The 72,089-nt window shown below is 40.5% G+C and overlaps 2 protein-coding genes across 2 annotated transcripts; one reads left to right on the forward strand and one right to left on the reverse strand.

Moving 5' to 3' along the window:
* Nucleotides 1–27,210: 27,210 nt before the first annotated feature.
* TRAPPC11 (trafficking protein particle complex subunit 11) lies at nucleotides 27,211–51,364 on the reverse strand (the record flags this gene model as incomplete). The annotated part of the gene is made up of 29 exons (XM_079534393.1): nucleotides 27,211–27,255; nucleotides 28,288–28,455; nucleotides 28,831–28,964; nucleotides 29,829–29,920; nucleotides 30,607–30,715; nucleotides 32,030–32,186; nucleotides 32,289–32,354; nucleotides 32,717–32,836; nucleotides 33,530–33,651; nucleotides 35,160–35,308; nucleotides 35,977–36,164; nucleotides 37,357–37,512; nucleotides 38,009–38,139; nucleotides 38,793–38,925; nucleotides 39,034–39,095; nucleotides 40,536–40,681; nucleotides 41,995–42,049; nucleotides 42,150–42,228; nucleotides 42,307–42,386; nucleotides 43,674–43,767; nucleotides 44,223–44,370; nucleotides 44,709–44,842; nucleotides 45,604–45,700; nucleotides 45,915–45,988; nucleotides 46,734–46,833; nucleotides 48,594–48,708; nucleotides 49,846–49,916; nucleotides 50,340–50,509; nucleotides 51,161–51,364. The coding sequence occupies 29 exons, from the start codon at nucleotides 51,362–51,364 to the stop codon at nucleotides 27,211–27,213; spliced, it is 3,399 nt and encodes a 1,132-aa protein (XP_079390519.1).
* A 355-nt stretch (nucleotides 51,365–51,719) lies between these two features.
* On the forward strand, nucleotides 51,720–57,029 carry RWDD4 (RWD domain containing 4; the record flags this gene model as incomplete). Its single annotated transcript, XM_079534839.1, has 7 exons — nucleotides 51,720–51,743; nucleotides 51,909–51,989; nucleotides 53,770–53,879; nucleotides 53,990–54,134; nucleotides 54,894–55,008; nucleotides 55,943–55,995; nucleotides 56,997–57,029. The coding sequence occupies 7 exons, from the start codon at nucleotides 51,720–51,722 to the stop codon at nucleotides 57,027–57,029; spliced, it is 561 nt and encodes a 186-aa protein (XP_079390965.1).
* Nucleotides 57,030–72,089: the final 15,060 nt, after the last annotated feature.

Genomic DNA, 72,089 nt, shown 5'->3' on the forward strand with positions numbered 1-72,089 from the left:
GGAGCAACCCTATGGGATGGCAAGCAAAGCCACTGGATTCCACACCAATATAACAAATCTGACTTGAGCTTTTAAATAGGGAAGAATTGTTCAGAGAGAAAAGAGCTCACTGGTGGACCGGGGACACAATATTCAATCTTATATTGCTTTTATAAGCTATTTCTAGATTTTCAAAGCAGTGGGTCTTTTTGACGCTGCTCAGAAGCCCAAAGCTTTGAAACCACAGCCAAATCAGGCACATAGCTGAGGCACATCATACACACATACATGTACAACACCCAGAGGCTGACTTGCACTGGCTTTCTAGTGGGTTTCCTCTTCATACAAACACATATTCTAGCTATTCTTTTCAGTTTTACTATTTCAGCCCAGTCACTCAGCCTCCCTCTCCTAACTCCTCCATATTGCTGAAAATCCACATGGGGTGGACCATATACACAACCTCCCTCTTGACTCACTGTTCCACTTATTTTACAGGGGCACAATGAGGATTTGGCAGAGAGAGTACAGACAAAACTGGGTTGGGTTTGTTTTTTTTTTAGAACTGGCAAATCAAAGCAGCTCTTGGAGAGGCCCAGTAAGAGCTCATGTCAACACAAGATAAGTAGCAGGAGCACTGGAGAAGGAGGGGATGTGGCAAGCTCTTAACTCAGCTGATGCATCTTTTGGACCAACTCCTTGATCAGATCTGTGCAAAGAAAGATGCCTAAGCCATTACCTGTCAAGCCACTGCATAAGCTCTTGTAAGGCCTCTCTCATGTAAGTATCTTGCCCTTTGGTATTCCCTAGAGTACTTACAGGGAGCCCAGCTATTACCCATTCTCCTTATCACCCCTTACATACAGTTCAATACAATTAATAAAAATTGGCAAACCATTCTCACTGCCTGACCCAAGCTGAAGGAATGATAGCAACAGAAAGAAAGCCCACTATCACTGCTTCATGCCACATTACTTAGCACAATCAATTTCTCCAGAAACAATAAAAAGGTGCATTAAAATAAATAACAGTAAAAAAGCAACCTAAACAACAACTAGAAATTAGAAAAAAAAATCTAAATGAGACTCTGTGTTACAAAAAAAAGATTGGCAAGTATATTTTTACTTGCCAAACAGCTTCAAAGAGCACAGGCAGTGGCATTTTTTTAATGTTTGTTTCTTGGAGGAATAAACAAACTGCATGATCTCTGCTCTGCTTGTGCTGCCTGGAAGAGGTGGCAGAAGGAATTCTCCTCACCTCCATGTTTACACATTACCCTGAATATTTGTACTTTACCGTCACGCTATGGAAAACATTCACATGAGTAATCACACTGAAGTTATTATAACTACTCCTGTGAAGAAACATTTAATCTCCTCTTCAAGGATCTTCTGAGATCAGGATCTGAAAGTCGTGAATGTGCTGAGCTCAGTTTGTTGCATGCACAGCATCTGTAAGTTAAACAGTCCACTTCTAAACTAATTCCGCAGTAAATATCCCCTTTTGTAAAGAGTCTTAGACACCAGAAACCCTTGGTTTCATGTAGGGTCATGCAATTCTATAAGCTTTTGGGAGGTCCCCATGTTTTTCTTTTGGTGACGGGGCAAATACCACAGACTCACTTTTCTGGTCCTTGAAGCAAATTATCAGATGAAGAAAATGATGTGTCTGTAAAGGGAAGATTGTACAATGAGCAGCATACCAGTGCACTGACCCCACTCAGCCATGAAATAGGGAATTCAAGCCCAGCATTTTTCCAGGCTGGAATCTTCCACTCAATAAAATCATGCCTGGGCTGTCAGCTAGAAGGGCTCCCCATTTCCAACTCCCAGTGCCATCCTTCTCAACAGAGTCAAACTTTGGATGGTGAAATGAGTAGTTCATTTGGCCTTTTTTATTTGGAGACCACTTGTGTTTCACAGAACAGAGAGGGAACATCTCCACGAGTCTTCTCCTGTCAATTTGCGAACCCCTCTGTGGCTACAGAAACTGGCTTTGCGTTTGGCATGGGCTGAACAACACAGGATCTCACAGTACACAAAGTGGTTCTTATGAACATGAGTTTTTTTTGTACCATGGATGTAGCTATTTACTTTTGAACAGAAAAATCTTGAGTGGTTTTTTTTTTTTTTTTTTTTAAATTGTAATTATTTAGGATTATTAGGATAAATTTTTCATAAAAACCATGGCGTAGTCTAAACATTTAAAACATGACTTTCTCATTATTTAATTACATGTTGCGAAGCAGCTCTTTCATTTCTTTCAAAATTACCTTCTAATAATTTATTTGCATGCTCCCAAATTCTTACATCAAAAAAGACGGAATGTCACCTCCCTGAACTCAGCAAGCTCACAAAACGTCACTCCCATAACTCAGCAAGCTCACACAATATCCCTTCCTCAGACATCTCTCCCCTATGCTATAGAGTTGGTACTTATCTTGTATATTCTTGTACTGAAGCTGCTCTGCTCTACTTCTTTTTTGTGTTTATTTTCTTTTGATTTTTTTTTTTTTTTTTTTTGAAGTTGAAGAAACACACTTCAAAAAGTATTTGACATACCTACGCATCACAGTAACTACAGAGTGGCATAATGTCATCTTTAGTTTCATTTCCTATTTCTTATGCAATACCTTTACAAATATTTACTTCTGCTAGCAATTACATGAGTAATCAATTTTACCAATAGTCTTCAAAGTTAGCCTGGAATAACAGTAAAAAGTGTGACTTCCTCTTCCTACCAAGTCTAGAGTGAGTTTGGTTCCATCACTTAGAGAAGAGTTTTATCCAACTGATGTTATTAATGTTATCTTCACAACCACAAGAAAAGCTGAAAATTCTTTCAGAAAGAGTACTCATTTCTGGAGACTGAAAAAGTATCTTCTGGCTGGACTTTCAGAAGCTGATCTGTTAACAAATCAACAGGGAAACATATTTTCTTGGGCAAGAAGGATATAAAATAGATATTAATAAGAAAAAAAAGTCAAAAGAAATCACATAGTCTGGGTTTTCATATATTCTCTCTCCTGATTTCCCCTTAGCTTGAAGCATCTCTCTTTCCCATTTCACCAGTCTAACTTGTGCTATGACTACAAATTCCTGCTGATACAAATAAAAGCTGAAAATTCTATTTAAGAAAGTCCTTCCACAGCACCCTGGAAAGGCTAAGGTAAATCCTACTAAATGCACAACAGTCACCCACGTGGATGGCTTCTTCCTTCAAGTTGTTTCCTGACCCACTGCAGTGTAGTCCCATCTCCAGTCAGCTACAGAACTCAACCAGCATAGCCCTGTGTTAGGAGGAGGACTGGCCTGCTCTAATAGCAATAGTAGCAGTTAGCCAGAAAGCATGCAGGTTTTGTATGGTTTCTACATTTTCAGTGACATCCTGGTCTATGCAAAAATACGTAACTAGGGTTTGAGGCTGTGTGGGATTTTTAATCATTTATTCACAAGATGGACGAAGATTATTATTCTCACAGCCCAGAGAGTATCAACCAGGCTGCAAGAAACAATAAAATTAAAGACTGAATGGTTGATGTCTCCTTTTTCCCCCCTTCACCGAGACCAACTTCAAGGCCTGCAGCCTCCATCAAGTGTTTTCTGCCCAAAGGCTGAGATAAGAGTGAAAGGCAAGAGATAAGAAGGAAATGCTTCCTAACAGTGTAGTTAATAAGTCTAAAGCCAGACTGAAAACATGACTTTGTGAGTTGAGCAAAGGCTGTGTTTGCACAAAGAGCATTTCAACTGCAGAAAGGTTACAGAAGAGGGAGAAAATGAAGCTATGAGTGAAAAAAAAAGAAAAAAAAAAAACAAAACAACAGCAGTTATTGCTGGGTTTCTGGAAAAAAAAAAAAAAAAAGGAAAACCATGCAAGTGGCTGACAAGAACAAGCAGTGCCATAAAAAACAAAGATCCTGCTATATAAATCTGCTGGCAGCTATGGCTTTGCCATTCAACTTAAGAATCTGACAGAACAAAGAACACGGCTGAGGTGGTCAAATACTTTGTGGTGTTTTTTGCTGTGTTTTGTTTTTCGTTGAACAAGGAGCTCATTGCATCTGAAGGCACCAGCTGCCTTATCTTGCTCTGTGCAATTGTGTCTGTGCAATGCAATAAACTGCCCCATTCGCCTCAAAAAGAAAGGTGCCCATGCAGCATGGGTGGAACAGCCAGACATACTTGGTGCTGCTGGGTCTCCTATTTATCCAGAGAAACCTGTAGAAGGAGGACAAGGGGAACCTGTTCAACAGGAGCAAGTTACAAAAGGACCCATCCACTGCAAAACACACAGAAAACGTGGAAACCGTCCACCAGATCTGCAGGTGGCTGCTACCACCATATACTGGGGCAGCAAGCAAGCAGGAGGCTGGTTGGACCAGAGACCTCCAGAGGCCCTTTCCCACCTGAACTGCCTTAACATCCCTCAATATCTGTTTGTGGACTGAAATGCAGAGAATATAAGGCTTCAGGCCTGTAAGAATTTGTTCAGATATCTAATCTGTGTTAGGTCCTGGCTTACTGTGGGCTCTTGTGTCAGAGCAAGAGGCAAGAGGCACCTCAGTGGTGCTGACTCACGCCAGTCCAAGCCACAACGGCCGTGCAGAGCAAGTATGAGATTTGGTCTCTGCTAGAAATGTGAAGAAAGGGTGATACGCCTGCAATCAATCATCTGAAGGGACACCTACATGTTCCTCAATGAAGTAGTAGCAAAAATTTTAAAAAAGACAAGCAGGGGAACACTGGTAAAGATTTGGCTCACACTTTCCACAGCTACACTACAAGCACCAAAGGAATCTCCATTCATCAGGCCCCAGAACACCATTTCTCAGCTCAGCTGCCCTTGTGGTTCTTCAGCACCATCCCATGTTTTTAAGGTCCAAAACCACACTGTTTACAAAATATAAACAGCAAACCAACACGATATCCACTCCAAGAGCCAACTTCTGACAGCGCTGCCTAGCAGCACCATTTCTGGAACCATCAAGGAGCAACCTGACATCTCGGAGAAAGATGGTGCTTGTAGAAGCAGCTAGAGGAGAGCCACAGAGAAAAACAGTGACACTGAGGAGGGCCAGGCTACTATCCATGCTTCACCAAGCTGGTGTGATCCTGGCACAAAGCCACCTGTGGACAGGAAGAGGAGAACCTGCACATCAGCACAAGATTTAACTAGGGAGAAATTGTTGAGAAAAGGTCACTTACGGATAAAGGTAAAAGCCACAATTGCTAAGTCGACAGAAAAAGAAATCCAAGAGGCAGGAATTGGAAAGCCACAAGGAATTCACTGCAGCAGCTCAGTTTATAAAGGAGGTTTGCAGTATCCCAGTACTGCAGTATAGTCTAATAAGCCTGAGCTAGCTTTCATCCAGGGACTTAAGTCACTTAATGCAGCAACTCATCACAGGCTGCCTGAGCAGCAAGACAAGTTAGCCACTGCTGAAATCCATAATTATGGCTGGAGTTGAGGAATGCAACTGTACCTGGGCTGGCTAGTTCAAAACTAGCTCAGGTACATTTATATTCAGCTGCAACAAAACCAAGAAAAAAATCAAGCAGCTTAATGATGAAGCAAAGACTGGTCGTCTCACAAAAGTGTCCAGACAAATCTCACTTTTTTTTTTTTTTAATAGTAAAAAAAAGAGTTAATAAAGAACAAGCCTGTAAGGGAATTTATTAACCCAAAACCAATAGGCAACATCATGCATCATTACCACGCTGTTTAGTAAAAAAAAAATACCATGTAACTCATTACTGGCTTCATTTCCCTTCTGCAGGACTCTTAGTGTGTTTATGGTTCCATATTCATGCCAAACCCACTCTGAGTATCTGTGATTGCAAATTCACCATAGTTCTACTAACTAAACATAAATGCAACTCATTCATGAAAGAGGCTAAGGTGCCACAACAAGAAATTGCTACAGCCAAAGTGGTGAGAAATGGGTAAAACAAATCCAGGCAGGTTTTGAGCACAAACTCTTAGCCCAGTTGCCTATCTTCAGATTATCTCTCATTTGCAAGTAGCCTCACGTGTGAGCATAATTACCTCATTGTTTGCACTGCAGGAGTACCTATCCTGCCCACACAACATCCATCTGAAAGAGCCATGAAAGCCCTCAGCCCCAAAGCACTCGTGTTGTCAGCCATAAGGCAAGGAACAACACTTGGACACACCAGAACAGGTGGGAACAGACCAGGAACTGGGAACTCTGAAAAATGCTGACAAAATTTGCAGTGTGTAGGGAGCAGAGAACAGGCGTTGATTACATGGGTACTTGCATTCATGGGTGCTACACGCTGGGCTTGGCAAGGTCACTGGTTTTCAGCTTGGTGTCTGCAGAGCCCCTTTCAAAGAGGTCTACAGAAAGGGAATAGTGAAAAGCAAGGCTTATATTTGCTATATTTCTGCTGGGAATAGAAATGAAAGAAAGCTGAGGATCATCGCACCAGTTGATTATTACTCGCTGAGACCAAAAAGCCATGGAAAATAAAGAGGGATTGGAAATGTGGATGCATAAGCCACTGAGCAGAAGTGTTAGCATGGAAACAAGAAAAATTTGAGACAGTGTCCCCTTGCTGTTCAACAACTTCCTCGCTAGTGGGAAAAAAATAAAGTTCCATCAAACTTATCTCCTTTTTACCCCCATCACTTGTAACAAAAATCAACCCTCTGAATTTTATAGCTCACTTTTCTTCTATCTCACAAGATAATAGTGCAGATAGAATACGCTTTGTGCTCTGTACCAGTCCAAACATTGGAGACATTGGAAAGGCATCAGAATTGGTTGAAGTAGTCACTGAAACCCAAAGTCTAAAAATTATCTAAGCAGATGCATGAAAGAGACTTTGGCACTGTGCTACAGATAAATTTGCTTTTCCTCTTTAGGATCAGATATGTCACTGAATGAGACTAGCTATTGACACAGAAGAGCAGAACAAGGATAGATGCAGTGATTCTGACAATAGAACATTTCACAGCCATACTGTGCTTGACACGCAGCCAAAAAGCATGTCCCTGCAGACCTTCCAACAGAAATTTGGCATAGGCCTCACCAAGGAGCTCTGCCTGCACACCTCTAAGAAAGACAAACTAGCAACCAGGAAAAAAAAAAAAAAAGAAAAAAAAAAAAGAAAAAAACCCCAACAACAACATTAAAACCAAACCAAACCTTGGAAACAAGAGCAAAGGGGACTTGAATTAATAAGAAATCCATAAACTAGAGGCTACAAGCTGTCACAATCAATGGAAAATGACAAGATGGTAGCTAGTAACTCCTGCCCAAGTGGAAAAACTAGAAAAATTGTAGGTTAAGATGCCTGCTTTCTGCAACTTTGTCTTTATTGGGAAGGATTAATTAAGATTTATTCTTGATACTTTAATTCACAAAGTATTAAGAGTTCTACTTGATACTTTTCCTGAAGACACCTGGATGAACTCTTCTGCTTAGATTTCAGAGTATTGAAAAAATAAATGCAAAAAACACTACTGATTTTGCAAGCTTAGCTTTCATAGAAGGAGCTTCTGGCTTAGATGCAGACAATCCACTCTGGATGTAAGCAGACAGATTAATTTTTGAGGTGAACCTCTTAATGACAGCCAGGCAAACAAGAACATACAGTGCGCCTACATCTAAAACAGCAAGTCCTCTCACTGAAGCCAGACTTAACTAGCTGAGCTCACATGGAGTCATCTGTGCCTTGCTGACTCGTGACTACCCAAGGAAAAGTAATGGGAAACTTCTGTTTGTACAGTGACTAAAACATCGTATGCATCCGTATAGACACATCTGTATGAAGGTAGCAAGGAATCCAGATGAAAATTGCCCTAAGCTTTCCCCATGAGATGCTTTAGCACATAAAATTTCTCAGAGAAAAGCTGAAAAACTTCAGAGCCTTACGAGGCCCACGCATTTCCTTCCTCACCTCACAGGCTGACTGAACAACAGGTGATGGCACACATAGCTAGACCTCTTAAGGAAATGCATTAAATACTCTTAAGAAAATGCACTATAAGAACAAAACAGAGCTGGTACCTATCAAACTGGCTTCCCTACCACATGAAGCACTGTGTTCAAGGTTATCCATCTATATGGCTGAAAACCTGGCTGGCCTGCCTTCTCTTTCAGTCTTCCACACTTTCCAGATGTTTGCATTCATGAAAGAGGCTACTCCACACGGATGACATCTAAAGATACCCAGTTGAGAAATGCTGCCCTTATTTCTTGAGCATCTCAGACCGCAGAAACTGAAACTTTTGTTTTCCAGCTCCCTTTCTGCATGCTGTTTATGTTACCTCTTCACTTCTATTCTTTGCCACAGCTTCTTACAAAACTAATGTTCTCCTCCTTCACTACCAATTTTGAACTCATTAAACCACCTTGTGAACATGCAGCTAATTAGGACAAGCCTACTGAGGAGGCCAGCTGCTGATTTGCTCTTGACTAGACTACAGCCACACGTAACACAGCACCAAGTGCCTGCAAAGCTCCATTCGGGCTCATTCAGCCCGATCCCCAATCCACTCCTTTGGCACAATCTCTTGCCATCAGCTCCCAGGCCCTCTATATAGGTGCTGGCCTACTTTCAGACGCCAGAGCACCTTGGCTGCACCCTGGGATTAAGTAAGGCGTTTGGGCTTCCCTGAGTGGAGCTGATGGAGACAAAGGAGGCCCTTCAGGGAAACCCAAAGCAAACAGCAGGCTTGCTCTCAGACACAGCTATTGTGTCATCTGTCAGTGAAAAGGGAACATGTTTGGGCACCAACCCTGCTGTACGCAAGCGCAGGAGCAAACACTGAACAATGCCAGAGCACAAGGCAAAGCCCGGCTGCTTGCACCTGAGCTGGGCAGTGGCTGCTAAGGCTCACGGCAGCTGGCAGCAACCAAAATAAGACAGTAAGAACTCTTTGACACAGAGATACAATAAAAAACAACTCCACACCCACAGAAGTTCTCAGTGGTGTCATGTAGAGCTAACAAGATTTGAGTTACCTCTCTCTTCAGAATTTGATCTCAGTAAATTACCAAGCAACACTAAATCCTTTTTATGCTGGGTTAATCTCTTCAGTACGCAACACTGATAATGAATGCATTGCTATCTGTGCTGCTGCAGGACTCCGTAACCACATGGATCCAAGGATACAGGTAAGACAAAGCAGGTATTTAGACTCAACACATGCATTAGGCTATCAAGTCATCCTCATAGGACTCTTGAGAAAGTCTCACACATCCAGTTTCTTCCACATCCTCTGCAGATAGTCAGAGGTATTCACAGATGGCATTACCAAAGTTAGAAAATACAGCTGGAGTCTGAAAGAGTGAATATTAATTTGCCTGTTTTTCTTAAGCTATAAGTTTCTCTAGCTTTGACAAAGTTTTTTTTTTTCTGTTTTGTTGTTTTCTTTTTAAGGATCAAAAATATTCCCTTATTAAATAAAATACTCATTTTGTAGTCTCACAATTCATCAGACTCTGCTGCCAGGTCTCAAACACAATGGCCACAGCCAGCTTCCCCTGATGCTAATAACATATTAGGAGCTTTACAACCCCAGTGTTAAACACCGTTCTTGCAGTCTCGCTCCTTTGTTAGCTTCTGAACACCCAATGAGAGCACACGTTGCAGCATGTACAACCCCAAGGGAGCAGGAGTTCCCACAGCTGTGGGTACAGGCAATGATGGATGCAGTGATGCACTGCCCTGCTACCAACATGGGGACTGAGCCACTCTTCTGCCACAATCCAGCCCCAGTCAGGGCTTCCTCCAGAATACCTGATGGGTGAGGGGGAAAGCCACCAAGACTTGTCACCAACCCTCTCCTCTCTTTCAGAGGGATTCCACACTCCAAGGGTAGCTCTGTGCTCTTCAGCATCTTTGCCCTCCTCCAAAGGCAGGCATGACTAGCCTGTGGATATTATGAATCACTTCAGAGCTGGCAGAAACTGCTGCAAAAACACACCATTGTGAAGCTACCCAAACCAAGCTCCTCAGATATTAGCATTTTTCACTGCCACAGTGTATAAATTTTGTAAAGAATCAAACCTGGAGGCATTTCATAGCATTTAAGTGGTCTGCCTTTCTAAAAGGATGACCGCTGACAGCCATCCATGCACCAGCTGACAGTAAAATTTGAGGTCAAACTACAACAGTACTGTGTCTGACTGTTTCCAGACCTCTGTTTTGGCCCCTATGCCCCAAGGAAGACAAACAACACAGTCTCACATTGCACAGTTAAGAGCACACTCAGCCCCAGAAAACACACTGCGGAAGTTATTACACAGTGCATATTTAAGTGCACCATGTACTTTCTTCCATAAGAAAAACCAAAATCATAGAATCACAGAATCATTAAAGTTGGAAAAGACCAAGATCATCCAGTCCAACTGTTCACCTACCACCAATACTGCCCACTAAACCATGCCTCTAAATATACCTCTACACATTTCTTGAACACCTCCAAGGACAGTGACTCCACCACATCCCTGCAGAGCTCATTCCAGATCCCGACCAATATAGTTTTGATAAGTGCTGATAGCAATATTACACCATTTTTTTTCTCTAGCAAAAAAGTAATTAAAGAGCAAATAGAAGAGCCACTATTCTAATTCCCTGAATCAGCCTCTGATGGCGTGCTCTCTTGCTGCTGTTGCGCAGAGCAGAGTCTGATTTAACAAAAGAACACAAAGAGCTACTCAAATGTCAAAAGGAAAGCACCTAATTGCATCAAAACATACATGCTTGTACCTTCTTAGCATTCATACACTTCTCATCAGAGGTCTCTGGTGAAATTCCAGGTCAAACTGAAGGGTTGGGTATACTGGACAGAAGGAAGCATGTTTACATAGTAGGTGAAGGGACTGAATCCAAGAAGAACAGAATATCCTTAAAAACCTTTGCAGATCTGGCCCACCCAGGGAGCAATTTCAATAGTGGAAACTGGATATTGCAGTAACATTTCCAGCAGTCAGCATCATTAGAAAATAATCAAAACATTTATGCTCTTGTATTTATAGCAGAAATGGTTTGGAGAGACCTTCAGATTTCAGAAGCCCATTAAACTTCTGCTACCGCAGGAATTGATACCCTTTTCATCTCCACTTTTCACAGCCACAGTTTCTGCACTGGAAGCCACCCTCTGCTTGCAGCTTTTATTTTACCTTCCCTGAAAGCTTCTGGCGTGGCATCACAAGCTGCTGGAGCCAACAGCAGGCACAGCATGCTGGGAAGGCACTGAGTGCCAAGAGCCCTGCAGGACACCTGGGTTGCATCTTCGCCATTACTCTCCCTAACAGAGGTCTCACATGCAGACAGGCATGTGGTAGAGCTCTGGAATGCCCCACCTCAGGGACAAACTGTTATTCTGCTGGCCAGGAAGATGGGGTCATCATTTGGATGACAATTATTAGGCAAGATGCCTCTACAAGCAAACTGCAAAGAAAACCTAACCATGACGCAAAAGGAAAAACTTCTTCGGTACTTCACTAGAAGTTGAAAAGGACTAAAAAGGAGCAGAAAATCTAATTTTCCTCCTGAAAAAATGAAGGGGCAGGTGAAGAGCAAGACAGGCTCATTCAGCATGCAGCGAAGGCAACCCAGAAGCAGATTAAGAAAAGTTTACTGCTAAGTCCCAGCCACCAGGAAGGGCTGTCCACACAGTGGCACACTTTGTAGGGGAGAGGAGCTCGAAAAGGGGAGAGACAGCACGGGCTGTCCATTAACCTCACACATCCTTGACTCGAGTTGCTCAATGAGCACAATGCGTCAGAGTGTTTGACTTTGCTACTTCATGAGGAGTGAAGAAGCAAAGAAAAAGAAATGAAATTAAGTCATATCTTTCCTTCCTGTGTGTGTGTGTTTTTCACTTTCTCTGTGCATTTTAGATCAAGGTGGTAACCTGCATTATACTTGTAAGCCAACTGCACCTTTCTTGAAAGAGCAAAAAGCATTTGACTCCAAGGTTTTGCGATCAAAGGGTGAGCACCAACCACATCTCCAGAAATTATGCACAGCACACATAGCCCATATTCATAGAATTACAGAATCATTTCAGTTGGAAGGGACCTCGAAAGGCCGTGTGGTCCAGCCCCCTGAAATGAACAGGGACACCTACAGCTCCATCAGGTGCTCACAGCCCCTCCAGTCTGACCTTGTCTGTCTCCACTGCATCTGTGGGCAACCTGTGCCAGTGCCTCACCAGTCTTGTTGTAAAACTCCTTCTTATGCCCCCCTAGATCTCTCTTTTAGTGTGAAACCATTTCTCCTTTCCTATCACAGCAGACTCTGCTAAAGAGTCTGTTCCCTTCTTTGTCATAGCCCCTCTTTAGATACTCGTGCAGCTCTTCCCTCTTGCCGGTCTCTAATAGCTGCTCTTAGAAAATACCCAACACAACACTTCTGAACTCCTTTTTTGCTCAAAGTTGAGAGCAAATTCCTGAGTTCCTCAATCAAGTCACCAGTTAGACCCCCTGAAGTTCCCAAGGCAAGCCTATGAGGCACATGAAAGGTGTAGGTGAGCCTGCAGACAACCCTTTCTCTGAGGTTTCATTACTAGGAAACCTAACACTCCCTCACTGAAATTTTCATTTAAAGGAGATAACTGGGAGGAAAAAAAAACAAACAAACTAAAAACAGACAATTAACGTTTTATGATTGGCTATAAATGAATAACATTTTAACACATAATGTCCAATAGTCTGCACAGCACCATAATCACCCACTAATGATGGGAGAACTCACTGTGAAAATTAGTGCACCTCAACTGGCCGGGTGTTCATTTAATTTTTGGTGCCAGGAGAGAAGAGGGCAGGCAGAGGAAGAAAGGGAACACTTAGCTCCAGCTCGTGGAGCAGTAAAATCCCCGTCCCCCCCATGCCTGGCCGAGCACAAACAATGCACACCAACCCAGCCCCACCGAAACCACTGAATTGTAACTCGTGCTAGTTAGTTTAATTATTGCCCATACATTTCTTGAAAATGCCATTTGAAGCATCAGCTTCTAATTGGAGAAATGGCTCTGAGCGTGACCGTGGGGTTGTTACAAAGTCTGGTCACTTTCATAGAAGGGCATGGCCCTTCCACAAAGCGGATGGAAACCTCTCAAAGACACCCATTGTCCAAGAGGCAAAAATGGAGTGCAAGGAACACAGAAGGAAGTCTCATCCATGAACACAAATGGAGACTGGAAACTGAGGTGGAACACCAGCAAGCCTTGCTTGGGAGGCACCAAAAAGCTGAAAATGGGAAAAAAAATCCGGCTTCCAGGATGACAAACACAACTGGGAGCAAATGGAAGGCGTGTCAAAGAAATGCTATTAAAATAATAACACTCATTAAAGACTTAAGTTACAAAAGCCTTGCAAAGTTACAAGAAAGCGGCAAGTCATTCTTACCCAAGACAGTGAATTTCATTCCAAGACCTATAGGATTATGGATGGGTTTCCTGGGGCTCTGAATCAGCAAACATAGCATGAGCTGGCTTTGGGGCTTTGTTCTTTCAAAGCCTATGTGGGTTCCTCATCCAATCTGAAGCCAAGGTACACCCCCCAGTTTCCTAACAGCCTGATAACTCTGACACCAGCAAAAACAGACAGCAGGTAGGCTGCTCTCATGTAACCCTTGGATTACACTACCCCAGAGGTGAGCATTAAAGCCATGCACTGAGCACTTCACACCTTGTATCCTCAAACCCCAAGCTGAAGGAGCTAGCTAAAGCAGTCCTCTGATGTGCTCCATGTCCCAGCTCAACTCTTCAGCAGGGTCTATTGCTACTATTTGGATCTCTGGACATCAGACCCTCTCAAGAACTTGCTGGCCCAGATATACCTGCCACAAGCAACAGAGCACTCAGGAGGTGCCACCAGTAAGAACTATCAACAGTGCCTATGGAGGACCAGAAGGCAGACCCAGCCTGGGCTCACGGAGCACTTCAACACACAGGGCAGCACGGGCCTGCCCAAGCCTCCACATGCACACACGTGAGGAGGAGGTGCTCCCCTCCAACAGCAGCGGAAGGCTTGGGAAGCACTCAGCAAGCACTGCCCCACTTTCTCATGTGACCCCGAGGGTCAGTTTGGTTCCAGTGGAAAGAAGGCAGTGGAAAACCATAGCTCAGTTGTTCCCATCTCCCTCAATGCAGCCAAGAACAAACACGACAGGCAGGGCTCTAGCTCTGCTTCCATAGCTTTAATCAAACACCGAGAAGCATTTTCTGTTTTTAAAGTCAAACAAAAACACTTGGCTCAAGTTTTCTGTAAATCCACAGTGAAGGTAACCCCCAAGGAACAAGTATTACCCACGCACTAGGGAGTTTACTTATTAACACCAACTCCCAGCAGAAGTGCATTTCCGTATTTCAGAGTGGGCTCCAGAGGACTGTTTGCATTCCTCTCCCAGCAATGCCAAGGTCAAAGCACAGCACTCTGTGCCTGATGAATGCCACCAGCGAGCAGGGATGGGATGGGGCACCCCAAAACCAAACCCTGAGTGTTGTGGGCCACAGAGCCCTCTTACAAACAGTGATAAAGCACAGAAAAACCTTTCTATCAATAGGACAGGATCTACCTCCTGTTCTGCAATGATGTAAAATGAGGGGGCTGCTGATCCTGAGCCTCCGAGCGTCCCCCTCTGCACAGGAGATACAGCAGTTAGAGGGAAAAAGTGACAGTGAAAGGACTGAGAGCTGCCCGGTAGCACGCCAGCATCCAGAAACAAGGCTCTGAGAAACACTGAGACCATTTGAGTTCTGCTCTCCACACGAGCTTTACCCGGTTAACTTTGCATCGGAGCATTTTTAAAGCTCTGAAAATCCCACTGGGAAGAGAGCACCCCTATATCTGCGTCCCGCTCCAGCCGCCCAATGCACAGCGGGCTGGAGCTGTACGCGGGGACAGCGGCCGCAGCGGGTCGCTACGCGGGGGGGGCCCCGTCCCGTCCCGTCCCGTCGCGCCGCGGCACGTACCCAGGCACTTGATGTGGAAGCCGCTGGGGGGTTTGAGGGAGCGGCGAGCCCAGCCCTGCCGCAGCACCTCCAGGTGCTCCTCCTTGCCCTGCACCAGTAGCACCTGCTCGTCGATCCAGCCCAGGAAGAAGGTCTCGGCCACCGCCGCCGTGGCCCGCTGGTCCCAGAAGTGCTGCATGTTCTCCCGCTTGAAGTCCGCGAAGATCTCGTAGCCGATGCGGTGCCGGCCCAGCTCCGCCGCTCCCCCCGGGCCCGCCGGCCGCCCCCCGGCCTCGGCGCCCAGGACGATGGCGAGAGAGTGCGGGGCGATCTGCAGGCACCGCTCGGCCCGGCGCGGCATGGCCGCCCGGCATGCCCCGCCGCCTCCCGCACCTTACCGCACTGCACCGCACCGCTCCGGGCTGCCCTAGCGCGGCCCCGGCACGGCTCGGACGCTCCGCCCCCGTACACCTCCGGCCCAGCCCCGCCCCGCCCCGCCCTGCCCTGCCACAGGGCTTTTTCCCGCCTCCTCCGGGCCGGAAAGCCTTCCGCGTCCCTCGCGGGGTGCCGGCCTGCTGTGTGACTCCGCACAACCCGTCCGCAGGACAATGGACTCGGCTCGGCTGGAGGTTTCGGTACCTCTGGGTGATGCCTGATGGTTTCTGGGCCATCCTCAACTCTGCTCTACTGTGTCCAAGCGCCCATCACCACCCGTGATCTTCCCTCACTGGCTTGTGCTGTTCTCCAGCATCCCGAAGAGTGTTACAAGCAGACAAGTGTAGGAGCCAAGCTGCCAGCTAAAATAACTGGTGTAGTTAAAATAACTGTGTAGAACCTATTGCCACGATCTGTTGCCACCACCTCCCTGCTGTGTGCGCCATGCCAGTGGCACTTTCTCTCCCATCACACCTCCATTCCAGTTCTCCTGGGCAAGGCTCACCCGCATGTGGCGCACATCTCACTGACATCCCACCGCTGAGCAGCCACCAGCTAGCTTCAGGCCTTGACTGGGCTTCCCTCTTCTTCCTATCTGCAAGAACTAAGGAGCCAAGTTACACCTTTGGACTTCTACAGTGTGCCAGGTGCATACAAGAGGGGGCCTTGCACTTGCACAGGCTTTCCATATCCTGTGGTGGAGCTGGGTGATGCTGGAACCTGAAGGTGAGTGCAGGGCTGTGACGGGCATGACAGGACTGTGTTTGGAACTAGTCCCAGCTCATAGGATGAGAAAAACGTGTAATAACGAGGTAGTAGAAGATGGTACACTGAACTATGTCCAAAATGTGCTGGATGGAGCACAGATCCAAATGGATCCTGTGCTTGGGGTGGGGTGTCCTTCCCATAACCACCCATGGGTGAATTGGCCTTCTAAGTGCCTCTCAAATGCTTGGAAATGCGGAAGTTTGCCTTGCTGGTGGGGCAAAACCCCTGGAGATCTCATCCTTGTGCTTCCACCCCAGCAAAGCACAGCCAGCATTGCCCTGGTGCACACCCAGTTGATGCAAACAGGTTTGGGCTTCTGGCTCTGCTGCAGGGGATGTGCAGGAAATAAAAGGGCCAGGAGACCTAGAAAAACACAGCAGCACTGCCACGTGAATGCTTGAAAGCAGTGGAGATTGTGAACAGCAATGGCAGCTTCTGAGAAAGGCGAGATGGTGGACAAGGCATCCTGATAGGTGTTTCTGAAAACTTTTCCCAAACTGTGGCAACCTTTGTTGGTGAAAAGAGTGCCGTGTTTTTTAGCTTGTATTTCATTAAGCCACTGATGTGCAACCAAGGGTTCACAAGGCAGCACTTTGTTTAGCTTTACCCTTTGGTTCTGGTAGCTTGTTTTTGTAACATGAGGGTGGTAATACTACTCGCATTTGTTAAATGCCTAGAGACCTGCTCTTACAAATCCCTGCCAGGAAGTGTTCTTTGATGATCTCTGCCCTGGTAGGTGCCAGGAGTTTCTGTGCTGGGCCCTGCTCTGCCGTCCTTCACCAACAGCCCTGCTCAGACGCCCTTGCTCAGGCAATGAAATCTCTGGGAGTCTCCCGCGTGAGGAGTGATGAGCCTCTTTCAGCTCAGACATTAAAACTACAGGCAGCACAGGAAGCAGCTGACTGCTGAGCTTTAAGCTTCACAATTCTGCCTGACTCAGCCCTGCTGGCACTGGGAAGGATGTGGGGGAAATAGCATGTGGTGGGATACAAGGAGAGGGGAGTGGAGATTCTCAGCTGTGGCAGCAGTGCCACCTTCTTCCAGGATACTTTTGGCAACAGGATTGAGATTTGGCAAGGGGGTGAATACTGTTTGGGTACATGAGCAGATAGGGTTCAATTAGCTATTGTCTGCTTAACAATAGATCGTGTAGACTGGGGAAGTGAAATCACCTCCCAGCAGACAGGGAGAACAGGTCCTCACTGCTCCCAGGGTGAGAATAATCAAGGGCTGGGGCTGTCACCTCCAGCCCAGGTCAGGATAGGGCACTGAAACTCAGGGATTCGAAGGCCTTTTAATTTCATTTATTTGTGAAGTTGCAAAGAGGGAAATAAATTGTAGGCCAGTGACAGGGTTTTGTTTCGGACTATGCAGCTCTGCAGCCATACAGGATTCTGTATTTGCAGGTAATATGCCATTTTATTTATGAAAATGTCACACCTAAAATATCTGCCCGTTTTGGCATCTCCTTGTCCAAGCTACCACGTGGTGCAGCAGAGGTGCGGCCTGCACCCAGCGGCTCACACTTTGCCAAGTGTCTGGCTCCGAGGCAGCACAGGGGAGCTCAGAGGGTCTCTTCTCAGCCAGGCATTTTAACCTGAGGTTGCTCTGCTTTTATTAGAGGCCTGAGGACACAGGAGCTCCATGGACACTTGGCATGCCCTTTTTTGCTTGGCAGCACTCCCAATTGGATTCAGCAGGACTGTGGAGAGGGAGCAGCACTAGTGGTGCTGGTTTTAGGTAAAAGTCCTTTGAGAATTTGCCTTGCCTTTAAGGCAGGCAGGCACTCATGCAAAGAAATATATTAAATCAGGATACCTGTGCTGAGACATTCCTGATTTCCCTGCTGGCCCTCAGGATCTAGCTTTAACTAGCAGCTGGCACGTTCTACTTTCTGTGTGGTGATCGACTGACTATGACTCAGGTCAGAAAAAATGAACCCTGCTCACAGCCTTCCTCTGGGCACCCCAAAACCAGAGCTGTCTTTTTCCACGCTCCTGAGCTTTGTAGGAGGAGGATTTCTGCACTTGAGCAAGGAAAAAACGCCTGTGGTAAGGAGAACCGACCACCCCCATCACATTTGCTCTTAGATGAAGGCTGCACATAGCAAAGGACATTGAACTCACAAAGTGGTAGCAGTAGTTCAAGGTCCATGTGAGCTGCTATCTCAGACCTCAGTTCACTATTCCCAGCCCAACTAGTGACACCCTACCAGCACATGTTTAACAAAAGTGCATCTTCTCTTGGTGAGTACCAATATCTGGTGTTTCTTCACTTGCCACGGGTGCCTCTGGGAATAACAACAAAGCTCTGAGAAAGAGAAAAGAATCCCTATGAGAATAATTCCTTTTTAAAGGAAAAAATGTCATTTCAGTACTCTTCTCTTTCCATTTGCCTTACCCTCACCCTCATTGAACTAGCATGGTCAAGGCCATGCTTGGTTTACAAATGGGAAAATAATAGGTACCTTACAGCTGCAATAGACAATTATTTCTTTCAAAATAGGCTGTGGGCCTTGGAAATGGGTGATGGTTCCCCACGCAAGCCATCCTCTTTTGCTCTCATAGCTGGTGAGGGGCACCAGAGAGCCCAGCGAGCATCAGCCATGGGCCTTACAGCGCCATGGTTTGTGAACAGCAGGATGCGACCTGTGGGTCATGCCAAGACCTGCAGCACTCTGCCTGCACTGGGAATCGCTGCCTCTCATGGGTATTTGCTGCAGCCATCCTGCTGCTCTCCTGGCTCCTCCCTTTGCCTCAGCTTGTCAGGATGAGACAGTTTAACCAATGACCCCAGTTGTCATCAATCTCAATATTAAGCGCAAGGTAATGCAGACAACTCTCTGCTCTGTGGAGACAGGCGATTATGAAGTATTTGTGAAACCATTTCAGCTAAAGAAGACGGACAGCTCTATTTTGTGCCTTGTATTGCCTGACAGGTGAGGGCACACCCTAGGATAACTCCTTGTCATCCCACTCCAAGGTCAAGAGCCTACATTTGACAGAGAAAAACGCCTTTGGCACTCCAAGAGAAAAATGAACACATAGCAGCATTCAGGGTGAAAAAAATTAAAATCTTTGAAATCTTTGTACCAGGTGTGCCAGATTTCAAATTTCTTAGAGCTTAATGCCTTTTAAATTTTGTAGTTTCTCTTTGAAGATTATCCACAGACTCAGCACCATGCTAAACCAGAAAGTTCAGCTTTTTTTCTTCCTGGAACAATAGCCATTAAGGGATTTTCTTTTAATGCATCTCAGGCACAGTGAGCAGCACCACAGCACCAGCAACATTCATAACATCATCTCTTCCCACTGCTTGGCTTGCTAATGGACGTTCACCCCAATGCTTAGTTTTTTCTCAGTGCTCCTCTTTTCTGCTTCCCTCCCTGCCCAGCACCAGCCAGCAACCTCTCACCTTTCCCTCACACTTTTCTGTACTCCCTACCTGGCCCTGTTAGGATGCAGAGTTGGCTTAAGTGGAAATTTTGCCAAGAGTTCATAGCTCTCCCCACTACATGCAGCACCAAGGAATTTCTGAGCTCTCCTGGGTTAGTTTCTGGGTAAATTCTGACAGCTGCTTCACTAGCAAATGAGAAACCCAAGGGAAAATAATTTTTCCAGAGAGGGTGGCAAAGATGCAACCCTTGTACATCAAATTTCTCTTGGTTTTTACAGAAGTGAGATTGTCTATTTGATTATAAAAATGAAAGCATTGCTACTTCATCTTAGTGGGTGATAACAGCCAAGAAGCAGATAATTTCTTTCCAAGGAATAGACAAGAATGGGCAATTATTACCATGAGAGTATACATGGAAGGAGTTGTGCCAGGGCACAGGGCAGAGTTAGAGTTTTCCTTCTTTTTACTGTAGGAAATCCTGCTAGTTACAGAACCTATGAGGTAGCTTTTGTACTTTTTTTTTTCCTGGAGCTGAAAGAACTCATTCAGAGATGCTGCGATTATTAATGATGTTAAAACCATGCTTGATGTAGCCATTCCTTTTTGAGACCATTCCACTGTTACTTTCAAGAGATGCTACAGCTTCAGGTTGTTCACGTTGGCATGGACTGGAAGAAGGCATGAGTTTATTGAAATAGACAGGAAGGAAAAGACCTCCCAGAAATAAAACAACAGAGGAAACTCAAGGGATCCAGTAGAGCCAACAAATAGAACTAAGACCTTAGAAAATCGTTTTTCTGAGGCTTAATGACCTCACTGAGAGCTGCAAAGGTGTGTCCCTGAAATCTCATCCTGAAGTCCTGCTTCCTTGGAGCCATGGTGCGCACTGGATCTGTGACCAAAGGCAGAAAGTTACCTGCCACCATAGCCATACAGCAGCGTTTAAAGTTTGCTGATTTCCTCACATGGAAAAGTTACTAAAACATCAGCCTTGTTTATCTAGAAATTGGACAGCAGTTGCAAGTCAAAGCCAACCACCATGATTTGCATTACAGTAACAAACATGCAGGCTAACTGTAACTGTACATCTCCATATGGAAAACACAATGCCAGCTCCAAAGCACAGATAGCTCATCACCCAGTCTGCAAGACCTGCTGCATTCCCTGCAGCAATGAAATCTCGGTGCCACCTGGCACAAGGAAATCCTGTGAGCTTCCCTGGGTGTAAGCAGGCACCGCTCACTCCTGCAAGGAGCATGGCCTCTAGGGATGTGTCACTGACCTGTAAGACAGAGGCATTTCTGTTACATTACCACGTGCTAAAAAGTGCTGGGATAAGGGGGACGATAGCATTCCTGTCTCACTACCTGAAAACTCCTTCACTGGGCTCATTAATCATCCTTATCAGCATCCCCTTTGAATCTGGGCATAGAAATATTTGAACTAAAAGCTTCTCAGATCCAAATGCACTCCAAGTGATGAGCATCTCCAGGGTCATAATCTAACATAAGCAATCATGGTGTTTCTTACATAAAAGCCTTCATGAAATAGTGACCTAGAGAGAGACTTTTTAAAAAGATGACCTCTTGGCAACCTCCTAGCCAAAACTGCTTACAAACAGGATACTTCACAGCAAATGCTCCAATGACTTTTTAGGAATGAAGCAGATGTTTTTAATAACCCCTTTGAGAGGAGCTGCCCTTATTTTGCTGATATACATATATGTATAAATAAGAGCTGCATAATCAGAAACATTTAAGTTCAAGATATTACATATAACTTAATACAACAGTGGAGGAAATGAATAATTTAAATACCAGTAGTCAAAATTTTATTTAAGTATGGAAAAAATATTCTTTTTAAAAGTTCAAGATTAAAAAAAAAAATTAAAAACCACAGTAGTTGCTAAAAAGTGCAGGTAAAATAAGAAACAAACATTTGCATGTAAAATGGTTTACAGGAGAAAGTATGTGCATGCTTTGGAGTAAGAAAACTGTTGGATGATTAACTGTTAAGTTCTTAGAAAGAATAATTGGAATCTCAGCTTGAAGGTCAGTTTTGAATGTCCCAGTGGAATCAGATACAAATTAGACTCCTAAATGTAGGAAAGAGGATGCCAGCTACACTTCTTACTTTCCAGGGAAAAGTGTTTGACTCCCAGGTTTCCCCATGCCAATGGCAAGTTCAGACAATGGTAACTCACATACATAGTTAGCATAGTTTTGCATTGATACAATGCAGCCTATGTGCATGGCTATACAAACTTGACTGCCCTTGCACAGTATCATGTTTTCTAGCAAAATACCTAGAGATTGGCTGAGGAAACCAGGCATAATTTTATTTCAAAATGCTAGAATAATATATCTACATTCTGTTCAGGTGATGGAATTTATACCATCTTAAATCTTCTGGGTATTTTATCATTCTATTTAAATACACAGATGTCTGATTTTAATTATCCAACACTTGATAGCCCTTTAGAAATAAGAAAAATTACAACACTAGGAAACTGAGAGCTTCGCTTTCCTAACATCTGACCCATACCCATTTATATTTACATATATTTCTCCTCCAAAAATTAAAATTGTTCCAGGACAGCACATCTCCTTAAGGCTTGCAAATGAAAATGGGAGACAGTTGAACCTGCTCTTCTTCATTCAGCTTATCATGCTCAAGCCTACTTATTTCACATCCTGCAGTGCAAAATATTCTTGCATTTTGTGAAATCTCACTACCTGTGAGACAAAGCCCCCTACAGTAAAAGGCAAGGAAGGCTGCTTACTCCTAACCTGAGACACATCCAGACATATGACCAAGTAAATACACTTAGACCAAGGTGGGAGGCTTTCTAAGCTCTAGAACATATCCTGCAGAGTGCAAAGAGGTGGTTCAGAAGCTGGTAATAAAGGAGCACTGCTCTTCAGCGTATTGTTGACTTCGTACCTATCCAAGGCTAAGTCAGAACCCATTATGCTTTTTTCCCAGGGAGACCTTGAAATAGAGGAGAAAGAATGAGCAAGCATCTAGCAAGTGTCCGTGTGAACATGCTTGAATAACACACCCTGAAGAAGCTGCAGTTAATTGGTAGGCAACCATCCTTCTGCAAGCTACTCCCTACTCAGTCATACTGCAGGTGATGCCAAGCTGTCTCCATGTCTCTACGGAGTAAGTGAGGACAAGTCTCAGAGCAGCATTAAAGCTGGGATCCCCTCAGAGCCAAACATCACACGTAGATATTTCCACACCAAAACAGCACATGTGTGCAATGCAATATCAAGCAGTATTTCTTTTAAGTCCAGAGGCTGACCACTAGAGTCCTGTGGTAGAAGTCTGCAATTGGAAATAGTCTACCCTGAGATTGTGCCTCAGTCGCATAGTGTTGCGGAAAGCGTTTACCCAGGACTGCTTTGCTCTGAGCAACTAGAAAGCTAAAGCATGCCTGACATCTAAGATGCAAAGGATGCTTCAGCTAGAGAGTTCTGGAGTCCAGGAAAGTCCTTAGACAAGTTACTTTCCTGATGATTTTCTGATTAATTTCAAAAATCATGGTCCTTTCTAGAGGAAACTTGCAGAAAAATACAACAGAAAAAGAAAAGGTAGATCTACCAGGTCACAACATCCTGCCTTTCTGAGAAAGAGAAGCATGAGCAAAACAATCTTCTTTTGAAGGGCAGAAACCTTGTTAGACCTACAGACATTTTTAGAAAAATGGGTGAATAGGATGAGTACTGTACTACAAATACAGTGCAGATGCCACAATTGTTCAAGGATTTTTTCTTTCCTCTTCAAAGTTGTTTTCAGCAAGGCCTAAAACTGCTTTTAGTGCTTAAGGCAACAAAAACCAGCACAGATAGATGTGGCTATATGCAGCAACTATAAGGAGGAAAGGGTTCCTCTATGAGTTGTAGATCCTCTTTGTTCAGAGAAACTGTGACAGCTGTGTTCTCAGCAAAGAACCGGGTAAAGCAGGCTGTGATGCACAGCAGGAATGCAGGGTTCGAGTTCACAGCCTCAGTGAAACACGACCTTCTTGGGAATCCAGGGAACCTTGCTTCCAACAAGCCTCCTCTGCCAGCAAAGAGAAGGGCCCTCATGTTCCACATGGATGGTACCCTGACTGGCGTGGAGAGATCTCTGATATTGGAGAAGCAGAGCATAACAGCCAAAATGAGTTTTAACAAGTTTGCATGTATCAGGACCAGCCTGTATCTACGTTATCTGAAGTCACCTTTGCTTTTTGCAAGTGCATGGAGGAGTAGCCTAGCATATTAGCACTTAATTAAAACCAGATTAAATTTATTAATTTCACTGGGTTTGTTCCTCATTCCTTACTTAAGGAAAAAAACTAAAGACTTAAAAAAAACTTTCCTCTTTCTCCTTATCAACAAGGAAAACTCCAATGAAGCAGTTTTCTCAAGTTATCTCATTTTGTACATCATATAAACTTCTTCTGAACCTTATCTAGGGACAGTGGTTATCTAGGATGTATCTTCACTTCTACGTCCACAAAACTCACTTTAAGGAGCACTTTACAGATATCAAACAACCGTAATACCATGCTTTAATTTTTGATTAGCCCCAAAGCGGACATGCAGTCAGACTTGATAATCTTTCTAGTTCTCTCGCAACTATTTTAGTTTACCCTTTCCACGTTCTTAATGCACTAAGCAGCATTACAAATGAACTATTTTACAAATCAGTGTGGCAATAGGACAAACATTAGGGTAGTAGAAGCTGTTTCAGTACCTGGTTGAGCAAGCTGAACACACATGATATGAAAGCTGTGAGACAGAACAATCCACACAGCTATCCTGAATTTGAGAAAGCTCAACACAAGTCCTTCCTGCACAGGTCTCCATCCTTCACTTCAGCTCCTCAGGTAAAATGCCCAGTCCTTGAAACAGTAGATTACTACTTGTTATAGCCCTACAGGTCTCTTACCAAAAGCATCCCTGAAGGAGCAACAGGAAAAGTATGTTGGAGTAAGATTGAGCCCACTGACTGCTACTTTCAGCCTGACTTCACTGAAAAGAGACAAAGCTCACTGCTTCTCAGAAAACAGCACATTAAGGAATGAGGTGCTTAGAAAAAATACTAACTTTGATTTTTGACAGCTTATTTTTGCTTCCTACTACATGTGGCAACTTCAAACCTGGAGAGTCAAGGCAGAATTCTTGCCTAAGAAATCCCAGCCTCCCAAGCAGAGGCCAAGAAAGCATAAAGAGAAACATTTTTCATTACAACACACAACTGGTAGCTCTCCAAAACCTATCTGCAAAGCAAAGATCTGAGTAGATTGTGCAAGACCATAAAAGTTAGAAAGGATAAAATAACCTTCGTTTTAATCCTTTACTTTCCTGAACTTCTTGCAAGTAGAGCTTAGTGACCAGAACAAATGAAGAAGGCCAGAGTACTTTCCTGGCTGAGGGCATCACTTGTAGCCAAATGTGATGGGACATTTTCTTCCCCCCTCATGTACTTAGTAGCATATAAGGGGAAGAAATTATGATGCCAGTGCTGCTTCATGTTCAGTAGCAGCCTGAACATGTTGATCTCAATTTTTTTCCTTCAAGTTATTTTTAAGCCAGTCTAAAAGTAGCTTCTCTTTTCTTTGATGCTTAATTAGTTCCAATTAAAATAAACTACATTTAAGTAGTATACATTTAAGTTTGAATAGTGCTCATCAAAACAGAGCAAGCAATAAAAAACCTGCACTTACACTGAAGTAAATGCACCATTTTATCTCCTCAAGATTTCCAAAGGGAATCACAAACATCCCCCCCTTCAGCATTAGTCTTATGAGTCAGTAAGATAGCCATCATTAATCACTTTTCAAGCATTTTTAGTAAGGTGGTTCCTGCTTTGTGCATGTTTTCACTCACATCAGTCATTTACATAGCATAAAAGGTGTGCCCGGTACTTTGCAGACAACCAAGATGAAAACCTTTGCTTTGTAGAGTTCACAGCTACAATAAGATCACACTAAAAATGAAATACTATCTTTGCAAGTGGGAAAAAGAATAGAAACTGCAACCATGGCAGAAAAGTAATCTTTCCTCCAAAGCCTAAGTTTACATTTCTATATTATTCTTTATACAGTACCAATTTTTATTACTCACAATTTTAAATAACATACTTGTGTAAATCATTGAAGACTTCAGTACTGGTGTAACCACAAGAGCATTTATGTCCTTCCCTTTCTCAAAAAAAATGTGCATTACTGTTTTGTTGTTAGGCTGTTCCAGGTGGTGGGGAAAAAAAGCATCATAGTTCTCTACTTGCATCACTTGCATCAACATGTCTGGTAAGAAGCAGTAGCATAGGTGCCAAAGTTTCTGTAATCTGATTGGTTTATTGAAAGAAAAAAACATTTCTGGAAATGAAATAATTTTTCCATTCCTGTCTTTTAAATAATGAGATAAGATACCTATTCCATGGATGCTACTTCAGCAAAAAAAAAAAAAAAAAAAAGAAGGTTTCATTTGTTCTTTCCAGCATGATTAGTCTGTCATCTTTTCCTTCTCTGCACTACTGCTTAACCACCTCATAATACAGCTCTACCTGTACTCTGCAGAGAAACTATATATGCTCATTCATATTTTCTCAGGATTTCTGAAGAGCCTACAATCCTTTCCCTGGTAAGGAAGACTTCCACACTTCTCCAATGCCTTTAACTGAGTATTAGAGCTGTTATCTTGGACTTCAATGCCACAAATGCATGTGCCAGCCCATAAGACAGATCACAAAGTTATGAAGCAATAGCTTTGAAAACAGTGCAACTAACGACAGTTTCAAAAGCACTCTGTTACAAGCTATTTATTAGAACTTCACTTTGACAATAAATAAGATATTCTCCAAGCAAAATGTCATTTAGAAAGTTAAACAACTGAAGTTTTCACAATGCTTGTTGTTTGTTCTTTTTAAATATGTACAGGATTTGTTGTATTTTAAACACCAGTTCATCTCTAGCTGTACAACAGTAGAATGTCTTTCTTTTAATTGACACAGAAGGGGGCTATTAAGACATCATCAATCTGGACATGTGCAAAAGTAATTCAAAACCACATTAAGTTGAGGTTGGACAGTCCACCTGTTATGAATTAATGAATCTGTTCATTAGACCAGCTATTTCTGAACTCAAACCCAGATGTATGGCTTACCCAGAAGAAACGCCTTTCAGATTTACCCTTTTTAACAACTAGCAAGCCACTCAATCCCAACAACACAAATTAATCACTTGTCACTCATATGCTACTGCACAACCTGTTTTGCCCTTCACGCAAATGGCACAGAGCACATTTTTGTAAAGAATAATCATTTTCAGTGTTGTAAAGTGCAAGCCTAGCACTTCAACTTACTGTTAATTGTGAAAATGTCTTTTGGTTTTGGTAAAAGAGATTTTTATTTCTTCACTTAAACACTCAAGATACTTAATGTGCCTAGAAAGTAATACTTTTAAGAGTTTGACATTCAAAGTTACCTTCAAAACAATGTTCCTGTTAAAGCACCAAGTTTTCCCCATGTTTCTTCCTTAAAGACAGTCTATGAAAGACTTTTTGTTTTAAATATTAGTTCTGTTAAGAGGTGTAATTAAAAACAAATAATTCTTATGGTTTGATCAAAGCCATGTTTCCAAAGCAAGCATTATGTATTCTGTGCAACTTCCCATCTTCTTTAAGTGCAGAGGTGCAAGTCTTGAAGTTATGCAGCTGCAATTGAGTTTTCATCTGCTTGACGACCCTGAGGCTTTAAGAAAGTAAGAATAGAGACTGTTAACAGCCTTCATCTTCCATGTAGTTTATGAAACTAACTTCACAATACATCATCTATCCTTAAGTCTATCCTTATCTCTAATGATTTCCAGAAGTAGCACAAATATGAATGACAACCAACTGAAATTTGAGTTTGGCCTAGTGAGTATTTTGTTAAGGCTACAGCTCCTTATAACTGCCCTGTTAAATGTCAAGAGCATCTCCATACACATTCAAACAACTTTACACAAGGCCTTGCTGATTAGAGCTTTGAGTGCTGCAGTATAAAAAGCTGATAATGTATAAAACAGGAATGAAACTGAAAACTTCTTGGAAAAGCTTAGGCAAAATTAGAGATGGAGAGAAAAGAGTTAAAGAAAAAAAAGGAAAATGCACTCTTAGAACAAGGTTTAGAACAAGGTGCTTTGAGGCCCTGACAACTCTAAAGCAAAAGGATAAGCATTCTGAACCCTAAAGAGATTCAACAGGAGTGGTGAGAACACTGCTTTTGAAGAAAAAAAGCCTCCTGTATTGACTTAAGACAACATCTCAACAGCCAATCTAGAAAAGCCACTGATAGGCAGAACTTCAGTTTTTACATGTGCTGTCAATCTCTTTTGGCTGAAATAAAACTGAAAGAATGCCAGGCCTGTGTCTTAGAAAAACAGGCTTACAGACGCCTGAACAAGTCCAGCTCTACTCATATAAACAAACTCTTCAGGTTCCTTGCTTGCTCAGAGTCTGACTAAGAAGTGAATACAATATTCTGGAGACTGCAGCAGGAAAACATCAAGTACTTTTTTTTTTTTTAGAAGCACAAGATCTATTTGTTTTGATTAAGCTGTCTTCAGATCCACAATACTTAAAGAAAATCTAGAGAGGGTGATTCATGAGAGGGTGAGAGGATATGTTTTCAGAAGTTTAGGGAGGTGTGGAGTATTGCGGTGTTTCTGAGCCTCAAATCATAGAGGTTGCTCAACCTCTATAACTTTAGCCTTTGAACACAAAACACTTCTCAGTGTCTTACCTTTACAAAGATGTGTGTAGGTATGAATCGTCTGAGCAACTGATTAGTGAAGTTTGGGAATCGCAGCAAGTTAATATGAAGAGATGGTAACTGTTGATATCCAGCCATCAGAGGATAGAAGTTGTATAACACTTCCTGCTGCGTGCCAGGAAGGATTCTTAATCGGATCTTAGAAAAGAGAAAAAAAACCACAAATAGGTAAGTTCTGTGGCAAACAGTTTACTATTTATGCTTTATTTATATGTTACTCCCAACCTCTGAGTTGGACAAAGTAAACTATGCAACTACTTTCCTCTTTTAGTTAAAGCTAACAAACTTACAGTTCATAGCTAACATGGTGTTTCAGTTGTGACACATAGCTCCTAATCAGGCTTCCATCTGACCTTTCTTATGAAGGAGTCTTCATGTTGTGTCTTCCAGACAATTTACCATACAACATTTGCAAAATGAATTTGTCATCACTGAACATCAGTGCAAGTGTAATCAACGTATTTTTCACTACCAGTGAAACCAAAAGGATTAGGAAAGGTGACATTTTTATACCTGCTTAAGGCCAGAGAACATGAATGCGTCACTGGGTTCCATTGACACCTCTACATCCTGGACTAAATTGGTCTTATTTTGCAGGTGATATCTCACAGGGAGGGATTCTCGAACTCGACCAAATGATGGCAGATCTTTAAAAAGAAAGTAATCTCAAAGTTTAAAAAAAAGCACATTTAAAAGTTTCACACACAAGCAAGCCTAGAGAGCAGTGAAGATTTTGAAATGAGAAAGTAACTAGACATCTTCAGCATTTCTCAAGAGATTTTCAAGGAGAAAAAAAAAAAAAAGGATCAGAACTTTGTTAGGTTTTCCACTTACTCAATACCTAGTTACAAAGCTTCCTGACTGTTCACACTATTCAGGAATGCTAACTGAAAAAGCCACTTTGCTGCTGAGTATCTTCAGCTTGCCAAACCTATTAGATATTGTGATAGTCAAAATACATCAGGAAAGAATGACAGAAGATCAGTGCAAGTGAAAACAAAATGAAGAAATCACAGTAATTGTGTGTGTGCAATGAGCTCTGCACTACTGCTCTGCTCTTGTGCAGGTCGAGTGCCAAAAGAGAAACAGTTCACCTGCCCGTAAGCAGCTCCAGTTCTCCAGGCTGTTTCTTTCCTGGGAAGTGGCCAGGGTGTGGGTGGATGGAACAATTCTTGCCAAAGGCATCAAAAGAAACCCTACTGGGAAGGCTGTGTCAGTAGAGGTAATGTGGCCTGTGCTGCCACGCAATACAACTTTGTAGTCTTTTGAAACTGCATATTCATACATCTATCTTCCAATTTTTTCCTAAAACTGAGAAGTGAGAAGAGGGGCAATGCAATTCAAATAAGGCAATTTCTTTCACTAAGCCCATAGAACCCATCACCAATTTCCTGCCTTTTGCTACAGCAAATGCAAGGCACAAAATTTGATGCTGCAAAATGTAGCACTCATTTACCTGGGAAGATTTAAAACCTTTAGGCAGAACGTGTAGGTTACCAAATTAACATTACCTGTTTTAACATGGAGGGGAATGCTCTCTACAATCACGTGTGGCAGAGTGATGACCGTACTGACAACAGGTACACTTTCCACAGGTGAACTTCTGCAGAAGAAAAACAAACGTTTTGCAATGCAATGAGTATGCTAAAGGATCACCACTTATATACGACTAAAACTAAAATTGCAGTAATTTCAGTGGTGGAAAAAAAAAAAAAATCCCCTTATATTTGTTTGAAGTGAACACAAGTAGTGCCATTGCATTGAGATAAAATAGCGAAAGGCAAGTAAGAACACTAAACTGCTCTATATTCAAAACAACTAGAAGACAGATATACCTGAGCATTTATCTTTGAAAACTGAGCAAATACAAACCCAGAGTCGAGGGAGGGAAAATAGTTTTCCCATTTTAAAAGTTTGTTCATTTTATTACCACTTTGACTTGGCTTCAGGTGAAATATTTCATGGTTAGTGAAAACAGAGTGGAAGGCTTTATAATTGACCTAAGATCTTACAAAGAATAAAGCTTCATGGAACGTTAAAACTATAACCACATTAAAAAAAAAAAGTGAAATAAGTATTTACTCCAGAGCCTAACCAGGTTATTACTAAGATCTGAAGTCTAGACAATCTTTGTTACAGGAAGACCCAATACAAAAAAAGCCAAAAATCACCATCATTCGAAAACCAATTCAAATCAATTCAATTCAATTCAAATTCAATCAATTCAATTCAAATTCAAAAATCAAAGCAGCTGACTGCCTCTCCCCTTTTGGGCCAAGAGCTGCATACCTCTTCCAGGAAATGATATAACATCCAGTTGCCACTCCACCACTATTAGTAACTGGAGGACATCGCAGGCAAAAGCACTCACTGGCACTCTCACCTGTCTGTAAGACAACTATCAGCAAGATTTGGTTTAAAATCAATGCACAGTCAATACTTCAGACACCACTCATTAAGCCTAAACAGTCAGTATTATACAGACACAAACATTCAGACAAAGGTCTGCAAATCTATACCTACACCATACGCAAATTCAATAAAGACTGTAAAGTATCCCAACACGTAAAAGGGTGGGATATACAAATATATGACAGCTTACTTTCTGGATTGCATTGTGAGGATTTTCCAGGTGGATACAGAACAAGTCTTTGCCAACTTAGAGTTCATTTTGCAATTGTTTTTGGCATGCAACAGATCAAACTCTACACTTCTCTTCCACAGAAGATTCCGAGACATTAGCATGTTTTAAAATGAAAAGCCAATACTTCAACACAATTGATTTTTAAAGAAAATAGTACTAAAAGATTACTTTGTTATTTGTTAAGTCCTGCAAGGGGAAAAAAATATCACAACAATAAAACCGAGGCAGCTGGATAGCTAGCATTTGAAATGGTTTGTACCTCCCAGCTGTTAGCCCTTTAGGAGCAACAACTAGAGGCTTAGGCTGCCAGAGCTAAAGGTGAAATATCATACTCTGATGACTAATGGACCTGGGAAAACCATTGATTTCTAGAACTACAGTCTTGCAAGCTCTTGAATATGTAGGTATGCAGCTACCCCTCAGTTTGGCAGTCATTCAGGCTGCCCCAATCGCATTCAAAGTTCAAATAAAATACACATTTTCTATCTATTAACTCAGCAAATTTGAAAACATTTTCTTGAAGGTCTTTGAATCAGCTCTGCTGTAAGTACTCCATTTATTTGGCTTTAAAAGTTAACGCTGTTTACTTTATATAAAATAAGAAAAGTATTTTTACTTCTAATTGTTCTGTCTAGCCTATTATCTAGCTTTACATTTTTCAGTTTCATCCACATGAAACATGGACATACGAAATTTCAGACTGAAGTGATAAATTGTTTACAATCAACAAAGTATACAAAGTTCATGAACAATGGAAATATTGCCAATCTTTTCAAATGTATATCTGTTGTTTATCAGAAGTACTCTCAGGTGCTTTCCCTTTTATCTCTTGTACTTAGGATTTTGATTCCACCTATCACGTTTTCTTAGTTGATCAACTGTGAAGCAGAACTACATTTTGAACCTAAAGCCATTTAAATTGTGTGCTGGTAAGTGAAGAAAGTGTTAAGCAGCTACTTCTAGAGTTTGATCAGCAAATCCTGTTTAAAAGTCATCCACACTTACTTTCTTACATTAATATTAAAAACAAAATATCCTCATGACAGAAAAGAACCTAAGAAAACTTACCATTTTCTACATAAGATTCCAGCTGATCTACTGAGGTCATGGAAGCTGACAGCTGTAGCTGGCTGGTTACAATAGTGAGGGGCCAAGGAGAGGCACTCAGGATGTCTGTCATCAGTAAAAATGGTATATCCACAAAAACTCTGTCCAAGTGCTCCAGCTGTCAAGACATACACAAAACCTGGCTATTTCTCACTAAACAGGGCACGACTATTAGAAGCGGCACAATTCCACAATACCAACAGCTTCTCAGAACACATACCTTCGTGGAGACAAATTTGATGGCAACGTCAAAAGGAAACACTGTTTCTATAGTTACAGTTTCATCCTGTGTAGGTAACAAAAAGAGCCAGAGTCTTTGAAAAGAGGGAGTAAGTTACATTCAGGCAACTAACATCAAAGGTTACAAGTACAATTCTACTTTTAATCATCATCATTTTAAGTTCTTCCAGGGTTTTATTTTAATGTTTTATTTTTTTAATAGGGAATAAACAGCAGCTTCTTTAAAATTCTGATTACACTTACAAAGCTGCTCATCCTAAATTAGATCAGTATGGGAATCATTTTGCCTCTCCACGCCCCCATCTACTAGATGCTTTTAAGGATCTTGGAGATACAGTAATAAAACGCAAGACATATTTTTAACCTCAAGACTGAGCCTTCAGTAACTGGAGCATCTTTGTACCCTACCCGATGACATTTGCAGAGGATTTCTTTCCCTTCAACAGTAGTGTTGATCAAGTAAGAGACATAGACAAGAAACATCCTTGCACCAACTGTTCCACAACGAATGTATATTGGTTTTTCCAGCTGCAAAATGAAGGAAATATTATGAGCCATACTATATCTAGGATACATCAGTTAGGCCTAGAACTGTCCAAAACTTTAGATCATCATCTCACCTGGACCAAGAGAGCAACAGTACAGTAAATGTTATTATAGATACTATTTTGATCATTAACTATCTCCTAAACTGCATGATCTTAACCACAGAGTATAAGATCTCCATTAGAGTAATACAGCTCCAGCTGCTTCCCTATTGATCATCTGCTATTTAACAGTGCCAGAAAAGAACCATTCCCATGTAACATGATATACCCAACTTCTGACTAACTAGCCACAACCAGAATTTGGTATAGCATCTGCATATTTGACTCCAAATTGAATCACACTTGCCAACTATTATCCATTGCCCAGTAGCTAGTAAATTCAATTAACAGTTGAGATAAGCCTCCTTATTTTATATCCTCTCAGCTGTATCATCAATACCAGAATATGCCCTATCCCTGGACCAGCCAAAAAGGTGATCTAGTTGAAGGAATACTAAATTACAAGTAAACATTGTGCAAACTATGCCATGAGCATTTCATTTAGCAGCTCAGAGAGGGGAAACTAAATACATCATGGAAGTCTTGCTCCCCATTTTCTTAACTGTGATATAGAAATCTTCTACCTTCTTTTGAAATTTAAAAAAGAAATCTACTTTTCTTTTGAAAATTTCACCTTCTCCCCTGGTTGCAGATCTCCTACAGGGATATCAGGAAGCAATGCAGGAAAGGAGTCATCACATGTGTCTGTTCCTCGAAGAGTCACTTGAGTTTTCTGAGTCAAGTTGGCATCTTGCCCTGGGATTAAAGACAGGCTTACATATCTATACATCTCCACACAGGCTTACAATCACTGAAGCATATAAGCAATAACTAAGAATAGGACATTCAGCTCAGAAAGCAACAAACTAGGAATGAGCATTGTCATTTGGTTGAGAGAAGCTTTCTGAAGTACAGACTGAAGGGATCTGACAGCACCTTAGGTTTTTTTTCTTTAAACACAGGGTTCACATCCTGCAGTTTTTTCCCCATTTTGTTTAGGCTAGAAGAAAAAAAAGAAATCCTATCCACATATTCCCTACCATACACAAAACACAACATGATCACAACTATGTGACCTAGCTTTTCTTTATATTTTATGTGGAAAAAAAAAAAGTTTCACAGTTCTGTGGTTGTTACATTTTCAAAAGTACAACTTAATGGTTTTAAGTCCTTTTAAAATTGTTCTTCCATATCTGCATTGAGAACAGGTGGGAAAAATGCACAGATCTTAAATGCCACTATTCTTCAGTCAAGGCTTGACTAGAATAACAACGTTACCTCAATCATGTTGGATAAATTTCAAAGCAAAATGAGTCACTTCTCGCAAAAAGATTTCAGCTGCAGAAAACATACTATCTTCACTATAAATGAAGTGTCAAATTCTAATTGCTCTTACTGCAAAATCAGCAAGCTCATAACGACCTTGTGCATCAAGTGCTAGGATTCATGATCAAAAGGGAGAGGAGAGGGGGGAAAAAAAAGACCAACTGTTACCCACTGCTTTAGGAACCAAGCCTAAATACCAACTAAGTTTAAAGAACACCCCACTGATTTAAAAGGGAATGTAGTTCTATTTCAGAGCACACATTGCATCCTATATGCTAATAGCTTAAGAAAATATTTTTGCCTTTTCTGATAACCACAGATAGGCATACTCATAATAAACTTTTAGTCTTCGCATCTTGAAAACTGCCAGTAATAGCTGTACCCAGCTAACTGAAACAATATTTGCATAGTTTACATCTCACTGAAAGGAATATTGTCTTCTTCACTGCTCCCCAGACTTTGTGGGGGGGAAGGGAGGGTGAAGGAGAGGAGAAGGAGGAGGGAAAGGTAGTGGGGAAAGAAGAAAACTCATGTAGACCTATTCTTAGAACATGTTCATCAAGAGCAGTCTAATGCTTACCCCTCAGCAAGAAAATAAATAAATGAAAAATCTTGTAGGAAAATAAAAATTTAAACACTGAGCAAATTAAATAAGGGATTAGGAAAGAATGCCAAAGCTTCTATGCTCTCTTTCACACTTCTAATTCCCATCTTTCATGAATGCAACACTACTGACAAGCAGAGGTTGAAATAACCATAACTGAATGAGACTGCTAGCCTTTCTTATCACTATTATCTCATCATTCCCAACACTCACCTTTGGCTTGGCCCTTAATTACTGCAGGAGAACCATTTACTATAGGTCTCCTCATTGCATAAAAAAAAAAACAAGGAATCTATTAGGATACTGCTGGATTAAACAAAATAACCTGAAATACCTGGCTTTAAACCTGCAGTAAGCTTAACATCTTTGGCAACTGTCTCCTCATGTGACTCGATAGTCACAACCAAACAGTACATTTCATTAGTCAGGGCAGGAGGTTCATGACGAAGTTGAACAGAAATGTTAGGCACTCTAGAAATAATCCTTTAAAGAGAAAAGACTCAGTTACTGTATGTTTCTTAAATAATGAGTTTAAGCCTCGATTAAAAGAGATTGAAACAGCCTATTGTTCAGACAGTTCTGACAACTACCGGGCTATTCAATTAGGAGACAATACTACTGAGAAGCAGCACGATGGTAACAATTTTAGAAATACTGAAATACTGAAAATATATACTAAAAATACTGAAAGCCCACTAGAAAGCATTAATAGTTCAGATTTTCTGCCAGAAAATAAGGAAGCGCCCCCACCAACAGCAATCTGATTTCATTCTTTTGAATAGACCTAGTTAGTGTTAGCCTAGTTATTAATGATTGTTTTCCAACAAAAGATTCCTTGTGCATACATTTCTGTGAGTATGATGGCTTCTGGTTCGCACAAAAATGTCAAAAATCTGCCCAGAGTTAGGTGAGGAGAGGAATTAAAGCATATTTGGCATGATCAGAGATTAAGGTAAGGTTTAGCTGTATCTCTAGCTATCTGGAAGCTCAAAAGTCATAAAGAATTAAGATAGTATCTATCTTCTGCCAGTTACGCAAAGATATATTAAGAAGTTCACACTAAGAAGTCCCAGCAAGTACATGATCTTCTTCTAGACAGTGATAAGGACTTCACAGAAGACCCAATGATAAGTTTTTCAATTTTTACTTACATTGTGCTTGCTTGAATAGCCAAACTATCCCAATGAACTTCATTATCTGGGAGCTTCGGCCTCCGCTTGAAGGAACGTGCTGCTTGCAATGCTTCTTGAGATGAAGCAGCATCTCCTCCTCCTCCTCGCCAATTCAGAATCACACATCGGCCAGATTCACTACCCAAGATCAAATCCACAGAGGTGATCTGATAGATAAAAGTTTGAACACACTGTTAGCTTTCTAATGTTGTGATTTGAGATCACTCATTGTGATCCCTCCAGTACTTGAAGGGAGCATATGAACAGGAGGGGAAATGACTATTTGCACGGGTTGATAGTGGTAAGACAAGGGGGAATAGTTTTTAACTAAAACTGAGGAGATTTATGTTGGATATTAGGAGGAAATTTTTCCACACGGAAGGTGGTGACACACTGGAACAGGTTGCCTAGAGAGGTTATGGATGGCCCATAACTGGAAGCATTCCAAATCCAGGCTGGATGTGGCTCTAAGCAGCCTGGTCTAGAGGCTGGTGACCCCACCCATAGCATGGTGGGATGAAACTAGATGATCTTTGAGTTCCTTTTTAACTCAGGCCATTCTATGTTTCTGTGGTTGTAAAAACAGACTTCTAACATAAGTATTTTAGTTGTACCTATATATCACCAAAACGCTTCCGGGGGCTTTGCTGACCAAAGTCACACCACCTCACCACCACAAAATTTTTATTTAATAAAAAAACTGTAGTGGAAAAGGATCCAGGCTCAAGTGGGTGCAATGTGGGGGCACAGCTCCATAGTTGTGTGTAAATATATATAGGTACACTTTTCTTAAAAAAAAAAAAGCAAGAATGATGTTGTATAATCAATGAATATCAAGATGTTATAATTATGAAATAAACAAGAGAGTTAGGCAAAGCAGATTATAATAATAAAAAAAGAATAGATAGAAAGTTTAACCCTATCCTGGGCTCACTCACAAAACTCCAGCAGAGCAGATCTCCAGAAGAGATCCTTCCCCACTGGTAGCCAGCTCTTAAATAGGTCTATGAGAGGTGCAGCCAGACTCCACCCCTTCCTGCAGCACAGGTGAATTGCCTTCAGCTGTGCTCCTCTGCTGACTCATGGCTCGCCTCAGGTGATCCATCAGAGGTTCAGGCCGTGACTCAGCACTTCCCACACAGATGTATTGCACATTTTAAAAGCCTGAAATAATACTTAAGTTTTTTGTGTTTTTCTTGGTATTTGCAATAAAAAAAATTTTGTACTTCCTTTTGACATTTGGTTTCAAGAACGAAATTCAATCATTTTGAACTGCAGTGTCACTCATAACTGATGTGTGATTATAGAGGTAGGTTTGCAGTTGTAAAAGTATGAAAGGTGTACAATAAATTGACAAACCTCAATCTTCTTTCCTACATCTTCAGTTTTTGCAACAAATTTGAATGTGAACTTCCTTGTTTTACCAGGGACTAAGCACATTGGTCCTTGGGACGACTGTTCTAGAATATCGCTTTTTTGATAAGCTTCTTCTACCACACAGTATTGGTTGTAATCCTGTAGTGGAAGCATGGCAAATAACATTGGTAGTTACAGACTTGAGACATTTTAATGTTAGCATAGCAGACATTAATGCTCTGTGTTACTGGATAAAGCTATAATGGTTCTTAACGTCTCTCTCATTACTGAAGCTAGGCTTAGCAGGTACATCACAATGCAATTTCTTGTGAAAAAGACGATATTCACTAGTGTAACTTTATGCAAAAACACCACAAGAAATAAGACATTAAAGTTTCAGAAGGATAATTTTGAAGTTTTACAGAAGAACGGAGATACTATAACTATTCAAACTGGATTTGGGAAGATAACAGAATATCAATATAGTAGTCAGAAGTGATAATGCAAAAAGAAAAGACATCTCCCGAACTGAACTTCTAACACAGGTTTTGGAAAGGCACTTCAAATAATTTTTCTTTGGCTGAAAAGGCTAACAGACAGTATTCTACTCTTATCATAAGTTTCTCTCATTAAGTCAGAACTAAAATATGATTACCTGGTTATTGAAACTGATGCAGAGCTTAGAAAACCTGATAGGATGAGGACAGTCAGCTCTTAAGTAAATATCAAACTGCACAGGAACATCAACATGAAAACTTGGAGCGAGGAATTTTGCTTTGCATTGCACTAGAATTCAAGAAAAATGTTGTTAAACTACACCACTAAATTCCAGAAGCACTCTTTCCCCTAACAATTATTGAAAAGAATTGTTCTGCGTTTATGCAGACGTGAGGCAGGTTTGGCTACTTGCACTGTCACAGAAAGCTACTTGTCAGCACTTGGTTGAAACCACTGCAAAGGGGAACAGAAGCAGATATTGAGCAGGAAAACAAAACCTGGACACTTAACTACACTTCTGCAGGTAATGCTCCCTCATGCCCTCTTCCCATGAAAGGCAGCGCTTTGAACACACTCTGCTTTTTCCTCAGAGTTCTGTTTCAAGAACAGAAGTCTGTCAAAAAACAGTTTACTACTTCCGCCATGTATAAAGGCACAGATGGCCACAGCTGGAAACTGAGAGGATTTGTCCACCCACCACACATGAAGCTCAAAACAATTTTTTTCCAGTAGTCTACATTGAGAATGAGATCACTGGTCCTCCCATTGCTTCTTAGTCACTTAGATGAAGAACAGTAATGCTGGCAAGGTTTATATTTTTGCTGACTTTAATATACAGTGTATATTTCATCCTAATTAGTTGTGTCTTTGAGATAACTACACTCACATTTATTTATTTATTTTTAACTTCCTGTAAATTTGCTGGAAGACTCATTACTTACCAAATGGTATGAAATCTTGGACTTCTATTGTAAAAACATTACTGCCTGCCAAAGAAACACGGTCAGACCACAACTTTTGTGACGCTTTCACAGCAGCAGCATCACAATCAGGTTCAGGATCAGGGCTCTCATTCTGTATCCAGATAGAAGGTTATAAACAACAATAAAAAAAAATAGGTTACCAAACACTGATCCCCTTCTTAAGAACACGTGAAAGGGTAATAGGAGGTTTAGGGCTTACCATTAGAACTTTGATCAGATTTTTCTCTATTCGAGATTTCTGATCATCTTTAAGAGTAGATGCTAGCAAACAAAACAAAACCAAGGATTACAACACAGAAACATTTTATTTTACTATTTATTTTCATCTTAAAAATAAACACTTCTTTTTATTTTGATTTTGGAAAAACTACTTCGAAAAATAAATCCTGCCCCCCAGATTTTATGTGCATCCACAAAGTACTTTGTTTTCATAAGTTCCTCCATTTCAAGTGTTCTCACTTATTTTCATTAGAACAAAGTAGAATATTGTTTGGTTAGACCAGCACTTCATAACATTTCTTGGGATTTTCCCTTGGTAAGAATATCTACAGCTTCTTGTTACTGTTATTTAGAACAGGTGAAATAGAGAACAAATGTCTGAGAAGTACAAGGAAACTTGGATAAGATTAGAAACAGCAGCTCAAGGCAGTGACCAGAGGAAAAATAGACCAATTAAAAAAATAAGTGGTCTTCCCTTGAAAAACAAAGGTAGTTTTGTTTTAATTATTATTCCTTAATATCAAGCAGGATAGCATGCCTAGCTAAGAGAAGAAAACATTTCTACCACACGTAACCTCAAATTGGTATTAGTTGGCAAATCAGGGCATGCAAGGGTTATTTCTGCAACGTCAAGTAGCAGCTATTATAAAAACCAGCTACCAAGTAGCTACTTTAAGCCACACTTTTTCCTTCAAAGATACTGCATGCATATTTTACCAGCAGAATTCCAGTAGAAGATTTGATGAGCATATTTGTCATTTTGGAGATCAGGAAAAAAAGCCCTGGCTTTGTTACTTAGTGGAAAACACTTCTCCTTTTAGCTATATTAAATTTCATACCCTCATCAACAGAACTCAGGGATTTTCCATTATTAACAATTTTAGCAATACAACTGCCAGCCTCAAGCAAAGCTCTGTGCCTCAGATACCCTGATGGAGTCTATCTGAATTCACTGAAATGTTTCAAAGGGACCCTAAAGACAAGTCTGAATATCACAGCTGTGCTGTGAGCAGGGTTGCCACCCACTAGATCAGGATGCCCAGGGCCACCATCCAACCCAGGTTGGATGAGCACCTTCAGGCATGGGGCAGCCACAGCTACTCTGGGCAATCTGTTCCAGTGCCACATCTCCCTCTGTGTAAGCAATTTCCCCCTAGTATCTAATCTCAGTTTAGTCTCTATTGGTTTAAAACCTTTACCTCCTGTCCTATCACTACCTTTCCCGAAAATGAGAACTTCCCCACCTTTCCTGCAGGCCTCCTTTACTTACTGGAAGGCCACTATAATAGAAGAGCATGAAAGCTCAGTTTCCTGCAGCTGAGAAATCAGCACAGGCATATATTTACCTATATACACACCCTTTGCAGTCTAATACAAAGCAATGTAAGCACTGTATCTGGCAATGCTTTGTCAGACTGCCACGCATGTATGTACGTCAATTTTTCTACACAGGCAAACTGAGTACATTTCTGAACACAGTACCTCTACCCAATAGTTCCAAAGAGTATGTTATATAATCCTTTATCTGGGCCATCAGGTATGAACACTTGAGAGCTGTCGTCAGGATGGAAGTGAGAAGAGTCCACCACCCTTCACTGCGATATTCACACATAACATAGTCTAACAGCCTGCAAAGTATTGAGAGGAAAAACAAATTACACACTCCTCTATTTTATGACACTCATTTGTTATCATTAACACAAAAATTATCTTTACTAAAACAAGCACTAGATTAAATCCAAGCCAACTGCTTGTATATGGAAGCATATATTCTAGTAAAAGTTACTGTAAAGAAATACACAGCATGAATTTCTATCTCAGGCTAGAATAATTTTCACAAGAAAATAGGAAGCCTCACCTGTCTTCACACAAAGAAGAAATAAAATAACTGAATAGACAAGCCACAGTCTAGCACTGTATTAGAAACACACACAAGTGCTGGGTGCTCTACAAGCTTCCAGGAAATCAAGCCAAAGACACAGAAAAGCCCCTTTCCAAACTGAGGAATCTTAATATTCCTCATGCTGAGATGTTTATTCTTCTTTCCATGTCCAGCTCCCTTCAAGGGTTTCAAGGATCTCCAGCCAACATACACAAATCTTTATCAGGCAAACCTGGACATCATACCATAGCTTTAACACTGAGCAATTCTCACTTAATACTCACAATGCAGAGAAAGGACTTGGTTTAAAAACAGTTTCTGCACACCTAATCACAAAGGAGTGCCTGTTTAAAACTCATCCTTGTTCACACAAAAATCTGGCTTGATACAAATTGATCTGTTTATCCCACCCTATTTTTTTCCTTTTTATAGCTTCCAATTATCTAGTAAGAAAACTAAGCATTCCTTCTAGCCCAAACTACTCTTCAGAATATGCGATCTTTGAAACATAAAGAAACATTAAGAGCTCCAACTTAATATGATCTTGGCTGTTTCCCCTTAGAAATAAGACACCTTCAGAAAAGCCAGTAGCTGTACACCTCAATACTAAACTTTCCCAGCTCTGTAGTCATTAATAGGAAAATGACACCAAAAGAATCTTTCTGCTATTTATCTTGTTACATCAAACAAAACTGGACTTAACTTTTTTTATTATTATTTTTTTTAAATTCTGTAACTTTAAAGTCCTTACTCTGTATTAATCCAATTCAGAAATCATTCCTGGGGGAGTGAAACAGCAATAATAAAGACCTGGCCACAAATGCAATTTTCAACCACAATTTACATTGGAAGCTATCCTATTCTAGCAACTGACTTATCACATCTGCTTTCCTTTCTGCAGTAGAAATTGAGTTGATACACTTCAAAGCTCATGCTTTGATTAAACACAGGTACTAGCAGCATCTCAGATAAGCTTCCAGCACTACACCACATCAGTAAGACAGGACATCACAGTGAGAAAAGTAACGTGTAAAAGAAGCAGTCAGGGAAGGTACTTACTTCAAAGCTTTGGCATAATCTTTAGCAAAGTAATATTCTTCACCCATTTGAACCACTGTTTAAAAAACAAATGAACAAGAAAGATGTAATCAGACTAATGCTAAAAGTCTTTGTAAAAGTGAATTTAAGAGATGCATCTGATTACTTATACTCACTCAAGTGACTTTTCATCCTTGGACATTTGTATTTCTTGAACTGCGCAACAGCATTACTCAACAGGGTAATTATTAGCTCCTGACAGATAAAATTAATATTGTCATACATGTAATGTTAGAGTTATGTCAAAAAAGACTTCAACAGAATAAGACTTACTGAATGAAGGATATTTCTTTCTTTCAGCTGGAGAGATAAGATCCCCATCTTCTCTTTTTCAGGATCAGAAAGATCAAAGCCTGCATAAGACAGTGAATAATCCATGACACTGGAGTTTTGTCTTCAGGCCTGAAGGGAACTATTTTTGTGGTGAGACATCTAATACAAGGTCCAATGCAAACACACTCAAGTCCTTAAACATTCTGTTTCCTAGGAGATGGATACAACACTAAGGACTTATCTCCCTTGCTCTAGAAGACAAAGTCTGGATGAAATAGCTCCCATTTTGCTCAAAAGAAGTGGCCTGAAGCTACTACGTTTTCCTGTTTTTGAGTAAGTTAATCAGGTCTTTAGACCACATTTATTAGTATTTAGCACACGTTAAAAAAACTGTAGCTCCTTTCCTATATTATCACAAGTAAGAATTCAAGCTCATATTTCAAGAGACCGCACACCCTTGCCTGAACCCGGAATCATAAAGAAGCTTAGCAGGTAAAGTTTCTCTTCATCTGAACTGTTTAACTCTGGCAGTAGACATTTTTAAACAGTAACACTTGAAGGTAGAACAGGTCATACTAAAGTACTTACAGAACAGGAAAGAAGAGGATAGTGAAAAAGTTACAGTGCCCAAAAGACAGAGGAATAAAGAATAGGAGACAAGACAGCCAGAGAGAAAAGGAAGGCAGCTAAAAAAATTAGTCAACCATAAACATATATATAATATATAAATATATTATGCATGAATAAATATGAATATGTGCATGAATACATATGCATATGTTTGAACTCCAGAAAAAACTACTTCTTTAGCAAGAAAAAAAACAAATTCCCTTCTTAGAAGAAAATCTAGTCATGATATCCTCTCAAACCAATTAAAAAAAAAAAAAAATCACAAATATTCCAGAAAAAAAAAAAATCTACAGCTGACAAGAACCGATGGAATGATGAATTTACAGCAATTCAATTCAGGAACACTGTTACTTTTGCAGTAACAGTTCTCCAGTTCTCCACTGTCTCTTTCCCAGGAATACATTCACTGCAGCACACTGATTGCAAGTCAGCACTACAAACAGCAGCAGCACTTCAGTATGGCCTAAGCAGTTTTGCTGAATACCCAATTCTGCCTAAGGCTGACGTTCTTTTTTAAGTTTGTTAGAGAGATCAAACATTCACTGAGCTTCCAGTTGACATCTGGTGATGTGACGTTCAATGTCATATCACCAACTAACACAACAGTGAATTCTCAGCCCTACATCTTGCTCTGTGGAAAAGGGATTATGTGCTTATGCCTGTTAAGTTAGTTGGTAGTGCCAGTGAGTCCAAAAGTGTTTGCCAGAACTCAACAGATACAAGACACCAAAACGTACTTAATGTTCCCTGCCGCCATGGTCTCTGCCCATAGAAGTCAAGCACTCCAGTCTGTGTTTCCAAGGGATCCGGGTTGGGATATCCCACAGAGGACTGTAAATTTAGCAAATATGGTCATAAAAACAGCTTTATACTTTGTTTTAAAGCATTAAAAGTGTTTTGACGCTTCAGTATAGGCAGGCACACAAAAGGAGCTTCCTTTAAAACTTAACCTGGCAGTACACAGCAGTATTTTTATACAAGTGGAAGTATAGAGAAGTATACTGGAAAAACAAAACAATAAGGTTTTATATACCCAAAGATATTTTAACTGTTTTAGACATATCAAAATAATTTGTACTAAGGTAAACAGTAATTCATTTGTTCATGATAATAATCTTACCAATATAAAATCTAACAAGTAATTGCTAGTAAGCATTTGAAAGGAAATAATCTCTCTTTTTTTTGTTAACATGTATTACAGAATATTCTGCTACAATTTGAGAATATAACATTAGGTGATTCACTACTTGGTTACCTGCAAAGCAGTTTTTCCCTTCCCAACTTACATCATGGTTACAAAGCATACTCGCTAGCTGTTTCCGCTCCTGAGCGTAGTAGGCAGCTTGCTGGTAGTAGAAACCTGGATTCTGAGTTTGAATTGCTGTCAAGCCCAGCTTAATTGCTTCATCAAACAAGTCACCAAAAGCTTGAAACCTATAAAAAGATTTTTATAATTAAGTTTAGGTACAGAACAGCAACATGAACCAAAAGGGGCATTTCAGCTAAAAGTTCTGGTTAGTCTTAAGACAGACAACGTTTCTCTGAATTTTTGCATTTAATTTCTACAGCTGCATTTCTGGCATACCCTGCTCTTTCCCCATGAAAAGGTGATGATAATCAATCCAAAACAAAACCAAAGCACACAGCTTTTATGTAAGAAAGAGGTGCACTTGTTCATAAAGAGCTCAGAGTTTATCTTACCCAGACAAAACAGTGAGCTTCACAAAGTTATACGTAGGAGGTAAAACAAACATTACTAAGCAAAAACATACTGTTTAGACATCCAGGCAGCATGCTCAAAAGCCAGTTCAGCGCTTCCTATTTTTTTCTTGCATAAGTCTATATGTTTCCTAAACTGAGCAATTGCATCCAGTGGAGTATTGTGTTGAAAACAGAGGCGACAGATCTAGAAGAAACAAAAACACAAACTATACTAACTTAATGTATTTCTGAAGAGTTCAAATAGCACAGGAAATAGAGGAAGAAAAACAGATGTAAAGTGAAACCCAAAGCCATGTGGTTCTCTGTTGCATCGAACGTTATCTTTCTTCCCTTCTCCCTCAAATAACCAATAGAAGAAAACTCAGCCAATTCAGGATGGGGCTGCAGAGTCACTAGAAAGAACATTAACTTTGCCTGTAGTCATTTCAAGAAGGAGAGGTGGAATTTGACGGAGTCCAACCTCAGGATCATTTAGAATGGTATAAAAGTACTGCCTCACTTAAATTTCCCCAGAATGTCAGCAAAGTATGATCTGATTCTTAAAGGATTACTTTACTTTCCACAGAAGGAATAACTAAACTACTGTGGTTTAAGTTTATAACAAAAATACTCAAGAAACAAGTAGCTCTTATTTTCATGCCCCCTGCACAAAGAAAGAACTAAAGGGGTCCAGTCTTCAAAATGACGGCATATCAAATTAACTGTAAATCCTCCAGATACTCATTTTCAGTTAAGGATCTTTTTGTGTGGAATTCAGTCTTTGAGAGTCTGAGTGTAACTTGTGCCCCATTGATGGCTGTTTCTAAACTACCTCCTTAACAAAACAAACAAAAACCCCACAACACAGAACACTAAAAGGTTTATACATTAAAGATGCACTAAGTAATTAAATTATTTACTTATTTTAAGTACAGGCTGTCGAAGATGAGAATGAACGCTTGTTACCTTGTAGTTTATAAATCCTGCCATGGTCTTGATTTCCAGCATGTTTGTTTCATGAGCCCTCAACTCATGTACAAGATTATATGCAGTCCTGTAATTTCTAAGTATAAATACTTAAATTAGAGTGAATTCATACAAGATAATACAATACAAGAACATGATTACTTACATCAGAAAACAGTGTCATTTCCAGTTAAGAAGGTATCCCTTACTTACACATTTAACTCATTTTGCATTTGAGAAAGTATTCAATGCTAAGCTACAGGCGGATAATTTGGGGTTGAGAGGATGGGAGAAGACTACACAAGCCTTACTTGAGAGCATTCTGCGTATCCTGTTTCAGCTCACTGAAGAATGCTATTTTGAACTGGTGTCTAACAAATAGAAGCTGCAAAACACAACCAGCATACATCATTCACAGTCATCTGAACATGTCTTTTAACTACAAATCAGATACAGTTGATAGTTTCAGAGGTTTACAGAACAGAGCCACTGGCTTTAAAGACTGCCTGTGCAATTATTTCCTAGTTCTCTGTGCCACCGTGACACAGCACTAATCAGTCTCCAACAGACTGAATCTGCACTAAGCTTCTCACCCTGGAAAAGGAGAGAAGCTTTGTAACACCCCAAAATTTTAACATGTTTGTTCAGAACATGACTGTTGGATCCCAGCTTCCAAATGAGAAAGAGGGAGGCTGGCAACCTCAACAGCAGTTGTGCACCTAAGTAAATATTTGACAATTAAAAAGCAAAAGCTAAACATAGAGTTCAAGTTTGAAGTTGCTAAGGATACAACTTCCCATAGGTTGTTAAGATACTACATTCAAATTGGTTAAATCATATCGATAGTTACTGTTTGGAAATTAGAGAACTTCATTTTTGGGCTATGATTCTTTCTTCAAGATGCAAGGAAAACAAAAACTGCAAGCAAAACCAATCAAAATCAAAGTTTATCTTACAGAAAAAAAAGCCAATTAACTTGCTACACCAAGAGAGAAAAACTTTTAAATTGGATGGAGGCAAGGAGCGAAATAAAAACGTTTAAGCAAAAAAAAAAAAAAAAACAGCCCTTATTTTCCTGTTTCAACGTGCAATTCAACTTGCATAATACTGCAAAAATGGAGTAACATTACCTGGTGAGTGGTTTTGTTCAAGAATTCCTTATGAGATTTGACTCTTCTTATTTCTGTATAATAGTAAGTCTGTGCATGCTCATAGAACGCGTTTTCCAATCTGCAACAAAGTTGCTCATAAGTTTCACTGTTTCTCTCACATACAAGGAATCTGAGTAACTTCCCAGTATTCCCAGTAAGTTACTTTAAATCATGCTTATGCTAAGCTTGGCAGAAATAGCTTGAAATATTACTACAATCTTCTGTAAGTTACCACACACAGTAAGTGCACGCAGATGAAAACTCTTCACACAAAACCTCACGGAGATGTGGCACAAAACAAAGGAGCTTTGAGAGTTTCATGTATTGATTTCTAGCACAACAATCTCTGATATTTAAGGTGAGAAAGTCCACTGATAAGCTGTCAGGATTTTGCAAGGCAATAGAAAATGGAGATCCCTCAGTCAGAGCAAGCAAACCTTGCAGAGGCTCCTGAGATAAGGAGGTCAAAACTCTTCTTGTCTGGGCTAGATGGGGGAGGGAGGAATGGAAGGCAAAATGTTATATAGGATAAGAAGATTATGAAGGCACAGACCAGGTCAAACTTATGTCCACAAGATAAAGAGCCCAATGACAAGTCACGGGGGAAGAAGAGAGACAAAAAGGCCCAGAGCACTGAATACAGTACGAGGTGAAAGAGGACTTAAGTATATGCTGCATGATCAGGACAAAGAGTAAAATCAACCAGAGCAAGAGGAAAAAAAAACAAACAGAACAGGAAAGAAATGCATTCCATAGCAGGGCCACAGGTAGAGAATAAAGGATGAAGTACCAGACCTGTGATTTAGCTGAGAAGGGATGACTGCAGGCTAAAGGAGATCCCAACTCATGTTCTATGTGCCACACAACAGAGAGGATGGGGATAGAAACAAAGCACTGAACAACTATAAGTTCAGACAAAAAAAAAAAAAAGGAAAGCATGATAAATTATAAGTGCCTAGCATACTTATGTTAGCACCATGTAGCAGCTGTATAAGACAGATCAGCCCACAGGGAGAAGGAGAGTCTTTTCTTCAAAAATAAGTATATTTTACTACTACAAAAAATGTCAATACAACTAGAATCAGAAACTCTGTGCATGAATATATAAACATTAAAAAAAAATTGAGTATAATGAGCTGTTAATCCCTAACAATATAGCCCTACCTTCAAAAAGCTGGAGACAGTAATGAATTGCCTTAGTTTCAGCTTGTGTTTTTAGACTCTCTTCCTTGTTCTGTTTTTTTTTTTTTTTTGTTTTGTTTTTTTTTTGTTTTTTTTTAAAGGTCTTGGTAATTTATTTGAAGCTATACACTCTGTATATGATAAAATAAGAAGTGTGATGAATGTAAAGAAATGACAAAGATAGTATTTGCACTCAGAAAATTACTACTTAGTACAAATACCAAGATATCTATACTGCCAGGAAGTGGAGGTGGGGAGGAGAAAAAGTGCAAATATTTGCTAATAGAGTTACAACTAACAAAACATTTGAGGGGGGGAAAAAAAAATTCAGAATCAGCACTGATAAAACCATGAAAGAAGTAGAAAAGTCTGCTTTCCCTTTATCTGACATGAAGAGGGGAACATCTTCAGATACTTAACGATATTTCTTTGGAAGCCAACAGAGCAACATCTCTGACATCATAACTCAACCCCACTTAGAAGGGGGAGAACTGTGGGATTCATCAGCTTGCAGAACAACGGGAAGAATTCCAGTGAACAGATGAAACACACAGTGCTGCTCTACAGCAAGCATGCCAGACAGCCATCATCTCAGCCTGTCAACTCTCACCATCTCCATTGCCACACAGATCAAAACAGTGATTTACAGTCGCTTACCTTATAATATAGCCAACAAGATGATCAGTGTGTGGAAGCACAAAGAGGGATTTTCCAGAAAGGTCACAAGCATTACATAAAGCTGCTGCCCTCTCTGATGCAATAACGTCTTCGCCTAGCAAAGGCAAGAAAATCACAGGTAACACTATGTGGTGTTGCAGTGTCAAGTGACCTCCAAAATCTCAGTCAGTTCAAGGTACAAGAAAATCTAACAAATTCCTTCTTAGTTCTTTCTGAATATTACATGCTTCATCCAGGGGACCACATTACACAAACCTACTAGGAGTGGTTTATCTAGCACCAAGGTGTAAGTATGACTATTCCTTTCCTTAAATTTCTGATCTGCCTCATAGAATTGAATATCTTCTACCTTAAATAAAATAATGGCTTGCCTGACACTGCAAATATGCACGTAGAGCTGAAACAGTGGTTCTAGAAAAACAAAAAATTAAAACACATCAAGTTTCACCGCCCCACTTCAACTCATGTTTTCCCTCTACATTCCCTACTTTGGATCTCGACATTAAAAGGCTTCTTCAGTCCAACATAAAAAACATTGGATTTTCTTCAAATCCAGAGAAGAGTAGCAGCCATCTGAGAAATACGACGACTTCCCCACCACATCCAAAGTTGGTGTAGGAAAGGATCATTCAAGATGTGACTTCCACAGCATTTACCTCTTCCAAGGAAGTTCTTGCACAGAGAGGGAAAACGTAGCAAGCAGCAGAGATGGCTGGAAAGAAGCTTTATATTTTGCTTAAGTTCACTCAAAAATGGCACTCAAAGAATACTCAACAACATACCAAGCACAAAAGCACTTCCCAATGCTAGCTAAGAATGCATGCATGAAAAATCACAAGCTGTCTTCTCTCATGCTTCAAAGTTTCATTGATTAATACAGAGTTCAACTAAAGGTTTCTGCAATTACCCCCAGCTCTCAGCCCTCTCACTTTTTCTTGATCTCAAGTAAGTTTTAAAATACAACTTACTATGAAAGCACATTGTTGTGGGCACTATACTAACAAACCATTTTTGATACATAGTATCAAGAGATGGGCCAGATCTGAGAGTAAGTAATTAAGGATGAAAGTTTCACACATTTTCCAACTGCGCTTAGCAGCATCTCCCTGCAGCCTCAATGTATTTTGTGTTCAGATGACATCATATCACGAACTGCAGTTAATGCAACAGACTACAGTCAGCCTTTCTGAAAAATGAGATCATTACAATTACATACAAGGCTTTCTAGTACCTGGAGGTAATGGAGTTTTTTTCTGAATCAGGACGACAGCAACTTTTGTATTTCTTCCTTGCAAACTTTGCCTAGAATAAAAATAACACAGCTCATTAATGCTACCCTTCATATTTGTGAATAATCAGATAAAAGTTCCATTTCAGTCTACACAGAAGCAATGAAAGCATGCTATATAAGAAATAAAATTGAACAGAATACGCTACCTCATCTACAGAACATGGTGCTCGCCCCTTCATCAAGATAAGAAAGCATAATTGTATTGAGTTTAGCAAACAACACTTCAGAAGCTGTTTTTACTTAAGTACTTTACCAAATAAGCCACACAAAAAGTGCCTTCACTTCTAGCTGTACATTAAAAAGCAAAAGTCAGGATCCACTTAATTTGCATATAAGAAGATTATATATGTAAATGTTTTACAACACAGAAAAGACTCCACAATTTACACTTCACCAAACTCTTGTAGCACCTTACAAAGGAGATGGAACACTACCTGACAATTTCAACCCGAGTGGCACATTCTGACTGCTTTTCTTTCCACTGCGGTTCATCCCAGTCCAGTTCATAGAACACCACCACAAGTGCAGGAACTAAATTCAGGTGTTTGTTCATCCAACCTGTCTTCAGGATCCCTTTTGGAATATACCACTCGTAGGAGGTCCTCTGAAAATATTGAGGTGATTAGAACAGTCTACTAAAACCATTCACTATCTGTTTTAGTATAGGGGAAAAGAGGAACTGGCAGCACATTCTCGGCCTTTGAGGCTACGTTTCTTAACTTTCCTTTACAATCCTTCCCCTCAAGCCTTTTCTTCCTATCAAGTAAGACGCACCTCACCCCCCAGCAACAGGGCCCAGCGCCAAGATAGCACCCAACAAATGACAACAGGTACCAGGCAGACTCGGCAAAAAAGGTTAAGCAGCGAATGGTGGAAGCATATAACGGTTTGGGTTGGAGGGGACCTCAATGCCCCCCACCCCCTGCCATGGGCTGGGTGCTCCCCACCAGCTCGGGCTGCCCGGGGCCCATCCAACCACGGGCACCTCCAGGGATGGGGCACCCACAGCTGCGTGCAGCAGTTCCAGCACAGAACGGCCTCTTGGTATCCAATCCAAGTCTCCCCTCTTGTAGTTCGAAACCCCTGGAGCCGTCAATGCGCTCCCCGATGAAGAAGGGCCCTCCCCACGTTTCTGCGAGCTCTCTTTAGGTACCGGAAGGCCCGGAGCCCTCTCTTCTCCGCACCCAACAAGCCCGGCTCCCTCAACCTGCCTCCACGGGAATCGGCCCTCGGATCGGCCCCGGCCGCTCGCTACCTTCGTCCGGCACTTGGGGTACTCGTGGTCGCCGGGCAGCACTTTGAAGGAGATGGGGACGCGGTCGGCCCTCCGGTTGGCGCAGAACGCGTCCCACACGGCCCGGTGCACGGCGTTGTACACCACGTCCAGGCCGGTGAGGGTGACGAAGGCCATGGGCCGGCAGCACAGCTCCACCGGCAAGTCCCACTGGCTCGGAGTCATCCCGCTCCCCGCGGCCCCCGGCCGAAGCTGGAGGCCGGAGCTGCGGCTGAGCGCCCGGCAGCGCCGGCACCGGCGACGATTACGGGAGGTGGGGCGGGCCGCCGCCTCAGGAAGCTGGTGCCGGCCGGGAGACGGACGGCAAAACTGACCAATCGGCGCTCCCGCGGTTCCGCCCGGCCGATCAGGGAGAGCCCGCCCCCGCGCCGGAGCCAGTCCGCGAAAGGAGGAAGAGACGAGGAAGACGGGAAGGGAGCGCCGATCGCGGCGGGGGCTTGCTCCGGCCTCCTGCGCATGCGTGGCGGCGACGGGGCCGCGCGGCCCCAGGCGGGTGCGCGCGTGGTGCCTGCCGCGCGCCATGGCGGCCAATGAGGACCAGGAGGTGAGAGGAGGGGTGGGCCGGGCCGCCTCCCGCCCGGCTGAGGGGAGCCGGCCCGGGAGGGGCGCGCGGCGGGGAGAAGGCGGGAAAAGCCTGAGGTGCGGGACCGGGGGGGGGGGGGGGGGGGGGAACCGCGGTCTTTGATCGCGCTCCGTGTCCCTCTCTCAGATGGAACTGGAGGCGCTGCGCTCGATCTACGAAGGAGACGGCTGCTTCAGGGAGCTCAGCCCGGTGTCCTTCCAGTACAGGGTAAGGCAGCGCCGTAAGCACGGCTGTGCCAGGAGGGAGGTGTCGCGGGACCTTCGTGCGGTGCTGTCAAGCGGTCACGGCGCGGCTGTGCGGTGCCCGGATGGGGCTGCCCGCAGGGGCGGCCCGAGGTTTCCTTGACACGCGTATCGCTGCTCTAAGTTAGCTGTATTTTTTGAAAAGAGTGATCGTGACGAGCCTACACTGCATCACGGGATCTTGCCAGCTTCAGTTGTCACCGATTAGGAAGTCAAAAGTTAGGAAAACTTAATCGAAGTGTTGTGAAACTTAATATCAGACAAAGGTAATCATGTATCATGCCTGTGAAGCAATATATTCTTATTGCCTTTGTCTGACACCAAGTTTTGAGTTTGAGAAAGCATAGTGCAGTAAGTGCATGAGAAGTCAAAAGAATTAGCGTGTCTCCTCAGTCTCCGGTGGGCCTCACGTAAAACAAAGGTGTTCTGTGATCCGTCTGCTAAGAAAATGAGACAAAAGAAAGGTCTTTACAGATACTGAAGAAATGTAGTATCATAGAAAAGAAGGCTACCCGATTTTTAGCTGCACTGACAAGGAGGAACATGGTTGTGCAGCTTTCTGTGTGGATTTACTCATGGCGCAGGCAGTGCCTTCCTGAGGAAAGGAGAACTTGTATGTAAACCATATCATGAGTTTCCTTCTCGACCCTGCTGGGAACTGGACAGCTGCAGCGTACATGATGTCTTGATGAATGTTGCTGATGTCTGATTTAAAGTTTTATGTATTTCGTTTCTACTCCAGATGCTACTGAATGTCAGCTACTACGCTGTACTGGTACAGACATTGAAATGAAATAACTTCATGTAGCAGAGAATCATAGAATTGTTTGGGTTAGAAGGGAAATTTAAGATCATCTGGTTTCAAACTGAGATGGGGGAGGTTTAGGTTAGATATTAGGAGGAAGTTTTTCACACAGGGTGGTGACGCACTGGAACAGGTTGCCTAAGGTTGTGGATGCCCCATTGTGTGGGAAGTGCTGAGTCACGGCCTGAACCTCTGATGGATCACCTGAGGCGAGCCATGAGTCAGCCATGGGAGCACAGCTGAAGGCAATTCACCTGTGCTGCAGGAAGGGGTGGAGCCTGGCTGCACCTCTCACAGACCTATTTAAGAGCTGGCTAGCAGTGGGGAAGGATCTTTTCTAGAGCTCTCCTCTGCTGCAGTTTTGTGAGTAAGCCCATGATAGGGATAAGCCTTCTGTTTATTCTCTTTTGTTATCATAGTCTGCTTTGCCTAACTCTCTTGTTTATTTTGTGATTATAACATCCTAATATTCATTGATTATACACCTATCCCTGTAGGCACTCAAGGCCAGGCTGGATGTGGCTCTGGGCAACCTGGTCTGGTGGTGGGCAACCCTGCACAAAGTAGGGGGGTTAGAAATAGGTGATCACTGAGGTCCTTTTCAACCTAGGCCACTCTGTGATTCTGTGATCTAGTTCCAACTCTTCTGCAATAGGCAGGGATACCTCACTCTAGACCAGGTTGCTCAGAGCCCCTTATGTATATTTATTTATTTATTTATACTGATTTTGCTTTTCCCAGGATAAAAGCTCTGAGACTAATGTTTATGTCTAGATAAGGCTTTTATCTGAAAAATTTTTAATTTCTGACCAGCTTTATAAATTGTTATCTGAAGTAATTTGATCTGTTTTAGAGAAGAGAAAGACTTGTGTATTGACAGTTTAATCTTTAATAAGTGACTGGAAGCTATTGCTTTCTGATTACATTTTTTCCTCTTCAGATAGGAGAAAATGGAGATCCCAAAGCCTTTCTAATAGAAGTTTCTTGGCCAGAAACATATCCACAAACAGCACCAGTCATATCAATGGATGCTTTCTTCAACAACACAATGTAAGTATACATGGTAGCTCCACTACCTAACTTTACTTGTGGGAGCTTTTTGGTTGATGAGCTTTTTTTCTTCTGTCTAGATTATAGATGAGTTCTATAATTTTTTTCAGATCTGCAGCTATTAAGCAAAGTATATTGGATAAATTAATGGTAGAAGTTAAAGCTAATCTTGGAACTGCTATGACATACACACTTTTTGAATATGCCAAAGACAATAAAGAATCGTTCATGGAAAATCAGCCTGTTAACACTGTGGTAAGTTGATAAATTCACATTTAAATCCCTCACTTTTAATTCTGCAAAAGTAGTTAGTAAACCTCAGAGTACTTCATTGCTTTACTTTTAAGGTTTACACTCAGTATACTGACTAATATATGGCTGTGGCTAAACAGTAGCCCATAGATCATGGTACTACAATGCTCTGTGGTAATAATTGTTATTTTGTTGTCATAGCAAAATGTGAATGGGCTGCAAAATGGCATTAAAATGGAGACTTAGAACAGAAACAAAGCTAAAGAGAGCTGGAATAGATTAAATATGTCTGCTCAGGTGTCAATTATTGAAAGCTTCCTGGGATGCTGTGAATTGCGTGAATGTACCTTCAGGATCTTCTGCAAGTTTTGCAGCTTCTGTGTTTGCCTTCTTGTATTGCTTCCTCTTCAATGGCCTTTGTCATGCTGTAGACTTAATTTGAGGAAAAATGAATGTTTTTTGTATTTTGCAAGTCTGAATCCCTTCAGACTAAATCACACTTCACCATCAAATTTTGACAGTGTAAGAAGTGCCCCTTGGCAACTCTGAAAGGGAATAATTCCAGTCTCTTTGTCATGGTTCTTAAAGCTACTGCTGTCATCATTTTATGCTGATTAAAAGCTGCAGGCTGCTGATGGCTTTTCTTTTTCACAGTAATCAGGCACAGAGGAAACTGTTTTTACTCTGTATTTGTACTGGATTCTGGAGTATGATAGGTGAACTAGTATGCAAAATATTAACAACCACTTTCGCCTTTCTCAGACTTCAGTAAGCAATAATATTTCTATTGGAACTTCTGATGTGCCAGCAAATAAGAAAAAAGACAAAAAGGAACAGTTATCCAAAACCCAGAAAAGAAAGCTAGCCGACAAAACAGGTTTGTCCATTATGGTATTGTTATGTTTGTGCTGTGCAGGACTCGAAACTTAACAGCTGTGTTGTTTTGGTAATTGGAATCAGAAGGCTCTTGCTTATAAGATTAACTGCTTTCAATCTAAAACAAGCAAAAGAAACACAGGTATGTGGTTCTTGCCTGAGATGATGGTTCTGGTAGAAGCAGTAAAAACTATAGAGTAGGGATTTTGAGGTGTCGTTGATTCAATTAAACTTTAATTTTGTTATTTCAATTTGTGACATAAGTGAAGTTTTCAAACATACCATTTGGGGAAAGCATTGGGGACATCCTAGTAGTCCCTTCCAACAAAAGGCTTATATTTTGTTGATAGGCCCTGATAAGTAATCCACGTTATTAAAAGTGTAATTTCTAAAAGAAAATGTTTGCTTGGAATCCAAAGTAGAACCTTTTAATTAGTTTGTATCCTCAAGGTAGAGGTGCTTCTGGAGTCACTTTGTGCTTTCAGTGAAATACTACGTTTTTTATAGAAAAGGGTTCAGTATTTTGGCTTAACTCTGAACAATTTTGTGCTTAGCCTCAGTTTTTAATAATGATCTAGGTAATGCTTAATCAATGCAGCAAAAATTATATCTCATTATAGCAATTTCTAAGTATAATTTACCTAATTTAAATCCATGGCATTCTAAGTGTGGATGTCAGATGGGAAAACCTGTGTAAGATTTAGTTGAAAGAATGCATCACTAGTGGTTGACTCAGCTCGTTTTAGAATTGACTGTTAATTCAGGTGTAAAAGGTCTGAGAATTACTTTGAAGAACAGGATGCGTTCAGGACATAAATGTGTTCTTTGTCTTCAATGCTTTGTAATGGACAGATTAAGATTTATGACTCTTTACAATTTTGTGTGTTGATTTTAATTCGTTTGTGCGTTGGAAATAAAACCTTGTTGTTCTGCAGATCACAAAGGAGAGCTTCCTCGAGGATGGAACTGGGTGGACGTCATTAAGGTAGTACAGCTGTATGATAAGCAGTGCTAGCAACGTACTGCCTCTGTGCATTTGAATTGATTTGTACATCTGAAGAAAGCTAATCTGATTTTTTTTTTCCTATGCTGTTTGGATTTGCCTGTGGCATCCGATTTGTATCTGTGTGCATCCAGCATGTAAGTATTATCAAGTTATCTTTTAATATTAAAAAGATTTGCAAGCAATAGTAAGAGCTGTAAGTCTGTTGCTCATTTTAGATTCTAATTTGTGTAGTTCTCAAATGTTTTTCAGGCTTTGCTTGTTCAGTGGAAGTCAGTGTAGCTACTTGACCATTTTGATAACAAGCTATTTTATTTTGCACAACTATAATTGCACAGCATAAGGCGGTTGTTAAGCGAGCAAATGATGATGGTGGTTGTAGGCAGTTATCCTGAATTGAAAGTAGCTGTTTCTAGTGGATGACTTGGATTCCAGATCAATTTCCCAATAGGTTCACAATGTTTAATAATCATAAAATTAGCTTTAGGGAAAAAAAAAGAGAAATAGTGTTTGGTTTTGTGTTGTGTGAATCTCTATGTGGAAGTCTTCCAGAGATGTGACGGGGTAATTTCTCAATTGCTACATCTTTTATTTTGGAGAGCAGGTGACCTGATCTTCAAATTAAATAGACCTTGTACCCTAAGGTTCTTTGTGGTTTGGATGGTTGGTTGGTTGGTTTGGGTTGTTTCTTTTGTTTGTTTGCTTTTCCTTAAAATCAGTTGTTTTGTGTTTTTTGTTTTTTTTTTTTTTTTTAAGCAGTTCACAAAATACATGAAGATAGGATTTCAGGTTCAGGAAATAAGCTTATTCAGTGCTTAAAGTTAAGAAATTATTTTTGGTGCATTTCAATCTCTTGATACAGTATCACAGTCTATATTATTAAATATACATGTGGTCTATGTAAGATGGAAATAATGTTCTTGTTTCCTAATAAATGGAATGGCAGTCTAAACTTTGAACAATTTCTTTTTGTGTCTCTTCCGTAGTTAAGCAAAACTGGTTCTAAAGATGATGAATAAAGGACTTTGGTACATGGAAACTCAACCTCTTAATACAGTGCAATTTTGGGTCACCGTCTTTCTCTTAATAGCTTTCTTATTTGTTGAAGTAAAGGTTTTATAAAGCTCAATTTCCTAACTCATAAATCCAGACACACAAGTTTGTCTTGAGACTGCGTGGTCTTCTTCGGAAACTAAACTTGCCTTAAATGGAGGTAAAAATGTGAACAAAGGATACAGAGGGTGAATGTGGTAAAATGAATAGTGCTATATGCAGTGTTTTTTAATTTATATCTTACTCTGTAGTAAAATCCTTTTGTAATGAACCTGATGATACTGTAAACATTTCCTGATGTTGTTACTCCAATGGAAGAAAAAAGCACTATAACAGTGATTAGTCACTTGATAGCATAATTCATTAAAATAAATTATTCCATGGAAACAAAACTTTTGTCATTTGTTTATCTAATACAAATGTGGAAGAGCATAAAAATTGTTTCATTCTGAGGCAGAACTTGTTCTCTTTTCAGTAGTTTTTGGCTGAAGTAGCAAACACTTGTGAAAGCAAGGACAAGTACTCTGGTTACTGAAAGAAATGAGAGCTTCCAACATGGGTCTGTGTTCTTTATTCTCTGAAGTATGCACCTGTTAGTCTTTCTCCAGCGTGCATCTTTACAGAAGGTCGTGTGTTTGAAGGGAAAGAAGAGTGCAATCTGGCATGTCTCTCAACAACTGTTAGATTTTGTAGCTCTTTTATGAGAGAAGTGGGCATTCTTTGAAGGGTTTTGCTGGCTGAATGTTGGAACAGCCTGACAAGTCTGCGCTGCCAAATGTGTTGGGGAAACATGTTTTCTAGTGCGCTCTTCTTATCAGAAAGAGAAGTCATCTTTACCGTATGAACGGTTATTGAATACAAAATGCCTTAATGTCCTTTATTTTTGTGTGTTTTGAGATGAACCTAAATAAATATCTATTTATCTGCTGTCATGTGTTTTTGGATTCGTATATTGCCTGCTGTATTTCTAGGGCTCCACTTGAATTTGCCAAGGATTTTCTCTTAGAGAGTGTTCCTAACGATTGGCAGGAAGATGCTTTCCCTCTTTCAGTGTACGTTTGCATTTCAGTGTGGCTGTGTTTGTTACTCATAGGAGGCAGTCACTCCAGTGAGAAACAGGAAAATACCCATCATAGTGAGTCCAGCATCTCTTGGAGTGTGTTCTGCTGTAGTGCTACATAAAGCACTCGGTGAACGTTGGAGGCACAGGCTGGATGCTCTGACTGGTGGTGGTCAGATAGGAGCCTGCGCAGCCAATATGGGATAGCTTACATGGCTGTCAAATTAGGACTTCAGCTGTCAGAGTGGAAGTTCTTGTGCTACTGCTATGTCAGTAGAGCTTACACACAAGCATTTACTGCAGTTCTCATATCTCTTAAATTATTTCTCTTTTAACATATGTATTGCAAAATTATTGCTTATCTGTACATAATGTATGTATTACATTTATTGTCTTTATATATACAAAGTATAAAAAAATACGTATATGAAGAAAAAAGCTGCATGAAGTGTTGTGACTGCAGGAGGAGGGAAAAAAAAAAACTTGATGTTTTCACTCTTCAGATGAGTCTGTGAAGAGATCTGAAAGAAATGTGGTCTGTACTGCTGTCATTCAGCAAGAAATGGATGGTTTTGGTGAAACTGCAGGGTTGCAGTGAATAAATATGTGTTCACGTAAGGAAAATAATATTGATTCTTATGTAATGCTTAATTTTGGAAAAAACTGATTTCTTTCTGAACTCAAATCGCATTCAATAAGAGTTAGTGAAGGTAGAACTTCTTCCAGATGATCCATTCTCATGTTTGACCTGGGCTGGAGGCTTATGGCTGGAGGCTTATGGCTGCAGCCTGAGCAAGAACATCTGGGAGCAACACCTCAGCAAGAAGTCAGTGTGGTCTGTGATCATGGAACAGGGAAGGGCTTTATCTCTGCCAGCATCAGAATGGGTAGAGCTTTTGCTATTCTAAATCTCTCCAAGGGGATTTGACTTGCTTTTGCTTGTATCCTTGCGTCTTAAGTTGCCATGACAATTTATATGAATAGTTTAGTTAGGGGTCATGCAGGAAAGACAGATAAGAACCACATTTCTTGCTTTTATAGAGCTGTTGTGTGTAACAGCAAACTTGTTAAACTTGTGAAATGCCTAAATTTTCAGCTTGTTTGCTTATGTACCACATGCTTGTAGGAAGATTTCCTAGCAATCTCTTCTGGTTCTTTTAGCAGGGATTTAGAACATGTATTTTGAAGTCTGCTTGGACAGGAAATTTTTTGCATTAGGATTACATGTATCAGTCCTTCATTTCTGTGCCATTTTTAAAAGGTAATTCATCTAGTTTAACTGGTTTATGTTATAGCCTAATATTTGGGAAGAAAGTTATTTAGAAGTCTAAAGGAGAGGCCTGAGCACTGGATGGGAAAGTAATGATTTTTGTCAAGAAATGCAGGTGTGTGTCTTTCTGTACGTAGACTTCCACATAGAGAACATGACTGAATAAGCTATTGAACAATACCTTTTCCACCTTTTTAAGTAAAGCTTAATCTTTTCAACCAAAATTCCATTTATTATAACACTATTTTCTCTCTTCAGTCTTTCAGTGCATGTTTGCATTGGCTAATATTCCTGGCACCTTGGAAAGCTGTTGTTCTGTGATCGATCCATTCCCTGTGAAGCAAGGATTACACCTTAAGAACGTACTGATTATTGTTGTCTACTGATATTTGTCTTTAAATCACGTAGATGTTGAGAAACAAACCTACTGAATTCTCCAACTATGAAAAGCAGAACAATTATGTACATTTCTTGCTCCAAATGTCTTTTGCCATTCAGCAGGAGAGGATTGAACCCACCATTTATGGCTTGTTTGCTTGTCTTTAAGAGGGAGGAATGCCTCTATTCCCTCTCCTCCTTTTTTGTTTGTTTTCTCAGTGCCTACAGTGCCCTGGTGCACATCTCTAGGCAGTGCCAGTCCTAGCCTCAAGTTACAGGAGCTGTTTGCAGAGGGCGCGTGTATTTTTTGTTAAACAGTTTGGTGCCTCAAACAGAGCCGCTTCCAAAACCTGACCACTTCTTATGCTGCTTATGATTATGGACGTTTGAAAAACTGGAAGTTCATGGTTGAAGCGCAAGGGCTGTTACCATCACACTGGAATTCTACCATTCTCTCTTTGGATGAGACCGAAAGGTGATCTTCAGTCCTATTTGCATGATAGTAAGTGCAAGTTGGTTCAGTGCTTTTAGTACCAAAACCAGGAGCTGTACTGCACTGTAGTGCATCAAATTCCACGTAATAATGCAGCCGGCCTTTAAGAAGGCTGGGTGGAGTGCTTGACAGCTGTGATTAATCACCAGTATGTACTTGGCTTCTGCTGCTCACCCTGTAGAACAGCTCTGTAAGCTGAAATCGAGGCTGTCTGCAGCACCACTGCAACTGGTGCTATATGGGTGGGCATGTAAAGCTCACCTAGCTGGCAAGCGATTAGATTTTGGTGAGTAAAAGAATAGGCAAAATGCCAGCATTTCATGAAATGGATAGGACCTTTGGAAGAAGTGCAGAAGGAGGCTGTGCTCCTTTTAGCCAAGGCAGCAGAAGTGGTTTCAGATTGTACTGTGAACTTTGTGCAGTGAAAATCATTTGAGCTGGTCCGCACCAAGAATAGTTCCCCTCTGGAAATTGTTTCCTTTAGCTGTGTTGTGTGGTTTATGGTATAGCTCCCTCAGCACTTGTGCCTAGCAGCAGGATGTGGGGTAAGGAAATGTTCGTTCAGCAGATAAAATACCAGAAGTGCAGAATTCTGGACGGATTAGAGGAAGAAGTAAAAGAGGAAGGAAGCACACAGGAGATAAGTCTTAATTGCTGTGAGGCAATGAAATACAACAGAAGCAAAGCTTACAATTGCAGAGCTGTAAGTTTCTGAATGAGGTTGGGATATAGCAAAAAACAAGAGGATCATAGATTTTCTTTGTCACCACCACTTTATTCTTTCACCAACATAGCTTTGGCTTTGTTTCAGAATGGGACAACTCAGTGAGTGAGAACTTCTCTTCCTCTGACTGTTAGGCTTCCTGTCATTCTTTCCAAGCCCACTGAAGAACCTCTGAAAGAAAGTCTGTTGTACTCTTAGCAATGACTTATACAAAACATGTTGACTAGTGCTGCAAAAAGACATTAGAACATTTTACAAGAGTGACAGAATGAACTGTTTCTTTTCTCTCATTTTCATTCAAGGCAAAGTGAGCAGTGACTCCACATGGCTGAATTGCTCCAGATACGTGAGGATCTAAATCCAGATACCAGTGTCTTGCGTTAGATACAAAGTATGTCATTTGTTTATAAGCTTTACTTAGCTGTCCCTTGTATTTGACCATTCATACTTATTATTGCTGATTCAGTAGTATGTGTTTTATATATTCGTCTTTACAGTATGGCAGAAATTTTATGACTTACTATGATTGCATATTGCAAGTTGCTTACATTGGGGGATCTGATAATGTCACAGCATTGACAGATTCAGCCAAACTATATCTGCACAGCCTTGGTGGAGAGTAATGAGGTTGCACAGATATCTCTGAGGGCATAATTTCATCTGTGGTGTGCTTATTGCTCGTAATGATCAGTGACAGGGAAAAGTCATTCTAGGATGAGTTTGGAAGACAGTCAAGAATGGATAATATTTTCTTTCTACAACAAGTATCTGTTACAGCGTCGCTGCGAAGCAATAAACACTGTCTTGTGTGGAGTCACTGTGCAGAGCAGGATCTTGCTTTAAATCAAGTGTCTTTGTCAGTAATGCTTTTTATGATTTCCTGCGGGGAAAAACAAATGTAATGAAAGCATTACTATCTGAAGAGCTGCTGTCTGTAGGGGATCCATTTGATTACTACTTTCAGAGAAGTTATGTTCAGTTGACCTTGAGGAGATATTTTATAACTGTGGGGAAGATGTAGCATCCCATTGATAAAAGTCTGATGGAAATTACATAGCCCCTATAGATAATTAATACATTTTTACAGCATTATCAGTTTTACTTTCTTCTCTGAAGATCAACAGTAGAATATTACCAAGTTTCAGTTGTCTGGCATACAGCATGGTTATGATTTTGCCCCTCATTCCATATATCATAGAATCATAGAATCACCAAGGTTGGAAAAGACCTAAAAGATCATCCAGTCCAACTGTTCACCTATTCCCAATAGCTCCCATATCTTTATATCCAAGCAGATGCTTAGTGCTTTGCTTCCTGGTGTTCCTGCTAGTAGGGAGGTGGTACAAAGGCCTGAGTTTGTGTATGATCATAATTCTGTGATGGAAAGTAAGTTTTCACTCTACTGGGAAAAAAAAATTAACAATACTGTCCATGGGAGAAAGTGGGGATTTGAAACAGGACAACAACATGCAGAGGCAAATTAATTTGGTGTTATAAAACTGACTGGATCTCAGTAGCTTTAGTACCTGCTTCAGCTCATCGTTCTGCACAGTAAATCTGTGGCATATAAATACTCTTGGATAGTTTTAGGTTGACTAGCTTCAATCCATGTGATTAAGCATTGCTTTCAGCAAATTTGTTTTATAGTAGTCAGTGCAGATTCTGATGTACTGTTAATAAGCACTGGTAACATCCTTTAGTTTTTGTTGAATGGGATGACAGGAAATGTACTGCTTACATTTCATGCCACACATAGAATTAGGTGTGTGCTGTACAAGGGGCTGCCTGGACATGGTCAGCAGGCATTATAATCAGTACAAACAACTTAAAAGTTTCACAATTGCAACAGCTTATATGACTGTGCAGCCACTGTTTTTGTATATTCTTTTATTTCTTAACTTGGTTATTGTGATGTTTAAAATGCTCTTGATGCAAGCAGATATATTAGCTTATTAGCTGACGTGCCTGCATGTGTTGAGTAACTGTTCAGACAAATGACTTTAAGAGAGAAAGAAGTTTTCTTTCTTTCCTGTGGTACCTTTTACTATCCTGCAATAGCAAGCCACATAGAGATTCATACACACTCCTCCTCTTGGCTCAAAAGTCTTCTCTCTCTTTGGGTGCACAGTAGTATTAGCAAAATAGAAGAGATTCACATATTCATATAGTAGTTCATAGGAACACACTTGTAATTGGGCTTTATCTCAGGTTCTACTCCCTGGTTTATTCAGTTTCATATAATCAGTTCTTTCAGCTTGTTGTCACAGTGGCGATCTACTCAGCCTGGAATAAAGGCGGTTATAGGATACTGCCCTCTTCAAACATCTGTAGGAAAGTAGCAGTGGATGATATTTAAACTACAGTAACCCTTTGATAGGTATATGGTAACCCATGTCCTCCCTGCTGTTATTTAACTCTCTTGACAGCTTGTAAGGACAGAGTCTGGTTCAACCCGCCGATCTCAGGCTGCTTTCACTGTCTCTCAGCGGAGCTGCCGTATCTGTGGCATTTGCAGAAGTTTCAGCTTTAATAGATGCATTCAGGAGGCTGCCTTGGTGGTAATGACCATCCATTACACCTTCATCTCCAAAATACAAGAAGATAATTGGTTAATACTTGTTTACCAACAAGGTAAGAGTAAAATTTCAAGTAACAATTAGAAGGTCTTTTATGGTGACTAGTAAATCCACACCAAATCACAGAGATGCAAACTAGAAGGAGCCTCTGGAAGTCAGCTTGTCCAGCCTCCCTTTGAGAGCAGGACTGGTGTTTGGGATACCACGGATCACCACTGGCTTTTTCTAGTCATGTGTTGAAATCTTCAAAAAACAGACTGCACAGCTGTTCAGAAGCACTTGTTTCCTTGTTAGGACTGTCTAGTGCTACTAATGAGAAGTGGGCAACAACACTGAGCAGCACTGAAAGAAATTCCCAGGTCAGGAAGCAATTGTACATTTTCAGAACCACTCCATAAGGGTGTATTTTGAAAAAAGGCTGCTGTTTTCTTCTTAATCTGAACAACTGTATTAAGACCCATTAAGCCAAACAGTTGCTTTCCTGCTCTCAGGAACACTGTTAAAAATACAAGTTAATGCTTGCAAAGTTCATTCAAGGTAATAAAATCTTTGCTGAGTAGAATTCAGAGGCAGCTTCTTACTGAGTGGAGTTACACCATCAAGAACTAAATAATCTCTGTTTTGCATACTATGTTTTAATTATCCTTTTTTTTTTTTTTTTTTTTTTCCCTCCCCAAAACACTGAAACCTTGTGCTGAGAAACTGATGCAACAGGCTGGTGTAACAGTATGATGCTGATGAAGATAACTGCCCTCTAGAAACACAAGACATTAAAACTTTTTAGACCAGAAAAAGAGGCTGTGGTGGAAAACGAAATACTTCTTTTCTGTCCTGCTTCCTCCTTTTAGGGAAAAAATACATACTTTCCTTCCATGTGTCTAATGCTTTATCACAAGTACTGGTATGTATGGGAACTGCTGAGTCACGGCCTGAACCTCTGATTGATCATTTGAGGCGAGCCATGAGTCAGCCAGAGGAGCACAGCTGAAGGCAATTCACCTGTGCTGCCAGAAGGGATGGAGCCTGGCTGCACCCCTCCTAGACCTATTTAAGAGCTGGCTACCAGTGGGGAAGGATCTCTCCTGGAGGTCTGCTCTGCTGCTGTTTTGTGAGTGAGCCCAGGATAGGGGTAAGCTTTCTATCTATTCTCTTTTTGTTATCATTATATGCTTTGCCCAACTCTCTTGTTTGTTTTGTAATTATAGCATCTTAATATTCATTGATTTTCATGGTAGCAATAACTTTTTAAGTCAGTGTGTTGAAACGTGAAGTATATTTACCAGAGAAACGTGTGTACTGGTGGGGGCAAGAAAGAAATAGTGAAAGAAGTTCTGCAATCTAAGCAAGCAGAGGAAGTGAATGTTGCAATGATCTGCATGTCTTTGAGTACCAATAAGTGAGAAACCCAGTAATCTAAAAGTCAGGTGGGTAGATATTTTTCTTCGCTGCTTAGCAGTTACTGAAAAGTCAGCATAAATAGCCCCTCATCTCTTGTTCTTTTTATATATCATGGTTTTTCTCTTTTCTGCACGAAACTCAGGGATCTAGAACGTTGAAAGGTTGCAACTTGCTGATACCCACTGAAAAGTAACTTGCATGTTTGCAAGCAGCCCCTACTGTTGTCATTCTGCTGACTTTTATTTCTTTTTTTTTTTTTTCCCTGAAAAAGTGCTGCAAGAGATCACTGAAAGAGTCTCAATTGGAATTTTCTGGTTTTCCAGTGGAAATGGGAAGGCAGTGTAACAGAGGGGAAAAAGTCAATTAAAAGGAAAGGGAACACTTGAAACTTCTGCATAATTAATCTACCTTGCCATTAAACTCTTCTACAGAAAACAAAAAACAACCATGGGTAGCTTATGGAAAAGTTCTTCAGAAACTTCTAAGCATGGTAAGAATCTTTAATCTGAGTTTGAGCCACGTGTGATAATATTTGTCACTTCAACCTTCATTTGTAGATTAGTTGTGGGATAGTGTGTGTATGCAAACTCACTGCATGAAGTCGCAGTCACAGAACAGTCAATTCTTAAGTAGCTGCAGTGCTGTCAAGGAGTCAGACTTTATGATGACAAAAGGCATTTACTGGAAGTGAGTATAATTTTAGGAGAATCATGGCATTCTGTACTGTAGTATTTTCCTTCAGGAATATGGAAGAACAACTTGGCCTTCAATTTCCAGGAAGTTTCTGGAAAATCCAATCATAGCAAGTGTTCAAACCACATTATTAACAGGTACTGCTGAAAGTTATTTGTTGCTAAGTATGTTTGTAGCTAAGGATAAGCTATGCAGTGAAGTGAGAGAGATCGAGTGATTACTTGATTCAAAATCTCTTTTGTTGTGTTCTCTGTTGATTTCGGAGAGATCAGCTCAGTAGGCTGTAATTCTCCTGCAATGCTGTCTGCATGATGAATCCATAGCACAGTATGGCTCATCAAATTTTAATCCAAGAAGTACAAGGTTCTTTTATTACACCAATTTTATAGATGGTGTTTCTTAGGGGAATGGAAGCTTTTTGCTCACTGCTACATGGACAACACTGTTGTGCCTAAAACTACTGTGCTGCTCCCTAGAGCAGATCACTAGCAGATTTGGTCTTTTTATATAATGGCATACTGGCTAACACCCAAAAGCTGCTTTCACAAACAATACATCAAACATGATTGAAATGAACATCTGTAGTTGTCATATAAAGTGAAGGAACTGTCCAGATATGTGAAACTTAACGGTTGTGGTATCATTACAAATTGGTTATGTTGGAATTAGATTTGGGTTGAAATCCAGATGTCAACCTGAAATTAATTTTGTGAGACTCTCTAGCACGCAAAAATTTGTGTGTGGCAATGCAAGTACTTGCTCCTTTGATGGAGGAAGTTTTAACACAGATAAAAAGGGATTTATTTTCTACATGGGAGTTGTGAGTGCTGCAGTTTTTAAAGACATTTTTAATGGCAGAATACATAGGGGCATTGTTCAAGTATTCCTTTTTTAAAAATAAGTCATCGCTTTATCCTAAATTTATGGTAGCATGCTTCCAGAGCTTGTACAAATAGGACTGTGACCATAAGAAATGCAGTGAGAGCCATTCTTTATTGCTTTATTTCTCTACTTTATTTTCTACTGGTGAAAGGAATTGTGTACAGCTAGAACATTTAGTTCATTTACACTAATGACTGTTTATGTCAATCAAATTATTTGTGGCAGAAAACAGTCTGGGTTTTGCTAACCAATAACAATTCACAGTAGGAGCACCTATTTAAGGAACTGACTTCTGTGGAACAGCTCTATTTTCACAATCTCAAGATCAACTGCCAAAGTTAATGTCTTCAGTCTTCATGGAGATCTGGTGCACATATCTTCAGAAATGTTCTTGATAAAGAGACCGTTCAGATTAGGATGAATTTAGTCCATTTAATATTTTTTGAGGTTTAAATTATTAAAATAGTACTTGCAGAAAGCATGGCCAGTAGTATTTCAGTGGTGTAAATGAGAAAGTTTCTGACTTTTATTGGTTATTGTTACTTTTACAGATGTCATTGCCAGTGGCATGTACCCTGCACAAGTAAGTGACGAAACAGGTGCGTATGTGAAGGCCTATTTAAAGGTATTTGATAACATACATTTTTTTGGCACTTTTGTCGTATTTCTGGTAAACAACACTTGTATATTTATCTCCTGTGCATTTTTAAACATCGGGTGTTTAAATTGTCTCTTTCAAAAACTGAGCTAACTGTTTGAACTGCAAAAATCGCTCGGAAGCATCAGTTAGTGCTGAGAAATAAAATCTTACTGCAAAAGAAAGAAATCATCCCTGAAAAGCCAGAGCCATCCTGCTGCTCTAATTTAGTAAAGCCATCCATAAATGGTTTGCAAATAACATTTTAAATTAACATTTAATTTTCATTTATCAGGTGGATTAATTAAAGAGTTCAAAATTGAGTCTTTAACTACTGTTACCTTTTTTAGCTTAATTTCATGGCATTATGGGAGCTCTCCAGCTCATTTTACAGTATGTACCTCTAGAGGGAGAACAACCCTTCCCTCCTTCTCTTCCCAGTATGTGCAAGGATGGTACTCAGCATCACTGCATGCTTCCCTCGTAGCTTCTATATAGAAGAATATGCTGATTGAAGGAAGAAGAAAAAAAAAAGTGTAATGTTACATTAACTACTGAGTGGTACTGATTACTCACAACTGGAACTAACACAGTCTGTGTCACATAGTATATAATACAGTGTGTCACCTAGTTACATGGGTGAAAACTGTGTGTCTTTATGATACAGAATTTTACCCTCCTCTATAGTTACTTTGATATGTATTGTAATTTGGTTACTTACACGAGCATTTTATTTGTCTGGAATGCAAAAGAAAAGCAGCAAGCTTGGACTGAGGTCTGAGTATTTTTTTTTTTTTTTTTTTTCAGGCAAATTTAGAGATAAGGACACATTTGGTTTGCTATCTGAAGGGAATCATTCCTTCAAGGATGCTTACCAGAGAAACTGAAAAAGCTCCACATAAGTAGGGAGGGTCTGCCAATACTGAAGACCATGGGAATGCTTTCCTTGGCAGCTCTTTATATTCAACAGTAAGACAGAAAATCATGCTGACACACTTGTGGAAAAATACAGCAGCAAAAACTTGCTGTAATTAGAAATGAACACATGGCCCAGGATAACATTAAAGATAAGTTTATCTCCAAGTTAACCTTCAGTTCAGAGAGTGGCTAAAAAGAAAACCCAGCCTGCAAGCAGATCTGAAAAAAAAAAAAAAAAAAAAAAAAAAAAAAAACCACAACATTAAAACAAGCAGAAAAAAACCATTCTTGGTGGTGTCATTGTCATGAAGCTCAGAGATGTTTACTGTTCTTGGAAAAAAGTGAACAGAAATCCAGACAGCGATCCACACAGAGCAATAATTAGGGGACACACCAACCAACATACTATGATGGTCCAGAGAGAAAATGTTTCTGTTTTCAGAGGATATGAAGTTATGTTGTTTTAAAACTGATCCCAGATCCTATGAGTTGTCTGCTAGTTATTATTACTACAAATGTTGCTAGCAAACAGGCAAAAAAAGCACGACTGGGATAGTTGGGGGTTCTCATTGTTTTTTAATTGGAACTTCAGATGAATTGTCTTTTTTTTTTTTTTTGTTGTCTGCTTCCTTTCCAGGAAACTGGAAGAGAAAGAAGAGGGAAGAAGAAAAGTCTACCATGAAGAACTTGCTATCTCAACACGAATTGCAGAGTCAGGAATATGTGTTTCTAAATGTGAGCAATGCCATGAAACAAATATCTAATTATTGAATAAGTTTGATCAATTCAAACATTTTCTATCCTGTACTATGTGATGTCATCACTGAATTATTTCTAGCTGAGACACTCATGTACTGCTGTGGTGTTCTTTCAGAAGGCTGGTTGTGTCCTTTTTCATACTAATGGAGTGAACAATCTAATAGTCTTGGGTTGTTGTAAATTCAAAGTAGAGATGCTCTCATCTTTATTCAAGGAAACAGTGCTTATTTGTGCTAGATTCAAAGGCAGGTAGAAATACATTGATGGAAGAATCCTATCCTCAAATATATAGCTGCTGTTAAAAAAAGTCCTAACTTCCAGATGATCTACCTGAGGACGAGCTTTTAGGTAGTATCAGAAGTGATGACCTCAGTTTTACAACATCAGGAAACTTTGAAGTGTCAGAGATGAGACTTCCAACATTGTTGTAATATTTTGGAGACTGTTTGTATTTAATTTGGGGATTTTTTCTTTGAGGGTATGTAAGTACTGGTTTTGCTATGTAAAGAAAGTATGTATTGTAATCTAGAATGTGAAAGAAGAAGTGATAATGAAGTAAATTCTTAACACTATAAGAAATCTGTTGGATTAGCTTTTATGCTGTATGTTAATCAGGATTGTACTTTTCTCCTCTACATATGTGTTCTTTTTCATTATACTCAGTTTTTGTTGGGCAAAACCCTGATGGTTGTGTCTTCACAGGAATACTATAGAGGGAAATTAAAGGTATAACTGCTAGAATAAAACTAACTGAAATAAAGATAAGAAAATGCTAAGTGTTGCATCTCACAGGGAATCAAAAGGTGGATGACCAATCAAGCAGATGTTACTCAACGCTTTTTGAGAACTGGCAAATAATCAGAAGAAAATACAGCTGGAATGCAATCTAACAAAGAATCAACTCAAATGTTTCAGATCACCAGGATCTGTTTAATGTGTCAGCTTCATTCCTCAAGCATTAACCTGCAGGTAAACATGACATTGAGCTGCAGCTTCTTAACCACACAAACTGGATGAAATTTTGTTTCAAGTATTTCTGAACTGCAGCCCATCCTTTAGTTCTGAAGTTGTTTGGTTAAGGAATAAATGTTTTTCCTTCCAGTCCATTAAGGAGATTAATATATTCTTCATTAGTCTGAAATTGGTTCACCCCTTTAATTATGGAAAGCTTTTTTGCTAAGCACTTGCATGAAAGAAATACTAAGTCTGAGAAGTTACTTTCAACATTACTATTTGCAAATTAATGGTATCTTTATTCAAATGAAAAGCAGTGCTTATGTTACGAAGAGCACTATTATAAGATGTATGATTTGAAAATTGAGCTTGAATCTCTATTAATAATGCTCTTAACAGGGTCATCAAATAGCTGTATGAAACTTTACCCCCCCATCTTAGAGATGGTGTAATACACACTTATTAGGGCAGAGACTACAGGACAAACTGTATCTGCATATGTACCAAATTGTGCAGCACCTACCTGAAGTAATTGTGTCCCTTAATTATGTTTTATGATCAGCAAATTCTTAACTTTCCAGAATGTTCTTACTATGGTTTCTGGTCTTCGGCACATTCTACAGGAATGTTTTCTGTAGTGATCCTGCATACAGGCAGCAAGCTTAAAGCAAATGGCTGAGCTCTTTTCCCCAAGCTACAGAAGATATTGCAGAAGTATGCCCTGTTTGCTCTCAGACAGGAAGCATCCACTGAGATTCTTAAGACAAGTGAGACTAGAAACCAAAACATCACAGCTGGAATGACTAACAATACATTATTTCCTAAAAGGAAAAACTTTAATTTTGGTGATGAAATGAATTAGACGTGGCTGGTTTTGTACTTCTCTGAATCTTGGGATAGGGTAAGCAGTACCTAAGTGAGTGTGTTATTGCTGTGATAAATATGTAAAATAGAACTTCAGAGAGATTAATTCTCAATAACACTAAATGCCTTTTCCTGTTCAATGTACTGCTTGGTCCATTAAGCATATGCAACTGCTACAATCCACAGGCTTCTATTTAGTTTCTCCTAAGGGAGGAAAGAGCCTGGGTTTTGGCCAAACAAAATAAAATACATGCTGTGGAATTCTGTTTAACTGCAGAGAATGAAATTATTGCTACGCTTTATAGAATATGCTTAGTAATGCAGTAAGAATTTACTAGAAAAAGCTTTTTAGTGGAGAGGTCATGTCATTTTAGATCCTTGAGGATGCATTATGGGTTAGAGTGATGTAGAAGTCTCGGATCACTTTATCTCAATTTGCCCTGGGTGTCCTACTTCACCAATGGCCCCATCAGAAACAGTGGCACTAGCGTGAAATTAAGGCAATGAAAATCAAGAATCAAAATATAAGCAGTTGTTTGGTTTTGCTTAATTCTGTATCTGCTTGTTTACTGCTACTTGTTCTTTGTATTAACAAGCTCAGCTGTGTCTCCCACATCTGAAGAAGCCAAGGAAAGTATTAGGTACTTTGATATTTCTTTGTCTCTCTGATACAAGAAAATTTTCTTGGTTTGCAACCATGTGAGTCTGTCTTTCAAAATGTTTAGTCTTAACTAATGCAGTTGAAGATTATGGCTTTTTTTTTTGTGTCTACAAGGGCCTCTCACTGCAACATTATGAAAAATTTGCATACAAAGCATCTGCTTTAGGAACATTGTTTGCATATTACATAACTTTCATATGTATTTCCATATATGTCATATTTCCATATATATGTCATTATGAAGTAATAGTGTTTGATTTGCTGTTCATGGGTCAGCAAGTGTTGTTTACTTAGTGCTGGTAATTTTGCTTTCTCTCTGTTTACCCAGAAAGGTAGTTTCCAAGTTTTTTTCCTGGGAGGAGAAGGGGAGTGCTTACAACTGGGGTAAGGAAATTCTGGTATATGTTTGGCAGTGTTGAGCTCTATGAGTTCAGCAGCAAGCCACTGTTCATTTTGTTTGTCAACAGAAAGCTCATAGAACATGGCACAGGAAAGAAAACTTGTAATACTCACCTATCCATAAGAACTGCTGTGTCCTTTTCCTCTTAAGTAATAGTTTCTTGTAAAGTTTTAGGTAAGCGCAGATTCCCTTTCCCACCCTGCCCCTGTTGTCATCATAACTGGTTTTCTGGATTAGGCAGAACCATACCAGTGTGTTCTTAATTAAAAATGACCAAACTCCAGGGCCCATGTGACATCTGAGCCTGAATGAGGCTTTAACATGGCTTTGTTTTACCACAGATGTTTGTTTACTGTCAC

The sequence above is a fragment of the Tetrao urogallus genome (assembly GCF_951394365.1).
Source record: "Tetrao urogallus genome assembly, chromosome: 4".
Lineage (NCBI taxonomy): Eukaryota > Metazoa > Chordata > Aves > Galliformes > Phasianidae > Tetrao > Tetrao urogallus.